The sequence below is a fragment of the Stegodyphus dumicola genome, chromosome 2, assembly GCF_044657685.1.
Source record: "Stegodyphus dumicola isolate Sdum_Otavi_A_Nest chromosome 2, ASM4465768v1".
NCBI classification, from domain to species: domain Eukaryota; kingdom Metazoa; phylum Arthropoda; class Arachnida; order Araneae; family Eresidae; genus Stegodyphus; species Stegodyphus dumicola.
Genome location: NC_140769.1, coordinates 267,089,724 through 267,161,812, shown reverse-complemented (window position 1 = coordinate 267,161,812; position 72,089 = coordinate 267,089,724). Strand labels below are relative to the sequence as shown.

Genomic DNA, 72,089 nt, shown 5'->3' with positions numbered 1-72,089 from the left:
TTAAGGCAAACTCCACATATTATTAGGAATATATTGGAAACCCAGTTTTCAAATATGAAATACCTTTTCTTTATCCAATCAGCATGAAGACAAAACAAGAAGCCACAAGTCAAAATCCACTGAAAAAAATGAAACAAGAAACGTTTATCAAGCCATATCCTTCACTCACATCCCTACTAAATCTCTTGATGTTATCATTCACGGATTTTTGAGCTTTTGGACTTTTAAAAAGCGAATTGTCAAAATGTCGACCTACAACCTTCCTTAGAATTTGGAAAGCTGTTAGAGAGAATGGGAAAAAATACCTCTTTCGATACTACCTTCAAAATTATAGTATAGTAAAGTAGCGAAGAATAAGGGTTATCAAATCGGATACTTAAGACACAAAAGTGTTAGGCAAAATATTCCTGTAAATACGATGAAAATCGTTCGAAAAATGCGTGCACAGCCTCAGCATTTAACACGGTTGGTTATTAAATCATTCAGTTTAGCGTTTACCTTTAAATAACTTGATGAATGAAACGCAGCTCGGTTTTATATCTATCCTAATTTTATATTTCGTGAAAACTACCACAGTATAAATCAGAATTTCGAAATTTATCGCGAACGCATTTGGTAACGATCAACGGGCACAATAAGCTAACATAATTTGCAAACCACCGTCCTGCCTAGCACAGGCAACACAGTTTTAGGTAAAAATTATTATAACGCATTGGAAGGAAACAGTTACGTTTCCGACCAAATTTAAAAATTTTACTCCTTAAAAGGAACAAAAAAACAGGTGGTCAGCGACTGGAAATGAGTAATATTTTCTGTTAAATTGGATTCTGTGCGATTATAAACTCCCTTGTTCCTTCGAATCAGAACTTGTATCGAAAATTTCGATTTCAGATTTACCCGGTGATGGCATAAAAACGCAACAGCAAAATCACAACGTACTTTCAGGCATCGCCGCAAAGGTTCAAATGACTGCCTCTACCTTTGCAACCATTAATCGCAGACATCTCATTCCTGCTACCAAAATGTTTTAAATATTTCTAAGTTTCATGCTTTTGCAGTTTCAAATAAAAAAAATTATTTAGCAAAAAAAAAAAAAAAAAAAAAAATACCTCTATCAACTTTTTAGACTTTGCTCTAGGCCTTCAGGTATAATTAGAAATGTTTTGCAAATTTGAAATTTAACAGTCGGACGATATGTGTCTATAAGGGGTCTGCAAGAGGAGGTCTGAGGTGAAGAGAGGGGGATAACCATACACCACAAGGTTATAGAAAACCAAACATGAGAACGAAAACCAGGAGAGGCTTGACAAGGGCGTGGGAATCTGACTGATGTTATCAAAAACGTACAAAAGATAATACATAGAAATACCAGATTTCATTTACTAAGAATAAATCAATACAATAAAATGAGAAGTAAAGAATAAATGTGAAAATACAAAAAATTACATAACTGTATATGTGAGTAGCAGGAGTGCGATAACTCAACACAACTAACGGTATCGTAGAGACATGAATGATGGGTTTGAAAGAGAGCAGTCGTGCTTCCGACTAAGACTAAATCAACAAAGATGTAACTTCTCAGTCATCATTCTTTTTTTTTTTTTTCATTTTGTAAATAGTCATTAATTTCTCTCCATAAATATCTAAATAAAATTATTTAGTCACCTAAAGATGAATGCCGTCCGCCTTGGAAATCCCCTAGATCCCGAAAGCAATTAAGTCGGGAAGTTTGGTTAACACCTCTTTTCACCTCAGACCTCCTCTTGCAGACCCCTTATAGGCACATATCGAGTCACGAGTGAGGTGGGTCACGCGTAAGTGCTGATAATTGCATCCTCCGGTACGATAATATAGTCGAATGTTTTGAAGTCGCTTAAGTGAGGGCAGAATTTGCCACTTAGTAGAGAAATTTTTGTTCATGCGATGGATGAACTCCTCTACACGTTCAACTTTTAAATCATTCTGCACAATGTCATTTTATACATAGAAATTAGCTTGAGTAACAAACCTTAAATACTTATTTTGAACGATCTGAGAATACGTATATTGTTGTGACCAATCTCACTCGTGGCATTTCGGTTTGTATGATTTTGTAGATCGGTTATAGCAAATCTTACGTATTTTTCATGATATGTTTCGATCTGGATATAATTATTATTTACAATGTATTGAACTGCCATATGCCTAATTGCTGGTTTGTACGGATACATTTGCTATCAGGTGTTAAGTAATATATTTAAGAATGATTAATTAAGGACAAATATTCTAATAATACTGCTAATAATGGGTCATAACTCCATTAACAGAGCACCCATACAAGTGATGATCTGGAATGCTAGAAGCATTCAGCACAAAGTTCAGAAACTTCGAAACTTTCTCATTACATCCTACTTGTATCCAAGACATCGTACTTGTATCCAAGACATCGTACTTGTATCCAAGACATCGTACTTGTATCCAAGACTAATGCTAATCCCGTCATTAGTATGAAAATTGCTAATTATCGCTGCTATCGATGCGATAGGAGGATAAATATCGAAGTTACGAAGGAGGGGGGACTGCAATCTTCGTGAAAAATAGGCTGCAATCCTGCTACATTAAGGAAGATAAAAGGAATGGCCATGAAATTATAACAGTTTCAGTTCTTCTACCAATGTACGGTTCTGTTTATTTGAGTTTTATGGACAATCCCCCACAGAATATTTTAGATGAGAATATACTATCAGACCTGATTCCTACGGATAAGCCAGTCATATTGGCCGGTAACTTAAATGCGAAGAACAACGAGTGGAGTTGTATAAAGACTAACAGAAAGGGCGAAATTCTTTTAAACTTCATTTAACAATCACCCAGTGTATTTCTATGCACTTACTTACCATATCACATCAGTAGAAGTGATATTCTAGACATTTTAATTTTTAAGGTGCCCATTCCAATTTACTTGGACGTTAAAATGGATCTGTAACACGTAACAGTGATCACATAACAGCGATCGCGACGCTTGGGACTCTAAGAAGTGATGATACAATATTTCAGAAGGTCACTAACTGGATTCTCTTTAGTGAATTCCTGGTAAATAATCCTCCTACATGTAATGGACTTGCAACTAATGATGACATAGATTCTGCACTTGATGCTCTCACGGATCGAATCAAAAGTGCATATGTAAATGCTACCAAGAAAATTCAAATTGAGAATAATCCTGACATTCTCCCTCGTTTTATAAGGGAACAAATAAAAGCAGAAACCGACTCAGAAAACGCTGGAATCTGACCTGGGACCAGAGGATTAAAAAAGAAGTAAATAGACTCAATAGGAGTATCAGGCAAAATATTAAACAGCATAGGTCTGAGAGGTGGAATGAAAACATTCTCAGTTTCAATGAACTAAATAATAAGTTCTGACTTTTGGTAGTAACTTAAAAAGAAAGGTGCAATATGAAAATCCGATCCGTAATGGTAGTATCATGGGACTTACGAATAAAGATAAGGTTGAGCTCCTAACCGAACATTTTGAGATGCATTTTATGCCGAATGATAACCCGTGCGACTGCATCTTTACTTATGATGACAGGTATTGTGTGTAGGACTATCTAAGTGGCCCTACTGCAAGATACAAAACAGATTTCGCAAAGAAGCTTTAGAAATAATTAAAAGGTAGAAAAACAGACAGGCCCCTGGCTACGATGACATTACGAATATGGCTATCAAAAACTTAGCCATCAATATCATTACTAAGTATACAAGTATCTTAAAAGCTTGTTTACAAAATTCGTATTTTCCTACCAAGTGGAAAACAGCAAAAATCATAGGTATCCCTAAGACAAGCAAATATATTACTAAGCTCAAAGGGTTAGTTAATTTGTTCTAAGCACTGTCCCCAGCCCACCTAGCAGGCCAAACCTGCCACATGGCTATGAGGGGACAGGTCAAGCCACAAAACATAACAAAATAAATGGTTAACATAACGGAAAATAACACACCTAATAAACATCTGTTAATAAGTTCAGATCATACAATCACACAAAACAAACATAAAAGCTTAAAAAATGTTATTAAAAAAACACGTAAAGCAGATACATACTATATTCCAAACACTATCGGTGAAATTAGTATATAGATGTATCGTTTCCGTTTCTATGTTTTTTCCCCAAGTTTTACTTTCAAATAGCTATTATTATTCAAATCGTCTTTACATTATCAAAATTCATCTTAAATTTATAAATTACCTCAATTACTTCTGTTTTCAAAATGATTTTCTTCTTTGTTATATCACGATACCAATATTTTTCTTATTCTCATTCACAGTTTGCATAATATCTCTTGCAAATTTTCTAAACAATTTATAGTTACTAAATAAATCTTCAAACTTCGCAAATTTATATTTTCCTCTCCCACTTTCAGTCAGGCAACACTCCTCGACGAAATGTTTTGAATCGCTGAATTTATTACAAACTTTAGATATATCATTTTCCTGGAGGTGGAACCTTAAGTAAGCAGGGAACCTTCCATGTGCAGTGAGAATTTGATTGACATCTACATCTCCTAAAATTCGCATATTTTTGTTTGCTAACTTTTAAATACCTTAAATAGTTTTTGTTTCTTTCAGAGAGATCCCACAGATTTTTCCAGTCTCTAATAAGTTTGTCATATATTATAGTACATATCTTCTTTTTCCAATCTTGAATAGAAACCTTTCCGGTCCCAACCCCAGGGCGGCATCTTTCGCTAGAGAATCCACTTTGTCATTGCCAGAATGACCAGCGTGAGCTTTGATCCAATGTAAATTCAAAATATGCTTCTTTCGTAGTTCTAAATATATATGCTTAATTTCATTAACAATATTATTCTTTTGAAAAGGGTGGGAGAGCTCCATAAGCGCAGATAAGGCATCTGAGAATACATTAGTGTAATACCCCACGGATAATTTCTTGATCCAGGATAAAGCCATTTTAATTGCCAACAATTCTGCTTGATAAACTCAATTTCTTGGTTTTAATGTGAACGTTTTAAAATCCATTTTAATACAGTTTAAAATACAACGAAGCCGACGCTCTCCGCAAACCCTGATCCATCTGTATAATCTATCTGTATATTCCTTATCGTAATATTCTCTATCATGTTCTAAAAACGCCTCGCTGGTAATTGCTTTATCTTCATACACTATTTTTTGTTTTATATCATATTTCAGACAAAATGTGTCATAATTAAATTTAAATTGCAGGAAGAGAGGCGGTACACCAGCCAGTAGGCATGCAACTTCTGGCGCGACGGTTCTAAATCATCTTGTAATTGCAAGTGTCCAGGCCCTCTGCATTGAGTTTAATTTCTGCCTTGGCTTGACCACCCCCTGCTCGATAACCCCATGCGCCAATACCATAAAGAATTTTCGGTATAATAACATTTTTGTAACTATCCCTCAGGGTAGAACTTTTGTCAGAAAAGCCCGAAGGATATTGGCCTATGAGTTTACTCCCTCGACAAGGGAAAATTTATGAAAGATTAATTCTGAAAAGTATGGAGCCAGATCTTGATAGGCTGCCACCTAAGCAATTTGGTTTGATGAAGGGTCTCTCGACTACTAAGCAGTTAGTTCCATTGACATAATTTATTAGATCTGCAATTCACAACAATGAGAAAGATGACTTACTCATGCTAGACGTGGCAAATGCATTCGACCACTTCTAGCATGGGGAGCTTATTTTTAAACTCATTTGCAAAACCGTCAGCGGAAAAATGACTCTACTGATTTATTCTTTTATTAAAAATAGAAAGATTAATATGAATATTCGTCAAGACACCTCACGTCAAAAAAGATTGAATGCGAGAGTAGTCCAAGGCCCAATTCTTGTGCTCTATCTTTTTTATATTGCAAATTTTCCAAAACCATTGGCAGGTATCAGTGCCTATATTGGTTGTTACCCCGACGATACGGCTGTTGCTGAGAAGTCACTGAGCCCAATAACATCTGTGGACAGACTACAGGATGTGATTTCGCACATTGTGTACGAAATGGAGGATCGCCATAAATGCTTCAACGTCGAACTTTCTTATTATCAGCAAAAGACGCCCTAGCCCGTTCTAATGAATGTCAAGCTCACTCTCTCTTCAACAAGGAAATTCCAATCGCGAAAAAAGCTAATTATCTTGGAGTTATCTTGAATCATAAATTTACCTAGACGGAGCACATTAAAAATATCAGGAGAAATTCTATTGCAGTAATGAAACATCTCATGCCTATACTAGGAAAATTCTCCAAACTTAATTTCCTGCTTAAGAATATTACTGCAAAATCATCATGCGATGCATTATTAGAAATCCTTATGAGAACGGGCATACCTCGGGTAATAGATGGGGATTAAGGTACGGAATTTTATTTCAGAATTAACGCAAGACTTTCATGCTAGATTAGCAGGAAGTCCTATATTTGTAACGCCAGGGAACGTACAAAGTTCGCGATCAGTTGAACGATACAGCTAAGTTCTGAAACGTATGCCACATCATATCATTTGAAACGGCACTAAAAATTCCGTTAAACACATTCCATACCTGTTTTTCGCTTACCGAGAAATCCCAAATTGTACTGCTGGAATATCCCCATTTAAATTCATGTATGAGAGAAAAGCTAGACATTCGTTGGTAGTATTAAAGTCGTCTTGGTCAGGAGAAATTCCACTTCCTGTAAAATTGGGTAAAAGCTCTGTTGAGTATCGACAGGAGCTGAAAATGAATTAAGAAAGAGCCGGCAGAGCAAGCAGAATAGTTCCATTGACATAGCAGCATTCAGCAGAATTCAAGCAAGTTGCTTACACAAGATATACTAGGTTAGGTTATTTAATTACGGCAAAGCCTCGAGGGCTATCTGCATAAGGGAAGGGAGGCCTTCGTGAAGACCTTTCTAAGGGAAACTGGCTCGTATACACGTTACACGTGGGGAAAACACCCATGCAGCCAGCCCGTTCGCGGGTTTCGAACCTCGGACCGAACTACCAGTGTTCAGCGACTTTACCGCTCGGCCGCTGGTGGGCCAAGATATGGTAATCGAAGAGCGATACAGAAAGAAATCAAACCGGGAGATAAAGTGTGTCCACTGATTCGAGATTCCAGTGATAAATTATATGCCAGATTGAGAGGACCCGCAGAAACAGTGACTGGTTGTAAGACAGATTCTTAAAGACTAAAATTGACAGATGGCACAATAAGAACGTGAATAAATTCAGGAAATTTATACAATAGTACAGGCGATAGATGTAATATTTGAGAATGAAGGGGAACTAGGAGAAGACCATTTGAAACCCAGTGGGAGTGAGAATCAATTTTATAATCTGAAATATATAATATAATATATTTACAATGTGAAAAACGTTAATTAAATTTAGTTCTTGTATGTACAGTATGTGTATTTCATGTTGCAGATAAATTACGCGTTTTAATAAATTAAAACATTTTTCTAGTTTGGGAACGAAGTTATCGTTACAGAAAAGAGACCGTCAAAAAGTTATCATCCCCTCATATGTCTGACCGTTTCAGGACATTTTTACTACGCTTTGTGTTACCGGCAATAAATGCTTTAAAAGATTTACAAAACTAAATTGCTCACTTTTCCAAAGGTGGAATTGATTTTAAAATGCTAAAATTTTCCTGTTGCTCAAATTTTTTGTTCCTGCTGCTTTTCCTGGTGTTGAAGGTTAGTTGAATGGCGGAAATTTGACATTTATTCTTAAAATATTCTGCTTCTCATATGTTGTTCTTCTAATTTCTCCTGCATTATATTCGAGATTAAGGCTTGCTTTTTCTAATGCGTATCTATGTATCTATCAATCTATATTATTATTATTAGTATTACTATATTTTATTTTTATATTTATTTGTATACCGCTCAGACGGTGTAGTATTTAGAGGACCCGACTGTGATACCAACATGGAACGGTTCATGGATACCAAAGGCCCCGCGTTTCTAGCCTGAGTATGAGGCCGAAGTTTGTGGACGGTTTGGGCCCACTATTGGGGAATATGTCTTTTATTTTTAGATTTGTTGGTGCTTAAAAGGGAAGAAAACTTTATGTTTGTACTCTTTCTTTATTCAAATTTTAATATTTTAAACTACTACCCCTTGACGTGCCAATTTTGAAGCATTGAAATTTTAGTAAATAATTTGCATGTTATTAAGATTGATTGCATTTTGTTAAGACTTAAATAGTATATTATAATACTTCAATTTTATTTTATTTTATTCTAAAATTTAATATTTCTTAATGTTTTATTCTTAAATGCCATTTAAAATATTTTTTAGCATACTGTATTATTTTTATTATATATTTATAATTTTAGATTTGGTAAGTGTAAAAGCGAGCAAATTTATTCTTTGAGTTTTGAATTCAAGATAATCATTTTAAGCGTGGGTAAAAAAAAATTTTATTTTTTTTTTAAACAAGCTTTGATTCGAAGTAACGGATTTTAATATCAAATATAATAGAATCTAATAATTAAATATGGTGTATTGATGTATTGTGAATACGGCAAAGCACATTAGGGCTATCTGTCTAAGGGGAGGGATGCCTTCGTGGAGGACTTTCTAAGGGAGATTGGCTCGTATACACGTTACACATGGGGAAAACCACGAAAACGCCCATGCAGCCAGCCCGTTCGCGGGATTCGAACCTCGGACCGAACTACCAATATAATAATTAAATATGAATTACTATCCAATTACTGTCCACCAGGTTTTTTCTTCGTCTTTTCTTGTATAATATTTGAAAAAATTGCTCATGCAGACGATGCATATATACTTTTAAGGAAATTATCTAAAAGAAACTGCACCGCTTCTTTGAGGCGAAGTAGTGGTTTTAAAGTATGTATTATATTTGTTTTTTAGGGTAAATTGTGATTAGAATGTTGTTCGCAGCCTATAATATGTGTACGCGATATATTTCGGAAGCTTGATTGTGAGTGATGACAAATCATTTTATTTAGAATTGACGGAAATTGTAGCGAAATTCTAAAATCCTAATCTACACATTTTTTTTTTCTCAAAATGTATGCTTAAACCAACACAGGTTTTCAGTTGACGTGCAGTTAGTAATTAGTTTGGGAAGCGTTCTAGAAAAAATAAAATTTAGGCTATATATAAGACTCAGATATATTTCATTCAGGTACTTACTTAAAGCTAAACGCTAAACGGAATGATTTATGAAACAAATCTCTTTAATAAGAGTAGAGATTATTATTTATTTTTCAGAAAAGTAAACTGAGATTTGTAATGGAAATTTCTGAATTTATTTTACTTGCAAATTTCGGCAGTTTAATTAACAACTGCCAATCGTTATTGAATGATGATTTATTATGCCAACTTCAACATGATTCATGTTCTTTAGTCTAGCCAGCAAATAAAGCTAGAAGCTTTCATAAATAATTGCATAAAATTTACCTCTCAACATCATTTTCAATATCAAGTATTCAACAAAACTTTATCGAATAGAGGTAATGTCTCATATCGCCAAAAATTATAACTTGCCTTTCGGAAAGCATTTCATTTGATGAAGAAAGATACAGTTCTATTTTTACATAAATGAAATAATACTCATAATATTTACATTAATTCGCTAACAGTGGATGTGTGTATAAATTGATCACACCAATGTAGCGTGGCGGAATCTTAAATTTAAATTAATAAACATAAGAATACATCAATGCGAGTGGACTGTAGATTAACGTTTATTCGGCAGTTTCAACTTTAGAACACAACACAGCACAAAGAAAAGCGAGAAAGTTACAATTAGCGTACAAAATGAATTACAAAATGAATTTGAAAATGAAATTAGTACAAAATGAAATTATCATAACAATATTAAACTATGCAAAACTGTGTCATTAAAACATTCACCAAAAAAAAAAAAAAACATAATATGAAACTAAATTATTCTCAAAACAGATGCACAGAAGCCTTGATACAATTCAGGAACTTAACGTAAAAAATGTTAAGTGAATAAATGAGACGAAGGCTCTGAATAACGAGCAATAGATTTCGAGGATAAAGACAATGGTCTCTTTTCTGCAGGAAAGTAATGAAGATGTGCGCCAAAGTAAGTTTTTTGATTCATTTTAAATTTTATATTAATAATGATAAAAATATCTGAAAGTCTTCATACTTTTTATTATGCACAAAGGTTCTTTTTTTGATTTACACATAGATACATGTTGCGAGAACATTTGTGCTAGTAACCCTTTTAGCTAAAATATTTAAAAACAGCAATCTTAAGAATTTTCGACAGACAGACTAGCAAGCTGGAAATAAAAATGTTTTATTCCCTACTGCGTTCCCACTGTTAGCTTTGAAATCGTTGAGGTTTTTAATACAAAATTCGTCAAATTTTAAGCAATATTAAATAGATAATAAAAAAACAAAGTGGAAATTCAAGATTCGGGGTTCCAGATACCCAGAGGTTGGTGAAGGACTAAGTTATTCAAAATTTGATAGCTTCGTCTGCTAAGTACGATTTTAAATAATTCAGCTTCTCTGCATTACTAAGATTCAAATTTTTATGGATAGCTACTTCAAACTGAGAATAAAATTCGTTAAACCCTAATATATTGCCATCGTATTGAGGGTATCTGCAAGCGAGGAAGTTTTAGTGTATTCTGCTGCTCACTTCTGGTTTCTACAACATTCGTTCTTTTAGTTTCTCGAACAACTTCGCTTTCTTTTGTATTCAGGATTCTATTCGCGCGAATTTTTCAAGTAATGGTATTATCATTATATTCTTGCTGTTTTTCGATTTCCTTTTCTATTTCTTCCGTTTTGCACAGTTTTAGAATTTCCTCATTAAGATACTTTAAATTAGCTTTTTTATCTAAACGTTTCTCTAAAGATTCTTCAATTAAATCAACTGATCTTTCCTGTTTGTTTATTTCAGTTTCTATCAATTTCATATTATCAGTTGCCGCGCGTCTGACAGGTGCTCTAATCTTTTTTAAAGCTTCAATACCCATCATAACAAATTATATTATTCAATTCGCTAAATAATTTTTTCAGTATTCGCTTCGCAATTTACTTTATCTAAAGGTCTTTTCCGGATTTATGACACCAAAAATTTTTGTAAATACGCATATACATTCTTTGTCGCATTCGCTACATAATTCTAAAACTCAATATTCAAATCAAATAATAAAGAAATTTCGCTTACCTGTCAGACCTATCAAGGATTTTCGCCCTTTGTCATTTTATCCAATTTTTATTGACTACACAATAAATACATTTACAGTAATGAAGCACATATAAACTTAGTTCGCAATTCGCACTTAATGTAATTTCTTGTTACATCACTCACAGTCATCAAAGTTCTGAACTACTCAAAGGAATTCAGGTGCACACAGCACCATCTGGTGTAAAACAGTTTCTACATATGCTCCGCCCACTACTGTTAATAATGCCAACCCACCACGTACGATACGCGTTGGCACCTCACCTGGAGTCTGCACATTACGAAGGAGCTCAATAAGTTAAATAGACACATTAAAGAGAGTATCGCAGAGCATAGAGAAGATCTGTGGAAAGAGAAATTACGCAGACTTAGTCCCAATGACGGTTCTCTTTGGTCCTTCATTGAGGAGCTCAAAAATCAGTATGGCTGTAATAGGATACCAGGGCTGCACTCAATAACAAAGACAAGACGGCAGTTCTAGCCCAAAACCGGGTAAAGATGCTACCACACAGTTTTTTTTTTATCAGGTCTGGGTAAAATCTACGAAAGAGTAATTCTTATACGATTAAAACCGTTTATGGAACTGTTACCGCCGGAGCAATTCGGTTTCAGGCAAACATTATCCGCAACTAATCAGTGCGGCTGGTAGAATTCTGCGGAGGTGCTTTCCACAATAAGCAAAGTGTTGCCATCCTCATGCTGGACGTGGCGAGAGCGTTCTACCGCGTCTGTCATGAGGGGCTTATTTACGAACTTTAGAAGTTTCAACTCGACAGGGAATTCATACAGCTTATCATGTCTTTTATCTATAACAGAAAGTTCACGGTTGCCATAGGTGAGGACTATATTTGTATAGAAGCTATGGAAGCTCTCAGAAAAATATTGCACTTATTTTTTTCCTTCATTGCGCACATAGCTTCTCGAATGTTTGGATGATTAAAAATGTAAATATTCTGATGAAAGATTTCATTTCTTCGATTCCAAAACTGGAAGAAGAAGTCATCCCTTCTCGAATGGCTTTCATCGCTTCCCAGAGTTTTGATATATTCAAGGTAACATTAATGTGATTGAAGTGACTTTACAATAAAATTTTATTATATCTTTTTAAAGAAAAAACTTTTTCATTCATTTTGTTTTCATTAAATTCATTGTATGTTTTATAAATTTCAATCTGTTATTTCGCATGAAATAGTAAATAAAGAAATTGTACCAGTTTATTTAATTTTGTAATAATAATAAAATAATGTTTTTCCTGCAAGGAATTTAAATGAAGCTTACTGGGGTTTATGTCAAAAACGATAAAACAGTGGAAATGGACAAAGTTGTGTGGCAGAGATTTGAACCTATGTGCTGCAGCGAAGTTATCCATTTATTCATTTGTGGAAAAGAAGAATGAGAAGATCCTTACGAACTGTTTTAATTTTCTTTAAACGCCTTTTTAGTTTAATGGCAGTAATAAAATGGAACTTGTTTAATATATTGCAATTAACTTGGCTACACAACTGATATTAAATTATATGCATGAACCATAGTTTTAAGGGGACTGCGTAAATTTTGAATGATTTTTCTCCTTTTATTTAACAACTTTCATCTATTTTTAAAATATTCTTAAATGGTTTTCTTAGATAAAGTGATTTTACGCTGAAAAGGGACTTGCCTGTATTTGTTTTTACTTTAAATATTTTGCAGAAATACTTCACAATTAAAATGTCTTTCTTCTCTTAGACGTTTCAGTGTTTCCCTTCCCAGAAATTTTATTGCATTTATTAGATTGTTCTTAATAAATTTAAAGACCGATTTTGGATATAATCAATTAGTGTCTGAGTAAAAAAAAATAAACGAACAATTTTATGTACAAGCTTTGAAAAAATATAATCTTAATGACATTTTTCGTATTTTTTTAAAAATCGGAAGACGCAGGAAGATTTCGGTGGCAGGGCTCCCAAATTTATCATTATGTAGGAGCTTTACGTTGTTTTTAATATAAAGTCAAAATTAATTTTTATTTCTTTTAATTACAATTAAACTTAATAGCAATTTACAATTTTGTGTTTGTGTTCGTTAGCAATACTGTAATAATGTGTAATATTTCTAGTGGTTATACAAAATGCTTTACATATAAAGGAATTCCAAAGTTTTGCAGAGTACTGGCCAATAATTCTCTTACGTATGATTAACATGTTATGTACTCCGCTTATTGGGCAGGCGAACACGTTCGTAAATTTACATCTCGGAGGTGCTCGACTGCTCAACTACCATCTGCCTAATATAGGGACTTCTCATCTGGGACCGATACGCAATGTGTGATCTTCTATATGTGGCAAATATTATTGTCATCATTATTATGTAATAACGAAACTTATACATGTGACATTTTTTTGTATAACAAAATTTGTTTTTTCTTTGCAGACCTGAATCTGAATAGTCTGAATTGTAGGAGACGTAGTGTTTTACCGATTTAATCTATTTTAATCCTGATATGATAAATGCTGTAATGAAGTGTTCAAGCATTCCCTTTAAAATATCGTTTTGAGGATAAATACAGACAGTTGAACAATTTAATTGCCACAACTTTCTGCTCAAAATGAAATATGACTTTAAATATGTTTTTATGCATAAACGGTAACATCAGATACTGCTGTACGTATGAATACGAACTGGTGGCAAGTAACTTTTAGATACTGCGTATCCGTTAGTTATCGAGCGCTTAAAGACTTTATCAATGTTGGCAATTGCATCTGATTTGGAACTCAGGCATACTTGTTGGTTTTACTTCTGTGTAACATTAATACTACCTGGATGGTTTTAGAAGCCCCTCACTTAAAGCAGAATTCCCTGTAGACTGAGAGCTCTACTGTGCTTTTCTTTGTTATATGAACCTAATTCAGCTTTGAGTAGTATGCGTAACCATGCGCTTTGAAATACCATGAAAGACGGTGCACTACATTCTGAGGACATATCATGATAATCAACGCAACCACATATTTGCGATCGCATTTCTCGTGACGTTAATAAAAAGAATAAATCCGAGCTGAGGTTTCTTTCTCCAACTTCTGCTGATCGCCGGGATTATCATGCGTTCCAAAAGGCTTGTTTCGGTTGTCGAATGTAATCGACTTTACGCAGGCTTAAAATAGTTTAAACCTAGATAGAAAATACCGCAGATAACGATTATTTTCTGGGAGACCGACAAAAAACACTTTCGCATTCTCTCCACCACTATATTAAAACAAGCCAAAAATCTGGCTTTGCAAGAAAACTTTTCTTATTTTCGGATTCTGGTTCGCATGTAAATCGAAATGGAAAATGATAAGTATACTGGTTTTATTCCAGTAGCGGTGATTGTTGATTGATGTGTTTATACGTTCATTGTTTTACGAGGTACGTACTACAATGTGTTACACTCGGAATGAAATAGTCTCGCAGTTGATAATAATAATAATAAAAAAGAAAGAGCTACTTTTAAGGGCCGTTGCCACTGTTGTTTATCTGGGATAACGAATACAACAGACGTAGCAGACCCATCTCCCAAACCTGTTTTTTTTTTCCATATGGCAGCACGTTGAAAAATCTAAACTACAGGCATAGCGGAGCTAGTCGACACAAGGAACTGACTCCATTAGCTCAGGTAAACCGCAGTGGCAGTGGGAACAGCCTTTTATTTGTTAAAGAGAGGAAGAGTCATTATGCATTATTCACTTTCAAAATAGATTTGCTTGATTTGAACTCTAAAATGGAAGTCACTCCAAACATTTGAAGCTTGCATATCACTACCATTAACAATCATTTACGTTTTTAGTTTTGGATTAACCATCAGTTACCTATCAATTAAAAATGCAGTGACTCTTATAGCGAGTAATCCTGACGGCGAAAAGCCAAAATCCAACCTTATCTATATTGAAACCTTATTGGTCCTATTGGAACCACCTTTTAATGTGGTTACATTATATTTGAAAATATTGAACTTTATTTTTTATTTCAAGCACTTTTGCTACGTTGTACTCGTCATGTACCAGACGACAAAAAAACTCTCTAATATCAGTAGCTAAAGAGAAACAAAAGGTTTCATTTCTTGAAATTTTGAGTTGAAGTTCAGAATGAGCTACGTCATCAGCGTTACGCAAGGCATATGAGATAGAATGATGTAGAAATGACGCAGTCCAGAAAATGTATGACGATTTTTAGAAGAGAGAGGAGAAATTAAGCACTATCGCTAATTTAAATTATAATTTTGATTTACAAAATTTCTGTATCATAATTTTCATTTACATTTGTTTTAATCTTAAGATTGTTTTTTAATCTTTTTTAATCTTTAAACTTCATTGCTACTGCTTTAATGTTTTTGCTAAAACGTCTTTCTTGTCACCAAGCCTTTGACTCTTTGAAGGAGGGATATGTAAGAGAGAATTTAGAGTACTGTGATATCTCCGGGTAAGTTTCGCTCTTTGCAAGCACTTTTCATTGCATTGTGTTTAACGTTCTTACTTTGAAGTGGAATTACTGATTGTACTGTATGACACTGCGAAGATTTGTATGACTATTTTTGGTAGAAAGTTCCAACAATTCTGAACTGTTTCAATTGGTAAAATGAATTTTATCAACCTATCATCCGAGCTTTGTGTATTCAATGTTTTATGAACCCAGGCAACAATATGTTATCTGAAGAAAACCAGGTGTAAAACATCGTCAAATGCTTTTGAGCAAAATTATGCTTTAAATAAATTATATTTGGATCGTCGTGTCAATATGCTCATCAGCTGTGAGTTATATGTCCATTATGTTTGAACTGTGAGATCATTATACTAATCATGTGTGTTTAACGTGTTAATTAATCTTCAAATGTGAGATTTATTAATGCTTGATTGTTCTTGCGAAATATTTTATGAAACGATTGCGACTTCGAAATAAAACATGATTTTATCATTTGCTATGTACAAAATATTTGAAAAAAAGTTATTCAACGTTACATGCGTTCATCTATATTACATCAGTGTGACGTCATCATTACTTTACTACTATGATACCTCGAAATTCCCATTCTAGACGTGCTGCGTCTCGAACATTGGATATTTGAGTACATGGTAATCATTCCCTCTGTGTCTCTTCCTCTCTCTCTCTCTCTATATATATAATGACTACATGCATATGTAATAAAAAAGGATTTTTCAATACTGATGGTATTGAAGGTATCAGTATCAGTATCAGTATCATATTGGTATTGAAGGTAGAAGGTTGAACCTTAATGGGGGAGCAAGAATTTCAATTGCCTGGAATGCTGATCAGTAATGAATAGGAGACTGGCAGCCGAGGCAGATTTAATCTCCATTCTATTTTCAGTAAATAAATTGCGGTGACAAAAACTTGTCTTATTAATTGTGCGTATTTAAAAATGTTTGCATGTTTGCTAGATTTGCAAGAAGAGAGCAACAGACAGCAAACCAGCTATGCCGAAGAGTAGAAAGCGAGCACCTCATGTTCAAGGTGCAATCTTAAAACAAGCTGAATTAGTTTTAGTAATCAATGCATTTTCATTACATAATGAATACTGCTCTAAAATTATTATTGGCGGATTGTGTTTTAATTCCGGTTTCATCATTAGAATTATGTATCGATCATATGACGTGGATTGGTCTCAAAATGACGCAGCGCAAAGAGAGATTGCCATTTTTAGAACAGAGAAGGGAAATTAATTTACTCTGCTTATTTAAATTATAATTTAATTTTTACATATTCTTTATTTTTCTTACTCGTATATGACTTTGTTTGATATAATTGTTTTCTAGAATAACATATAAGTGCGATACTGCACAAAACTGTGAATTTAACTGAACGTTTCAGAAATTCGTTTGCAATTTAATATACTAAATTCATAAACGGAAAATGAATTAAGTACATAACGTAAATATAACTAAATACATAAAGAAATTAAAATTAGGTAAAAACGTAATAAAACTATACATTTAAAAGCAAAATGAGAGCACTGAATTCATAATTGCTATTCAAGTTTCGATCCTGCTGCATTAATCTGAATTCAGTAGTGTAAATCTGCTAACATGCAGCATCACGTGGTTTGAACTGACAAAGAAATACACTTGCTTTAGAGAACTGCATTTGGTTTGGTCTTAAGAGCAAGTAGCTCAAATCTTCGGATTTTTTTCAATAGGCGGAAGAAGAATTTGGAGACAGCTAATAAAATAAATCGGAAATAAAGCTAAAATAAGAACAAATTTCACAATCATTTTTAAAAAGAATTCAGTTTATTCGCACTGGAGGAAAAAAATTTGTTATTCAGCACAACGTGCCCGGAGTAATGGACTTCGATTGTGTGATTCGAAGCATTACATCAAAAGTCGCCTGCTAGACCAGATGAGAGTTGTTTCAAAATTCAGTACATTTCAGACCTTTCCATTTTACAAGATTTTGAACGAATATGTGTCAGCACTATTTCATTGCTACATTGCGAAAGATTCTTTTCAGTTCAATCCAAAAGGAATCCCCTTGCTCTTTACACAATAAAAAACTTTAAATTATATCTAAGCATCTTCAAGGAAGTTGCAGAAATAAAATATAAAGACAATTTGCTGATAATTCGTTTAGAGAGAATTTAGGGGAAAATAAAAGGTTAGTCATGACGCAGATTTTTGGAAAATCATATAATACCACAAAAGTGACCTGCAGTTTCGAAACTAAAATCTCAGTTTACATTAAAAGAGTTATGAAATCGGTAAACATTCTGAGACGATTGTGTTTCATAGCTCATTCAACATGTGTGAGAAATATGCGTAGCAGAGCATTTCAAGAAACCTCTGTTCTCGGTGATAACCGATTTTAGTGAACGTTGTACCGTGTTACTGTAAAAAAAAAATGGTGTTTCGGATTGAATCGAAGGAACTATAACCTTGCCAGAACAAATTTAAAAAAAAAAAAAAACTGTTGCCAATATCTGCAAGATCAAATTTGAGAGAAAGATTCTATTATAAGAAAATTATTAAAGAAATTTCCTCTTAGAAAATTTACTCTTTCGCGCTACCCGTTACACTATTGTTACAATAAAATTTATTATAGGAATTGATGTATTGATTTGATTTTGTTGTAATGCAATTATAAATTAAACGCGCCTAGAAAAATCCATGCTGCAGTGATGACAGATTCTCGTCTGTCTCTTTTTAATTTGATTTTATCGTGTCGTCATGTTTCTAATAAAAAAAGGTTTCAATAAAGATGTCGATTTAGTGAAATCATGAGATTATAATAGAAGCATATCTGAAAGTGAAATGCAGTTAAGAAGAAACGAAAGTGAAAGTTTTAAACTTCGAATTTTATTGCGGAAGAATTGGTACAAACAGTGTCTACTAATTTTAAGAGAACAGGTTTTTAAAACGGCACAAAGTACTAATATAAATTAATTCTCAATCCTAGAAGACGCTGCACAAATCAAGACACTGTTTACTTGTTTTAAGCCTTTGCACGCATTTTTAAACCATAATAATGACTGCGTCTCTGTCTAGAAACCAAATTAGAGATCTCTTCAGTTTCGTATTTGAAGAAAATTTAAATTATATTTAAACTGAGTAGAAATGCTAGGTTCCCTAATCTTACTGCGCGATATGTTTTCGATAGATTTACTTAAATGTCTGTTGTTTACTGTGTTTAACATTTAACGAGTTAAAGCTCAAAACTGTATTATTAAAATTCACCAAACGATTGAAAGAATTGAACGAATGATCTAAGTTTATAATTGTAGCTGCTGAGTATCCCAAAAAAAAAAAAAAAAAAAAAAAAAAACTCTTTAACTCAAAACGTTCTTTGATAAATTCTTTGATAAACTTGATTTTTTTGGAAAATTGCATAATTGGTTATCATGATGCACACTAGAGGGAGCTACATTAGCTCGAAAAAGTTTAGGGATAGGAAAAATAAAGTTTTTATTTTTTGGGAAGTTTTATGATTTTAAACTTTTTTTCTATTTTTTAATTTTATATATTGTTTTTGGGTATTTTTTAAAAGAAAAATTTATAACACATAAATACGACACTAAAGCGGAAAGGAAAGATTTTACAGATTAATAGGCTCATTGGCATATGGCACTAATCAGAGCAAAGTAAAGATTAAATTTTCGCGACGAAATATCCACGGCAGCGGGCATGATATTAGATTGAGTTTTGTTTAACGTTAAAATAATTTACTACTACGAATCAAATTTTTCGAAAAGTTCCTTTTCAAATTTTTCATCCAAACTGAAAATGTATAGCTTGAATTAAATCTCAAGAAATAAATTTGCCTAGTTTCGAATTCACGAAACAGTGTAAGCTTGCTTCTTATGTGGTTGTACTTTAGAGCTGCAACTAAATCTTACTCAAGGCTCCAAAAGTAACATTTAGCAATTTAATTACGAAAACACCCCCAAAAAAACAGACGTATGTTACATAAATATGATACAAAAAAATAAAATGGAATAAAAAGAGCGAGTTTGCACATGGCATTGTAAAAAACGGAATATCATCATAATCATTCCAATCATAATCAAGACACTGTTTACTTGATTATGTGCTTTCAGCACGTGATCTTGAATTTTCTCGCTGGTAATCGCGTTGCCATTCTTAGAACTAAAACGAAGCATACCGCCACACGGCTAGTCTACAGGAGACGTTCGCGTCTAGTTAAAGTAGACAGCTGATATTAAAAGACATAACAAAACAAGCAGAAAAAGGGGAAAAATCAATGTCTTGGTGGTAAATGTTCAGTTTTCTGCACACCGTATCATGTTATGGTTGGACCTTTATAACATCCTAACTGTCAAACTTCTCAGATGTGATAAATATATTTCATTTATTAATATTTAGTGAAAGAGAATCAAGCTTACGCTCTCCTGTGAATACAAAACTGGGAAAATTTGTTCAGATATACATTTTAGTTTCGATGAAAAATTTCAAATCGAACTTTTCGAAATAAGCTTTGATTCGATTCAATTTAATACTTAATATAAATTGTTGACCACCAGTTATTTCGTCATCTTTTGAAGTACAGAATATTTGAAAATAAACAAGCAAAGTAATCAGATGGCTTCATTAGTACTGATCGTTTTCAAATAAAACTGCGTTGTCTCTTTCCGGCAAAGTGGTTGTTTTGGGTATTATATTACATCACTGTTCTCTTTCTTGTTAGTTTCTGTTTGGAGAGGGGTTGGCGGTATATTTTGGAGCATTGACTTGTAATGTGATTGACGACTGTTCAGTTAAATTCATTGAAGAAAATTGTAACAAAATTCAAAAATCGTAACGCAGACCTTTTTCTAAAATAATATGCTGAAACCAGTAGTGTTCTTCAATTGACATACAATTAGCAGGTTGACAGTTCTTGAAGTCTTTATAGAAAATGCAGTTAATGTAGATACAGCCGAGTTATGTTTTATTCAAGAATTTATTTAAAGCTAATCACTAAACGGAATGATTTATCAATCAAGCCTGTTTACTAACAGTAGAGATAATTATTTATTTTTCCCAGTTATTAATTGGGGTTTCTAATGGAAATTTCTATATTTACTCTTTGCAGGCAAATTGACACATTTAATTAACAAGTGCCAATCATTATTGAGATAATAAATGATAATGCCAAATGTCTTCAATATGATTAATTTCCTCTAGACTACTTTGCAAATAAAGCTACAAGCATGTATACAAATTACGCAGAATTTACCCTTATATATTAAACAATCTCCAAATTCTTATGCAATGGATGTAATGTAAGGTGGTAAAAAATAATAACTTTTGTTTCTGAAAGAATTCGATTTGGTAAAAAAGGATACAGCTCTATTTTTTAAATGAATCAAATGTTTAGTCACAATATTTAAATAACTGTGGTAAAAATGGATGTATATAAAATGAATTAAACAAATGTTGTTCAGTTTACTTAGTACTCTAAAATTTACATTCCTAATTTTACATTTTTATTAATGAGTTAAAAATAAATATAACTATAAAAAATCTGAAACACAAACTTGAATGACAATTTCTGTATTTTCCCGATTTCAATATCAATAAAAGAATATCCCAAGGAACACTTATTTATATCCTCTAAATGCTAATTTAGCTTCTTTGATTTGTAATGTTATAATATGAACAATCATTTTCTTGACGTTTGGGTGGTTTAAATGTTTTTGACCTACATCATATTATGAACAGTAATACATCAACGTTTTCTTCAAATAAGAATTTGGGAAATAAAATCTACCTTTAGACCATAACATTTGTTTTGTAAAGACACATGATATATATATACATAATTAAATTAGATAGGTCTTTCATATGGGTACCCAGGTAGGTTAAATATTTGAATTCGAAGCTGTAGCTCTTGTTCATTACAGAGAAATAACTAGTTTTATATCGCGGTGCCAATTAATTTCAAACTGCTTTAACTTTATATTATCAAATAAGTATTAATTTAGATTATAGCGTCGTGATACTGTACCTTAGATTGATCGTGGATCAAATTAGCACCTTTCCCTGTATTATTGCAAGGACAAAATGTGTATTGATGCTTCTAGGAAAAACGACTGTGGAAAATTCATTTCCTACTTTATACTCTGTGAACAATATTCGCTGTTCTCTTTCTATAACCGGATAGAATATATCATATTAAAAAAACCCTATAAAGACTATAGCTTGACATTTTTAAAAAACTAAATTTGCGCTGTTTTTATCTTGAAATAAACGTAAGATATCAAATTATTGTTGCACCCAGTTTTATATCTAAGCTCTGTTCGATCGTGCTTATTCTGTAACATGTAAGAGGGAAAAATTTTAGCATAGTTCTGTAGCTTATAAATTTAAAAATTGATGGGAAGCACTGTTTTCGTTAGAGGATTGAGATCTTATAAGTGTGTTCTTGATATAACGCTTCAGCCAGGAACCAGTGGCTCGTGGCCTACGGCCACCTAAGGAGACGTCATGACGACAGGCTTATCCATTACTGGGAATTGTTTAGCAATATTGCTATAATTGGCCTAATTAAAGCAGCCGAAGTCTTCCATTTCGACAAACATTTTGCCACTTTCTTTACTACCGTTTGCGATATTTTGCTGGACTTAAAACCACACTACAACTGTCGAATCTAGAATACTAAAATAATGACTGGGATTTTGCCACAGCAGTAGAAAACTTCTGATATATCATATTCACTTACTATCACTTTTCAATATTTCATCTTAAATTCCATTAATTGAAAATTCCCGGACTTACTTAGATTTGATTACTTAATGTTTTTTAAAAATTTCACTTCTAAGAGATGATTTATGGGTTTGGCTGCGTTATTTCAAATTTTCTCAGTGCGTAATTTATAGTGAAGGAACTGTTAGATTTGTACGCGGGTTGAGAAAATATTACTCTTGTGGAGGTTTCGTTTGGTAATTTCAATATCCCTAATTTTCAGAAAGTGAAGAAATGTAATGTCACATATTTCTATGTTGTCCCATTATCAAAATATGTATGTACTCCAGAAAGTGCATTTATCTTCAAAAAATTGTTAACCAAAGTTAAAAGTAGTGCCTGTTTGTAATTTGGTGGGACGGAATTGTTGTATTGGAAACGCCACATCTCCATTAAGTCTTAAAATGAATGAAAAATTAACGGCTGTATTTTCTGATGTGTCAAATATGAAAAATATGTTTATTAATTATAAATGTGAGTACAAGGAAGAGACTTCAAACAGGCAATTTTGGATTAAGTGGTGTAAAATCAATCAAAACTAAAATAAAGCTGTACTTTCTGTTGTGCAAATATTAAAAAGATGTTTATTAATTATAAACGGGAAAAAATGTAATACATGCAGGGAAAAGGATAATACACATTTTCAACCATTTTGATTAATAGCAATTATAGCTGATGCAAGGATTTATTAAAGCGAAGCAATGACAAAAACATAGCATTTTGTGACGTGTCAAATGTGAAAAAGTACGAAACGCCGTAACAACCTAACCGGTTGAAATTTGAATATGCCGCTTTGGCATAACGTAGTGAGATATCTAGAGACGCGAATGCAGTATCCGACATGGTTCTGCGCATGCGTAAGTACCCGGACATGTCGCCGGAGTGAAGAAGGCAGTTGTGTGTTCCGCCCATTTGATACGACAGTGCGTGTGATGACAGCTTGGCCTTCACGATGCAAAAATTCAACGATTGAGGGGTATCGAAGTATTATAAGATTTCTGACTGTGGAAGAAGTTAAACCGAATTTGGAGTCCAATTTCTCGTTGACTTGTCTAATTTAGAAAATAAAAAGATCGAGAATCTGTCTTGAATGCGAGCAAAAACTAAACAAAGACAGCAGGTCATCAAACTCTGGCTGCACCTAATTTTTACAACTAATTTCTAAACCCCACCTATTGGCTGATATGAATAGGCGGGATTTGGAGAATTATATAGAGCATTTGTAATAAACATATCTAAATGTGTGTGAAACTTCATTGTTGATATTAAGAATATTCCCTTAACCACGCTAATAGATATGCGACCAAGAGTAAAAAGTAATACCTTGTAATTCGTTTAATTTTCAGTACTAACTTCTTGTTTGTTTAAAGAAATATTATTACTCTTCTTTAGTGCATTTACCACTCCTGATTAGGGTACAGGATCTGGATATAGAGAAAAAGTATCTGGAAAAGTATTATGTAAAATCCGCATAAAAATAATTTAAAATTCTGCAATCCATCGTTCATTAAGATTTCACAATATTCCCTATTTACGGTACTTAAAAATACGGTATGTTATAAATTTTAGATTAGTGTTAAGATTTTGAAGTTTTTAACAAACAAGGTGAATTTTTTATAATTTCGCGAAACTTCGCGAGCTTCCCTGGTAGTCCAGCTTTTGCAGTATATTCCTACGTTAGGTAAGATCTGAAGCACAAGGAACACTTTTGCCAATTTAGAATTTTAAATACACACTTAAGAAAAACAGTTAGCATCTAGGAAGAGAGAGGGCACTTCTTAATTTTTTTTTAGATTTGTTTTAACATTCCAGTTTTTCGTTTATTTTCTTTATGTAATTCTTCCTTTGGTTACATATATTTTATGAAATTATTTATCGAATCATTTCTTGTTCTTCAGAATATGTTTTAGAATTTGACAGCAACTTCGAATTTTTCAGGTCGTTATATGCTTGGTATATAGTTATTGCTCTCAGGATGTCTCTAGACCGGAATTAATGCATATTCCACGCTCTGAAGTACTATATTATTAATGGCAATATGCACTTGAATTAGTCAACATGTAAAAAAGCAAAATTTTCTAAAACTTCAAAATATTTAAGAAATTCCTAATTATTACTTATTATTATTATTCCTTATTATTCCTAATTATAACTGAAAATTATAAAAAATCTATAATATATAACTATATTTAAATTAAATATCATAATTATAACAATAATAAAGTGTAAGGCCAAATAAATTATCTCTTGTGATCACAAAAAAATGGGACCCACCGGTAGCCGCGCGGTAACGTCACTGAACACTGTGTGGTTCGACGTGGGATTGAATCTCGGCGAAAGGGCGGGTTGCATGGTTACTTTTCGTGGTTTTCAACATAAGCAAAGTGAATAAGAAGCAGTTTCTTTTAAAATGGCCCTCCATGAAGGCATCCCGTCCCATACGCAGATAGCCCTCGAGTTGATTTACTAATCAATTATCTTAGCCTAAGCTGATACCAAAATTAAATCAAATATGAAATTTTTATACATTCAAGATTCAGTCTAATTTCAAATGTATCAAGTAATCATATGTAATTGATATCATTAAATGTGAATAATATATTTCATGGCAACGCACAGAAATTCCTTTTAGCATAGCATTACGCATTTTTACTCATGGAAAGATAACAGAAGCTGAATGATGATGATGTGCTTGCTCCAATTATTTGGCCAGCAGTATCAACTGTAACTTTGGTTTGATTAGTACCATTAAATAATTAAAGTAAAAGAACCGGTAAACTAAAGTATTACTATGTAATTACAACTTCAATAAAATTAAAAATATTAATATATACAGCACAGCCTATAAATACGAAACCGCAAATGCAACTGCAAGGGATAGACATGAAATGCCATTTTCGGGAAAGAAAAACGTATTGCAATATTTTTTTAACAATTTGAAAATATAAAACACCCTGTAATCGCGTTTCACGAGAACGAATATATATTCTTTATTCTTAAGCTATTACGGTAGGTTAGCTAATTAAATGGCTATCAGAATTTAATTAGTAAATAAGTCACTAATGGCAGATGGCAGCGAAGGAGAAGGCGGAAAATTTATGCGTACACTATTGTTTCACTATCAGCGGTACAGACAGACTCGCGCATGTTGTAACAACGAATTATTATTTTAAAGATTTAACGCAACCACACACGGCCATATTTAAAGTGAGAAATTACCGTTAGTCCAGCTGATGAAAGAAAATTTTGCATAAAATTTCTAATTACTATTGCCAATTCGCGCACTGCCGAATGGGGTAAAAAACTCAATCCATTAAAAAAAGGGTGATCCGTATTGCTCAGATGCGTCGGTTTATTTAATGTTTTCTTTAAGACTATATGGAACACAAGCAAACCAAAAGCACATATACGTACACATATAACAGAGATAATCACATAAAAATTAGGTACAGATTTTTCCGGAGCGGTTTCTTCACTTCTGTTATTTGCGAGAGTTTTGGAAGACCTTAGTCCCACCCTCGAAGTAAACAGATACAGAAAAACCCTAGTTACGTAAATTTAATTAGCTTTCGCAAAAATAACCTCTCTGTGGGTCAAGTAAAATATGGAATGTTCATTTTCTTCACACGCGTCCTCAGAAACAGGTTTAGTAATGCTTTGGATGAAATAATCACCAATTATCTTTTTACAATCTGAAACATGAAGTTGGTTATTCTAAAACGTTGAACAAAGTCTTCAGAATCTTTATAAGCAATTTCACGATTATTTTCTAATAAATATTTGACATCCCATTTCCACGGTACACAAGTAATGACTATTCTGATGATTGATACCGTTTTCAAAACCGTGCAATGATTTGCAAGCTAGCGAATCAGATGTTTCTGATTTAAGTTCAATCCCTGAACATTCCAGTGTACTAGAATTTTATAATGACTTCAAAAATCAAATATTTTTCACTAATTACTCTCATTGTAAGGAATTCGGAAGGCACGGTATTCCCTTTAGTCAACAAAACATCCAACTAATGTTTCAATTGCAACGAGATTCTTATTCAAATCTTTAATGTAACAAATGACCAATAGTAATGAGCCCGTACCCGAATTGCAATTTCATCATTTTAATACTTCTTGCAAGAGTCGGATAATTTCAAAACTTTCAGATTTTTAATTTTATTCGATAAATCTGCATCTGAAGACAATAGATATGCCGACGAAATATTTTCAATTTCTAGCAACTCGGCTTCTCGAAACAGATAAGGCTGATCATAATTTTCCAATTTATTTTTGACGACATTGAAAACTTTTCTTTCAGAAAATTATAACCAAACAAATATATTTTGAAAGTAGTTCTTTTCGAAGAGGTTGGAGCTTTAATTTTTCCGAAACATCTCGTCAAGTAAAAAAATCAATAAAAATGCATTATATATATATATAATGCATTTTTATTGATTTTTTTGATAAAGTTGTTCTGCAGAGTAAAATTCTGCGCAGAATTTTATGTTTTTTTGAGTTGCTTTCATGTTATTTTTTTGCTTATTTCACTATTTGTAAGATATTCAAAAGTTTTGCATGATTTTGTTTCTTCAACTGAAAGTTGGCTAATTTTTTATTAGGATAATTAATATTTGTATTAAGGGATATAGCTTATTTCATTGTAATTTTTTTCTCTTGAAAATATAAGATAAAATATCATTAATTATACTTTGCTTTTCAGAATTGTTTGTTTTTTTTGTTTATTGCTCATTTCACTGTTTTTAAGATATTGAAAAGTTTCGAGTGATTTTTTTTAGGAAACAAAGTTCTTAACCTCCTTTATACCATTTGAATTCTTAAGATTTTGCAAAGGGAAGTTGGCTAATTTTATTTATTAGGATAATTAATATTTGTATTAAGGGATATTGCTTATTTCATTGTAATTTTGTTATACATAATAAATTTTTTTTAGGAAGTTGTGCTACAGAGTAGAATTCTAAGCAGCTTTTAAATTTCACCTTTGGTGTTCCGTTGAGCCATTTCTCCTGTGTAGCAGTTAGGCACGAAAACAACGGATTCTCGGTACACAGGGAAACAGGAAATGCTTATTTACACCTATGAATTTGTCAGCCCTTTTAAATGTTTTTAAAATAAAACAGGGTGGAACTCTTCCCATAACAAACCGAACCATCTTTGGAATATATCAGTATTTATTAGTCATATTTATATCTCCATACATATAATTAAAGACTAAATATGTATGCTATGAGGGCGTGGTAATTCGTGTGTCATATCGTATGTGCATTCGAGCGATGTTTTCGGATCATTGCTACAACCATCGAACATTTCTAATGTCTTAGCTTAGGAGATATTATTTCGAAGGAAGAACTATTCGAAGGGGGTATTTGTAGCATTTAAGCAGATAGAAATTGCAATAGCAGGCTAAAAACTTCTACTGGCTGATGTGGATCTCTACAGCGTTTAGTAATCTATTATTGTTCAATTTTTAATATTTTCAGTAGTTACCAACCGATGTGTGTATCTCAAGCATTAAAACGTGAATAATTAGAATGCGTAACTAGAATGCCGTAACTCTAGGCGTTGATATCGAATTCGTTATTCGAAAAACCTTTTTTCTTTCTTAAAAGTTTTCTTACCGTTGACATTTATCATTCTGTGAATTCTATATTGCCATAACCATACGCGTTAAAGCCTTTGGGCTACATCTACGGATTTTTTATTTTAAAAAAGAAATTAAAAATTTTTTTCTAGGTAACACTAACATCAAATTGCTTAATAACTCATTTAAAATGCTTTATTAATTGCACAGAGTTCTTTTAAATTAATTTATAGTTAATTTTTTTTAGATTTATAGGATAGTACCATCTTTACATAAAGAATTTATATTTAAATAAATATATGTATATTTAAAGAAGGTGACATATGTAGGTATACAGATGCAGATGCATTTTTACAGTTTCAAAGTTTCTGAAATACAAAGCTCTGAAAATGACTAAAAACTAATTTTGCTGTAAAAATGGTTTCGAGTTTTTATTTCAGATTAGCTGTCCAACACAGACGCATTATCTCTGTACTTTCTTGAATAATCTCATTTATAAATATTTTATTTGTAAATGATTGCTTCTATCAACGTTCCTCTCTTCACCATTCCAAGCAGAGTAAAGATAGATTTTGTTATTTGTTTACCCACGATCACCATGGATATTAAATAAATTTATAGCGACAGGAGGAAACTGAAAACCCTAATAGTACTACTTTGTTCACTTTGTAAGAAAATTTTTCCTGGCATAAAATTACATGAATTTTCTACACAATTAGTGTTCGCTGTGCCACTTGAAATTTTGCATAATAAGTTCAGCTCTGTCAAATTCTGCAATGAATAACTGTGCCGGGATTCTGAATTGGGAAACAGTAAAGAAATCAAGAAATCTTCATGAAATTTAATAAAAGTTTCATCTCTAAATTCACTGCTAACGAGATGTCAAAAATACGGACATAAGCTATACAAAACACATCTCTCAAGAAAGCGTTTACAATTAATCCAGTCTCCCTCTTTTAGATACTTTTATTCAGATTTATGTTCATCCCATCACCTCATATCTATAGAGTTTAATTTTTCTGCGTCAATAAGCAAGGCTGAACAAGCACGGGGTCTAAATGGCAGAGTGTGACTTAAAAATTCAGGAGCAGTTATAACAGTTAATATATTTTTCCGCCATCGACAGAACAGCTGGTTCACTGGGTTAGGTGCTCAGCAGCCTGTTAGATCCCCGTGAATGAAATAAATAAAAATTGGAGCTTAGTGCGCTGTCTTCCTGGAACAAACTTTCCTCATTAAAATGTTCAACTGCTAAATTTGTTTTAGTTCATGAAACTGGTCTGGTTTAGCCATAGTTTTTGTAAGGATTTTCCCTAGATAAGAGTTTTGGAATTTTCTTATGAATTCGCATGCTCTACGCTAAATGAAGTATTGTTGGACTTGAGATTTCCAATCTGAGTTCCCGATTATGTTGCTGCAATATATAAAATTAATAAGTATCCAGAAAAATATCCTAGTCGTGATACCGAATATTACACAGCCACCTCTAAAAGACAGTAGAGTTTCATAAAAGAAAAAAGAAAAAAAAAATTCTTAACAAATTCAACAGTTTGAAGACAGGCCAAATTTTTATACCGTATAAGTGTAGGAAAACAACTGGTATGTAATAACCTGACAACATTTGTTTTTCATAAAGAGTACAAAATTTGTTTATTCAATGTTAAAGTCCAGTGCGCTTTCGTATAGATTCCTGGTTCCAGAAGTTCAATGTGTTGCCGTTTCCAGCTTTGCGTTGTTCGGTACCAACTTGCAGATGTTGATGAACACTTTATTTAAAGTACCGTACTGGTTTCGGGTTGAGTTCCAGTAGAATAATGAAAAAAATGTGCAATCAAGGAAATAAAAGCAGTACAACTGTAAAGATATATACTGAGGCAAGATTTTAATTATTACATGCAATAGAAAATTAAGTATTTATAATAAAATATTAAACGTAGTGGGTGTTGATGTAAATAGCGGCATAAAACTTGGTTTATTAGTATATATAATATTGATAACTTCATATACAAAAATACTACTGAAATAGTTTTGTTTAGATCACATTGATTTATTGCGTCATCATTTAGTTTTTGATAAAGTTGAAGTGAAGTAGCAATATTAAGTCACTATGAAATCAAAAGGAAAAATGACATTACCTATTTTTGGTATGAAACAATGTAAATAAATGTTAATGTTATCGGAGTAATGCTTATCATTCTCCTAAATTCCAGAAATCTTAACTCCAGATATAATCAAACGTTCTTCAAACACTTTTAATGAATAACATAATTTCCTATAGAAAAGTTTAAAAAAGAAAGTAGAAAGTAAAAAGCTTGCATTGTCGACTAGTGAATAACCTCATTCATTCATGATACTGCTTAGTATGGGAAATGAAAAAAAATTCAAACTGATATGATGAATAATATACAGTGTCTCAAAAAAGTGATGGGACACTTGTGCTTTACAAAAGGAAACTGCAATAAAATAAATTTAAAAAACATGTAAAATTTTTTGTTGGTGTGTTTCATACTTAAATTTAGTAACAATTATTACATAACATACATTTTCTCAAAATATTGAAATATTAATTTAATAAGAATACAATTGTTTAGAACGGAGCAAAAAATGGCTCACTTAAGTGATGGGACACTTACTTTTCCATCAAATATTTATCCAAAAATTTTACTTTTTAAAAGGTTTTAATATTTTGTTGGATTTCCTTTTACTTTTAAAACATGATTTAATATTCTTGGGATGGATTCGACTAATTTTTTTTTTTTTTTTTGTGATTTCTGGAGTGATTTTACCCCTTTCTTCTTGAAGCACCGATTTTAATTGTTGTTTTGTAGAAATGGTGTGTTTGCGAATTCTTGATTCCAATTTTTGCCAAATATTCTCTATGGAATTTAATTGTGGAGATTGTGGAGGTGTTTTTATTATTTCAGGACAGTTATACAGCAGCCAGAGTCTAACGTTCAAAGCATTGTGCTTGGGTTCATTGTCCTGGTAGAATTTAAAATCGTTATGAAGGTTCAATTTTCGTGCTGAAGATTTCAAATTTTGATTTAAAATGTCAATACATTTGCACTGATCCATTATACTGTCAATAAAAACAAGATTACCAACTCCAGCGGACGACATACACCCCCATACCATAACACATCCTCCACCATGTTTTACTGTTGGCTCCAAGCTCTGTTTGCGAAATTCTTCCCTGGCTTTTCTCCACACCAAGATTCTACCGTCAGAACCAAATATATTAAATTTACTCTCATCAGCAAATATAACTTCATTCCAGTAATCAGAATTCTTATTTATGTTGGATTTTGCGAAAGCCAGTCTGAGTTTTCTATTCTTTTTACTTGCGAAGAATTTTTTCCTGGCTGCTCTACCGTGATATCCAGTAGATCGAATTACTCTTCTAATAGTCTCAGAATTAAAAATTTCTCCATATAATGCTTGTAAATCAGCAGTAACTTTAGGAGCACTCATTCTTGGATTTTTTTAAATATTTCGAACGATAATTCGCTTTATTCCATTGGATAGCTTTGATGGTCGGCCAGGTCTTCTTTTATCCTGAATCATATGATTCTTTTCATATCGTTTAATGATATTGAAAACTGTTGAATGACTGAAGTTAACTGTTTCAGTAGTTTCTCTAATAGATTTTCCACGTTCAATATGCAAATTAATAACTAATTTCGAATTCCAGGCAAAGTTTCATTTCCTTTAGCATTCATGGCTGCACAGAGCTAAAAAACACAAAAATTCCAAAACAAACTGGAGAGAAATACTGCAGATGATTTTATAAATTATTGGCAATTGCTTTTGAGTAAAAATAAATACCCCAAAAGATATTTTTATTGCTTACTTCAGACGATTTTTGTTGCATAGTACGTAGTGTCCCATCACTTAAGTGAGCCATTTTCTGCTCCGTTCTAAACAATTGTATTTTTATTAAATTAATATTTTGAGAAAATGTATGTTATGTAATAATTGTTACTAAATTTAAGTATGAAACACACCCACAAAAAATTTTACATGTTTTTTAAATTTATTTTATTACAGTTTCCTTTTGTAAAGCACAAGTGTCCCATCACTTTTTTGAGACACTGTAATTATAAACGGTAAAAATTTTAATATCGACTTCATAGTCCAGACGATAAAATCATCCCTATTAATCATCCCTTGGTAGCAAACTCTCATAAAATAGCATCTCTGAAAGATGCTATTTTTTTGCAAGGCTCCTCCCTAACTGCGCCGTGACAATCAAAAATATTTATTCGAGATTACCAAACCAATATTAATTGAGATATAAGACTTACAGTTTGGGAAATATTTGTATGTGCCTGACAAATGTCCCTTCCAGAATTACTTTCATTCAAAAATGTTTTTCAAATATTTCCGAAATTAATTTTATACTTAGCTTAGTGGGAAAACGTTTACGAGTCGTTTGAAACTGTTGACAGTTTAAATGACTAATCGTATTTTTTCACTATTTACAAATCCGGCTTTTATAGATTAGATATATTACATGCAACCACTCCCTTTGTTAATAAAGGAGTTTAACCATTTCAAATATGGAAGTCAGACGATTTTCAAACACGACCATAGCCTACTCACAGGCTTTGTGTTTACACTTATTTTGGCGTCACGTCTTCCTCTTTTTATGATTAAATTCTCTACAATAGATATTTTTTTTCTTTGTGCATTTTGTTTCGCATTTAGTACTTATAAGCCCAAAAGGGACGTTTATCCCGAATGAGATATTTGTCTCTAAACGGCATTTTGCGTCGAAACACTTTCATGCTCTATTCTATTTGATGCCTCCAAATATTTTCGCCCTGTATAATATTTACAGAAGTTAAATAATGAAGAATCTTCATGAATGTACGTATGTTTCTCGCACTGTGAGAAAACAGCCGCACCTGGGACCATACAATTTTGAATAGTGTGATTTCGCCACCCGTACACGGCCACCACGAGGGCCAAATCTGGAACTTAATTTTATTGTCTATTTCTTATTTTGTAAAACTTTAAAGAATTTTTGATTAATAACCTCAATGATTTTTGATTAATAATCAATTAATCTTTTGATTAATATTCAAAGTGTGCAGAGGCAACACTGTACGGATTAAGACATTTTTATCTCCGGTGGGCGAGATTGTCTAAAGATATGCTGTTTATAAATATTTTGTGATTTTCCTATTGAACCGAGTTTTAAGCGTAAACAATGTGATATAAGTAAAGTTAACACAAAAAAAGGTTAATAATAAAATCAAAATATTTTGTAAGTGCACCATAGTAAGAAATCTGAACATTGAGGTAATGAACTGAGAAAAGACTGGGAAAAAACAGAGAAAAATGTATATCAACACTTAACGTTATAACAAGAGTTCGAAGCATATACTGCTTTTATAATTTTTGTAAGTTGATGTTGAATGATACGTGACGTAAGTGTGAAGAAATTATATGCTTAGTATTAAAGTTAAAAGAAACAAAAAATGGGTTAATAGGAATGATTTTAAGATTATAATAGTGGACTGCGAACTGCGCAGGTGCGTGAAAAAACTTAATAAACCCTTCGGGCGATCGCCTAATTCTGAAAGTTTTCAGACTTCTTACCCCTTATTAATTAATTTATTTATTTTTTTATTTTTCCATTTCTCAGTTGCAGCATGTTTGAGTTTCATCCGTACAAAAATGCATTGCCATTGAAGCACTAACAACAAGTGTGTGCTAAAGTATTTCTAAATATTTATTATGTAAATCAGCGATCAAAAGGTTTTGCTGATACAGTGAACATAAACAAACCACTTTTTTTCTTGGCTGGGCTCTATGTCGAATTACTCTTCCCATATAAGTTTTTCGGTTTTCTTTCCCTGTATTTCCAGTTGAACAAAAGTACTTAGCGTTTGAAACAGAAATAAAAAAAAAATTCTGCTAAAACGTTTTAACGCACTCATGAAAAAACTCTACAGCTGTTATATATACTTATTCTATGGATATTTTAAAATATTTAATCTTTATATATGTTTTTTCAAATATGAAATAGTGTGCTTATAAGGGCATTTTTTCATCTTTTCTTTCTAATTTTTCCGATTGAAAACTGGAAGAGCAAAATATATTCTGTTTCTCAAAAGGCGGCTTCGATGATAAATACAGCACATTAAAAAGCGCACATTATACACTAATGATTTTTATACATGTCATTTCGAAGAACCTATCAATTTCAATAATAATATTTTCACTTATACAGAGTACTTCACTCTTTGTGCACACATCCTACATGGTTAGCGTTAATCAGAAGTTTGTAACTCACTTATTGAAACTAAAAGGAACAGGTAAGAGAGGGAAATAAATACGAGAGTATATACAGTTACAAATTTTGAATAGAGGTAGATGATTTTAGAGCTAATCTATATAAAATTGTTGTCGTTTTTGTATAAATGTAACCTGAAAATCTGAGAGAAACGATACCTTGCAGAAAAAAAAAATACGGGGGCAAGTATCTTTACCATTGAGCAAATAGGTTTCTAGCTAAATTGGCGAGATATCACGAAGCTGGCGATAGTTTTGGTGACGAATTTTTGTCGCTAAATTTGGCGAGAATATCGTTTTTGTTTGGCTGGTGTAACAGCATCCATCACCTCCCAACTGACGCCTTTTTGTTATTATTTCACGAAGACTTTTTAGTATTTAAATGTAGTCGTATTGATTCACAGTCTGATCACTGAAAACCCATTCAATCATGATCTGAAATTACATTCATTCATAGGAATATTGTAGCGAAAATCGCTCTTTTCGACCGAGCTTCTCATAGCTTAGCGGAGAAGACGCAGGACTCGAAACCCGAAAGTACCGGGTTCGAAACCCATCAACGGCAAGATGCCTGATAATTGGTTTTTATGTAAATATCCTTGTTGTTAATGTTATCTTATTTATGTAAATTTCCTTCTTATTCTTCTAGAACATTCCAAGTCTGGAATGTTTCAGCATGTTCACCAGCTGTATATAAGTAGCTCTTCATTCAGTTCTAGTTAATAAAATGTCTTGAGTTTAGACTTGTACTTGCCTATTCATTTGTACGATCCCCTCATCTACGCGACAGTTTGGTGGAGGCGCCGGGTATTTCTCAGTTACTACGGCAGAGTTACGCCGAAGCCTGCGGATTCGAGGACTTCCTCCTGTGTTTGGGCTCTTACAGGCTTCGCGTAAAAGATCGAGAAAGATGGTTGATGAGAAGGAAACCGAGCAGAATTCTCCAGCAGACAGTTCCGCTTCAAGTAATGTCGCACCAATACCGATCCTGACGTACCAACTACTCAGAAGCCCGTGTATATTCAGCGGGGATAGTCAAGAAGATACTAATAGATGGCTCAAGGACTTTGATCGAATCGCCAACTATAACCACTGGGATGATCAAATGTGTCTGGCGAACGTCATTTTTTACCTTGGCGGAACCGCTCGACAGTGGTTCGATAATAATGAAGATACATTTACCAGTTGGACTGTTTTCAAGACTGCTCTTAAGAACACTTTTTTCCGAGCAGCTGATGTAAAGCGCCAAGCTGAACGAGTACTACTGACACGTGCTCAGCAAATCGATGAGACGTCTGAAGCATACATTCAAGATGTTCTCGCTCTGTGCCGGAAAGCAAACCCATCTATGGGAGAAGACGAAAAAGTGGCCCACCTCATGAAAGTATTGCTGAAGATTTGTACTAGGTCCTGTCGTCCCAGCACTAAGACAGCGTCGATGCCTTCGTGAAACGCTGCCGTCACATAGAAAGCCTTCGACGAAGACGTATCGCCCGATCACGATTCCAGAGGCTGCCTAATGTCTCCGCGGTGTCGGCCGATGCGGACGCCAGTGAACTAAGGTCTATAGTGCGCACCATCGTCACGGAAGAGCTTCAGAAGGACCTTTCGCAAGTTCAGGGCTACACGGAAATAGAACCCGTAGCACCGAATGACATAGCATCTGTGGTCCGGGAAGAGGTTATAGAGGCGCTGGCACCACTCACAGGAGCAGGGAGAAGCAAAAACACTACCCAATGTTCACTTCCAGTTAGGTCGCAACCAAGACGTGAAGCCAGCCAGAGAACTCCAGAACGTAAGATAGATCTGTGGATCTGTGGAGGACTGTCGATAATGTACCTCTCTGTTTTCATTGCGGACGCCCAGGACATGTTCTGAGGTACTGTAGGGAAAGACGCCAGATATGTGAAAAAGCAAGAGCCGTAAAAAAGACGTCCAACCCTCGACGGGACAGGGATACTGAATCTACATACAGCTTCGACGACGAATATGCACAACCTAGTTCTTCCCGAATAAGGAGCAGTTCACCTTATCCGCGACGCTCTCTCAACCGCCGACAATCGCAGTCACCAGTACGCCGTTCGAGCCGTTCCCCACTTCGAACCAATGAGGAAAACTAGCTCAAGCGACCTGTACAGGAGGTGAGGCCGCAGTTGAAGAAAATCCTCCGACGTACACCAAAGCCAATTTGGAAAAGAATAACACTTTTATCACCGTGAACGGACAGTGTGTGAAAGCCCTTGTTGACTCGGGTGCTGATTATTCTGTCATATCCGAACAGTTACGTCGACAGCTAAATGCTCCTATGTTTGCTGAGATTAGACCTGTATTGAAAACTGCCTGTGGTAAAAGTGTAGCTGCCTCGGGACGCTGTTTATTGAAAGTTGATTTGAATGGGACTAAGAAGCCGTTTGAATTCCTTGTGTTTCCTGAATGTAGTCATCAAATGATACTTGGATGGAACTTTTACGTGCCACCGATGCCGTTATCGATTGTGGAAATCAAGAACTTACACTTGCAGAAATCCTTCCAGACATTGAATATTTAAATAAGTCACAGCTCTCCTTGTTTGCCGCAACCGATTATGTAATTGAAGCAATCACCGCAAAGCGAATATGTGCCTTGAATTCAGAGCTACGGGAAGCAGATGAAGCTATGATTGTTGGAAATAGAGTTTTTAAGAACTATCGATACCAGCCTCAATTGTCACTATAGAGGATAGTTGTGGTAAATTATGGGTAACTAATTGTTCTCGACGAACTCAACTGATACCGAAAGGGATGAATGTCGGCTATTTAACGACCATAAAAAACGACGCTACTTGCTCTCTAAGTGATCAGGCTCCAGCAAGTTCCAAGAGACATAGGTATAGGAAAAGGTTATCTCAAGAAAACTTAAAAAAGATTTTTGATACTGATTTGACTAGTGCTGAGGAAGACGAGCTATTGAGTCTACTAGATGAATTTAGTGACATTTTTGACTTATATATCAAACAGTATTGCGAAAAAATCCCGATGCAATTCGGTGAAGCACAATATTGATACAAGTGACAGTGCACCAATCAAACAAAGGCCATACCGTGTGTCAGCCACTGAGAGGCGTGTGATTGCAGACGAAGTGCAACGAATGCTAAAAGAAGATGTGATACAACCATCAGATAGTCCATGATCATCTCCAGTCATGCTTGTGAAGAAGAAAATGGTGAATGGCGTTTTTGTATCGATTACAGAAAATTGAACAAGGTAACTAAAAAGGACGTCTATCCGTTACCTCGCATTGATGATGCTTTGGACTGCCTGGCTGGTGCAAAACTTTTCTCTATGATGGATCTGAAGTCAGGCGCTACTGGCAAATAGATGTTGATGATGAAGACAGAGAAAAGACAGCTTTTGTGACTCCAGATGGTCTCTATGAATTTAAAGTCATGCCGTTCGGATTATGCAATGCTCCAGCCATATTTGAACGGATGATGGACACGGTACTAAGAGATCTCAAATGGAATATTTGTCTTTGCTACTTCGACGACATAATCGTGTACGTACCTAATTTCGAAGAACATCAAAAGCGTTTGAGGGAAATACTGAAATGTATCCAAAGAGCAGGACTGACGCTAAATTCCAAGAAATGTTTGTTAGGCAAAAAGAAACTGACTATACTGGGACACTTAGTCGATCAACATGGGATATATCCCGATCCACAAAAGGTAGAGGCTGTAGCAAAGTTCCCTATTCCGAAAAATATCGCCGATGTCCGAAGTTTTCTGGGCTTGTGCTCCTACTACCGACGATTTATCCAAAATTTCGCAGATATCGCAAAGCCCCTACATGACTTGTTGAAGAAACATGCAAAATTTTCTTGGAACGCGTTACAGATTGAATCTTTCGCAACGCTCAAAAGGCTGCTGACCAGTGCCACTGTTTTGGGACATTTTATTCCAGACGCAGAAACCAGGATACATTCTGACGCTAGTGGCTATGGTATCGGTGCAGTACTGGTTCAGATCCAGGATGGCAAAGAAAGACCAATAGCCTATGCATCCAGGTCCCTTACTGTAGCTGAAAGGAACTATTCCACCACAGAAAAAGAATGCCTTGCGGTCATCTGAGCAATTAGTAAATTCAGGCCATACCTCTACGGAAAACCCTTCACGGTAGTCACAGATCACCACTCTTTATGTTGGCTGACCAATGCTAAGGATCCATCCGGAAGACTTGCACGGTGGGCTCTCAGGTTGCAGGAGTACGACATAAATATCGTCTACAAGAGCGGTCGGAAACACTCATGCAGATTCACTATCGAGGAAGCCTCTTATAGAGCCAATAATTGAGAACAATGAAGACATCCCTTTCTTTGCAGCAATCGTATATTACGAAAAAGTGCAGCAGAAAGACAAACGATTAAATCCATCATTACAACTCTCAAGAGAGGTGACGCATATCAAAATTATCAAATAAAAAATGGTATACTGTACAAAAGAAGCTATGATCCTATGGGCCAGCAGTGGCTCTTGGTGGTACCAAAGCAACTTCGTAGCGAGGTTCTATGAAGTCTTCATGATGCTCCAATAGCTGGCCATCTCGGATTTGCCAAAACGTACGACCGAATAAGGAGGAAGTTCCATTGGCCAGGGCTATATGGAAGCACACGGCGGTATGTATCACACTGCCGAGAAAGCCAAAGACGGAAATCACCGCCGCAACGTCCACCAGGACAGCTTCATCCGATAAAACCTCCTGACACACCGTTTACCAAAATTGGAATAGATCTACTTGGACGCTTTCCTGTTACTCGAAATGGGAACCGGTGGATTATAGTTTGCACAGATTACCTTACCAGATTTGCAGTCACAAAGGCAATACCGACAGCTGAGGGCACCGAAATTGCCAGGTTTATAGTTGAAGAAATTGTACTGAAGCATGGTGCCCCCAAAGAAATTATAACTGACCGAGGACGCAACTTCCTATCCAATGTTGTTAAAGAAGTAATTCATCTATGCAAGACGTCTCATCTGCTGACGACTGCTTACCACCCTCAGTCCAATGGCTTAACTGAAAGATTCAATAAAACATTGGCAGACATGTTGTCCATGTACGTAAACGTTGAACAGAAAAATTGGGATACTATTCTACCATTTGTAACCTATGCCTATAATTCAGCCAAACAAGACACAACGGGATTCAGCCCATTCTTTCTCATTTAAGGCAGAGATATCCAGACTCCTCTCGACGTAATTTTCCCATACAGTATCGAAGATCCCGAAGATGCAACATCTGATCACTAGAGCTGAAGAAGCTAGACAGCTTGCAAAACTCCATATTCTTAAAGCGCAAACCACAGACAAGCGCCGATACGACGAAAGACATCGACCTGTCAGCTACAACATCGGAGACTTTGTCTGGGTCTTCACTCCAGTACGAAAGGTTGGGTTATCTGAGAAGCTCCTAAGACGTTACTTTGGACCGTATCGAATAACACGACAGCTCTCTGACGTGACGTACGAAGTAGAAAGTATGGAACAAAATAAGAAACGACGGAATTCAAAAGACATCGTTCACGTGTTGAGGTTGAAGCCCTATCTTGATCCGAAATTACAACTAAACGATGAAACAAAGCCCAATATTTCCAGGAGACCTGTTTACAAGAAGCCAGACCAGATCGCAGCGGGACGCTGCTTCTTCCTAAGAAGGGGGAAATGTAGCGAAAATCGCTCTTTTCGACCGAGCTCCTCATAGCTTAGCGGAGAAGACGCAGGACTCGAAACCCGAAAGTAATGCGTTCGAAACCCATCAACGGCAAGATGCCTGATAATTGGTTTTTATGTAAATATCCTTGTTGTTAATGTTATCTTATTTATGTAAAGTTCCTTCTTATTCTTCTAGAACATTCCAAGTCTGGAATGTTTCAGCATGTTCACCAGCTGTATATAAGTAGCTCTTCATTCAGTTCTAGTTAATAAAAAGTCTTGAGTTTAGACTTGTACTTGCCTATTCATTTGTAGGATCCTCTCATCTACGCGACAATATTATTCCTATATTTTCCAGAGTAGTTTCTTTTCTAGGTATTTCATTTCTAAATATAACCTTCTCTTAAATATTTCCGCTTCACCAGTACATCCAGAGTGTCCATAGCTTTTCTTATTTGTTTTACTCACTCTCACGATGGATATTAACTGAATTTCACTGATAATTTTGACTGAAATGAGAAAGATTAAAAATAATGTTTTAAAAGTGTAGCATTGGATATAACGAAAGGAGGAACCTGAAAAAGTAATAGTACTACTTTGTTTAGTGTAAGCAATTTTTTCCCCGGAACAAAATTACATCAATTTTATACATAATTACCTCTCGCGTCTGTTGCTTGAAATTTTGTATAATAAATTCAGCTTTGTTAAATTCTGAAATGAGTAAATGTTTCGAGATACTGAAATTTGAAACAATAAAGCACTCTTTAAGAAATTTAATAGTAGTTCTATTTGTAAGCAAGTAGGAAGTCAAAAATACCAACATATACAACACATCTCTCAAGGAATCTTTCACGATTAATCCAGTCTCCCTCTTTTAGATATTTGTTTTCAGCTTTGTATTTATCCCATTATCTTAAACCTATACAGTGTAATTTTTTTCCATCAATAAACAAGGGATGAAAAGTTCTTAGTCGAAATGGAGAATTTAAAATTAATCAGCAGTTATAGCAATTAGCGTCTTTTATTTCGCCAGCGACAGATCCGTTGGTTCACTGGGTTAGGTGTTCATTAGCCTATCAGATCCCCGTCAATGGAATCAATAAAATTTAGATCTTAAATGTCTTCCAGACAGAAAAGACTTCGCAAAAAAATGTTGACATTGCTATTTTTTCTTAGTTGAAGAAACCGTTCCCGTTTACGCATACGTTTGAGGAATATTTCTCTAAATCAGGATTTTCGAGCATTGTTATGAATTCGCTCTGAATGGGGAATTGCCGGCAACAAATGTTCCAACGAAAGTTCGAAAGTATGTTACTGCAACTTACATAGTTAATAGAGATACGTAAAAATCTACCAGCTGTCGCATCTTTTACTATAAAACCACCGCTTTACCTCTAAGACGCAAAGCATCTTCAATAAACAAAGTAGCTAAATTTTCATAGCGTTTAAGCTGAGGAGGAAACTGGTACGAAATAATTTATTTTTCTATAAACAGTAATTTAATTGTCTCGCAGTCCGAAATTAGTAGCTACACTTCGGAAAACATTATGATGTCAGATGGTAGCAACCATAAGGTCCGTGGTAGCAACTCGTACAAAATAACCCATCTTTCTAAGGAAAAACTTCGTCGTCAAACTCTTCTTCCGCGGAACTTAGCATATAATCCCGAAACTAATCACGAGCAAGAAATTCCTTACATATCAATAAAAATAGTTTTATTTGCGATTAAAATTATCTTAACTTGGCATTTTCATTCTCAATTTTTACTTTTCACAAACCGTACCACTTATTTTAGGAGAACCGTTTCGACACGAATTTACCATAGACTTTATGAGGTCCATGGAATTTACAGCTTTCGCACGCGGTGAAGCCACTCCCATTTCGTAAGGACACTCACCCTTGGCATATTACAAAGATTAGGTTTATGTGATTAAGCCAAAGCCTGGAGGGCTGTCTCCCTAAGGGGAGGGATGCCTTCGTCGAGGATTTTCTAATGGAAACTGGTTCGTATACACAAAAAAGGTCAATTCCATGTTTCACCTTATGAAGAGGATATCGCACAAGTGGAACGAAGTTTTCGGCTGCATAAAAATTAGGTCCGAAGGCCACTTGACAGTCCCGTGTTCGTAAGCGTAGATCTCCGAAGAGCAGCAGTGAGGGTAGAAGGGGGCCGCAGATCATTACAGGCCAGGTAAGACATATCTATCAAATTAAATAACAAGTGTGTAAAAATACATAAATATTTACAGCAGTATATACAGGTAATAATGGATGCACATTTAGAGAGGGATGTCATCGCATTCGCAGGTAGAGACCGATGCATAAAACTTGAGTTAAGTACACCTCATGCACAAATGTTCAGGATATGGCAACTAACCTCTTAAAAGGTTCGTAATAGTATAGGCTATGATCAAGAAGTGCCTATCGGACATTAGGGAATGTAAAATGCAGTGAAAGCAAAAAAATTTGGGGTACACAGGAGTTAGCTTCTGAGCGCGATAAGATCATCGAAATCGCAAATTATTAGATAGTACTATTACTGTGGAAGACTCCTTACGAAATGGGGCTTGGCTTAAGGGTGTGCGAACCCTGGATTTTTTAAACTAATTTGGTACTGATTTAAGGAGGGAATGCTGCGTAAGAAAATGTTGTTGATTGATAACGTAGAATCTTGAAATTTCTTAAGAATCTCCAAACAACATCATAATCAGGATCAGTAAACAGTACAAAAATATTCAGATATAGCAACTAATTTGGGACAGAGAGAATATTATAATCCGTTTTCGAATGGATGACCTGTTTCCAGAAATCCCTTGTGTTGCCGTCTCCGGTTTGCGTTGTTCAGTATCGACATGCGGATCTTGATAAAAACTTTACTTACATTACCCTATAGGACTTGCGGTGGGCTCCAGTACATTAATTATAAAAATGTTCAATCACAAAAATAAAAGCAATACAACTGTAAAATACACATTAAGGCAAAATTGTAATTATTAATTACAAAAAAAATTAAATACTATTTATAATAAAATAACAATTCTGTGAATATTGATGCAAATAGCGGCACAAGATCTGATTTATTGTTATATTGATAATTTTATATAAAGAAACACTACTGATGTACTGTCGCTTCGATTACACTCGAGTTATTGCTTCACCGTTAGCTTCTGATAACATGGAGTGGCAACATTAAGTCCCCGTGAAATCGAAAAGAACTGGCTGATTTTCTGTTTGTGAAATTTGATATCAAAAAATTTAAATGTTAATCTTATGGGGGTCAGAGTAGTGTTTAGCATTCTCCCATTCTCCTACATTCCAGACATTTCAACAAATATTATCAAACGGCTTTTAAATATAATTAATGAATAATATAATGTCCCATAAAAAAACTTTTATAAATATGTAACCAACTCTCATAAAGTATCATGTCTGAAAGACTAGACCGTCAATCTCGGAACGCCTGCTATTGTCAGCTGGGCGAGTTCAATATACGCAGATGAGAGGAATACAAAGGAAAGGTTCCGGAATGGTTTCCAACGGAAATAATTAGATCGTGGAATGGCTTTCAGTGGATACAAGGGAAAAAATGGATATGCTCGCTGACTTATTCCCGAACCGTGGAAGGAGTTTCACTTCTTATTTTTGTGCACCATGTTTTATCGAACATTTTGTTTAAGGATAGATTAATTTTTATCAATTTATGAAACAAAAAAAATATTTCGTAGAGAAATACGTGTTTGCAATGTAAAATTGTATGCCTATTTAAAATTTGCTTAAAGGCATAACGTTTTGGCGAAATTACATAATTTTGTTTATTCCAACGAAATTTAATATTTATTAGAACTCTTATTAAGGTAAAGAGATTATTATACATGTTACAATACGTAACTGTAAAGTTTTTATTTACTTAAGGTACTGTAGAAAATTGTAACTGTAATAAAAAGGCAGACAATAAAAATAATAAATAATACACTTACTAACGAAACGCTAGCTACCCTCACAAAGCAGGAGCTCGTTCATAGCAAGAGCTTAATCCCGGAATGACTGAAATTCCCTATACTCAAAATCCCTTTTCCTTTTAGCTCATCCCTACTTTCACGTACCATACCTACAAATCTTGGACTTTTCCAGCAAACAATAGAATTCGTTCCGGGATTGAGCGCCTACTTCCTAATACGAAGAAGAGTAAAAACAAGAAAGCTAAAAAATCTGATCATTAATCCCGGAATGACTGAAATTCCCTATACTCAAAATCCCTTTTCCTTTTAGCTCATCCCTACTTTCACGTACCATACCTACAAATCTTGGACTCTTCCAGCAAACAACAGAATTCGTTCCGGGATTGAGCGCCTACTTCTGAAAGTAAGTAATTTCTCCAAAAGCGTTCGTTACGTGAAGTTCTAATATTCAGCTTTGCAAGGCCCCTCCTTAACTGCGCTGTGACTGCATTTATTCGCGATTACGAAAACGATAATAGTTCGGGTATCAGACTTAGAACTAAAAAAATACTCTAATAAATTAAAAAATGCCACTGCACCAGAAACGTTTTCATGCAAATGTGATTATCATACGTTTCCGAAATTAATTTTATACTTAGTGAGAAAAAGTTTACGAATCGTTTGAAACTAGAAACAGTTTAAATGATTAATCGTATTCTTGCAGTGTTCACAAATCATGCTTTTAATGATTACATATATATTATATATAACGATTCTCTTTGTTAATAAAGAAACTTAACCGTTTCGAAAAAGGAGGTTAGAATACATGGAGATGGCGTCTCTGCTATTGCAGTAGGAAGATAGTGAAGCCTGGGGGAAGGAAATAAGCCACGCCACGTGAGGGCATAGAAACGATTACCTCACTAAGCGCAGTGAGGTAAAACGCCAATTGGTTTAGAGTTCTCAGTGTGTTTTCTGATTTTGTACGCGTAGATGTGAAAGGCCTAAAAGGTACTGAATTGTTACAGCGAAATAATGGCTACGTTTCCGACTTTTTGTCTATGTAAAAGAATGTTTTAGAAAGTTTATAAAAAAAGTAGAATAATCGAAATGTGTGTTTGAATGACCTTTAAGAAAGAGTTTGAGTATTTTCTTTGTGTAATGTACACGAAGAAACATATATAGTTCTCAGATTTACCTTTTCATAATAATAATAAAAGTGATATTCGTAATTAACATTTATGTGATGGCAAAACGATAAGTAAACAAGGGGAGAGGGCGTGGCTAGCTCTCCATGGAAAAGAAAACAGTTTACTTTGTAATGTCTGTTCATAATTACATTACAGGTCTTACCTTTTATGAGTTTAACTACATTTTATTTTTGTGCTCAAGTAAATATATAATAACTGGATTTGATCTTTAGTCACATTTGTTGTGTGAGGTTTAGAATAACAATGCAAAATTTACATATTTCTATCATAGTTTATTCAAATTAATTTTTTTCGAAACATAAGTAATATTCATAACATGAAAAATTTGAGAATTATATATACTTATTAAAGTATAATCAAATAAGTATAAGTATAATCATCGAGAAAAGTAAAGAGGGCGTGAAGAATCTGTGATCCTCTACGACTACCGGGAACAAAATTGGGTGTGGTTAGAGTACGTCAATCTTTCTAAGCCACGACTACTAAGGGCATGCTTCCCCCTTTTTTGGCTTCACTTGGCTTCACATATCGCTATTTTTAATAGATATTTTATTAGCGATTTAATAGATATTATAACATCGCCATGTTGAGCCATGGCGAAATATAGATCCCATCTTTTACTTCGAGATATTGCTCCGTTTCAAAGACGTTTTTGTTCATCACTTTTCTGAGTCTAAGGAATACGAGTGCAATATAGTGGTAAAGGTCGTAACCGGAACCGGTTTTAGAGGTCTTACGAGGCGACGATGCAAGATCAAAGATAACGGAATGACGACATCGATAAAGAAGGTTCTGAAACAAAAAAAAGTTTTGCTTCATTATGGCAAAGCTGTGGTTTAGAATATATTGTGCTATGGTTTGGAATATATTGTGCTATGGTTTGGAATATATTGTGCTATGGTTTGGAATATATATAATTGGTTTCGTTTCGTTTGAACTGATTTATGTCGTAATTAGAAATGGGAGAGGGATATATGCTAAGGCTGTCATGCCTTTGAGGAGAACCTTCTAAGATAAGCTGTCTCATATCCGGATTACACAGAAAACTTCCATTAAACACGAAACTAGGGCAAATTTATAGCGTTCAGCGACTTTAGATTTTCGACATTGATGGACGGAGTTTGGTGCTGTAGTTCAGTTTTTCATTCAGCGTACGAACTTTATCCCAGTAGGTTTCAGCAACATACATCGGATATTTGATGTACAGAGCGTGACGACAATTCATCAAATGATAAAAAATTCGAGGAATTTGCAAAGAAATTTTAAATGCTAACTGATGGATTTACACAAGAATATGAGTATGCCAACAGTTCTACTTGCAAAGATAGGTCGTATGATAGAATTATATATATGTCTTTTCCTCTTTAAATCTAATCTGGAAGTCGCAGACAGAAGCGGCGTGAGACTTCGTATGACTCCAAAAGTTTTGCCTCTAATACAGTTAATATGTTCTTTCCAGAGGAAATTTGAACAATATTTTAGTCCGAGGTAGGTAGCGCTTTTGACAACAGGCACTACAGTGTCAAAGAGCAACAGCTGTGTTGTCAAGGGATGATTCATTTTGTTTTTCTTAAAGATCAGTAGTTTGGACTTGTCTGCATTGATTGCTATTTTCCATTTGGCGCACCATTGTTCCAGCTTGGGCATAAATCTCTGAAGTTTCTTTACGGCAAAATTCGGTGACCCAGACTTGACAGCGAAAGCTGTGTTGTCTTAGAGGGGCGCCGGTATAAAATATATACCGGCTCTCAAAATTCAGAATTTCGCTCTAGATTTTTTTTTAAGTCTCAATTTTGTGTCCTTAGGGTCCATAAGTTATAGTTCGTGCAAAATTTTACCACAGTTTAAATTATTTTATATACCGCCTCTCAAAGGATTAATGCAGAGAAAGGGGCGAAAAGCTATTTCTGGGAGTATGATTCATCATCTAACGTTTCATATAAGGAAGAAAAGTTGTTCATTTAGTTTCGGCTTTGGTACGAAGTAAAAATGTGCGTTCATTAAAAAAAAGCACTTAAACAAAAGTGCTTTAGATAAAAAGTAAGCACCTATAAGGGCTTTTATATTTTATTTTCAAATATAAGGACCTATAAGTACTTGTAAGGACCGATACGAACCCTGTTACATTTACTGTAAAGAGTTAGTTATAAATTATTAAATTAGGCATAAGTTACAATAATACTTACATATTCAGCGAATTATTTAGTTTTTGGTAAGTTTTTCTATATAATTTACGAAGGAAGTCGTCCTTTTCTTCTACTATTCTTTGTTCATAATGTCCTATTTGTTCAACTAGGTTAGCTTCTTGCTGTAGTAGATCCGATTTCGCAGATTCGATCTAGAATGCGAAATAAATGTATTATATTAAATTACAAGTGCTAAGAGTTTGGAAATCAAATAAATGGATGGACAAAAATATGGAAACACCTTGTGAAATGCATGTTTGAAAAGAAAGATTGATTTTAATGAAATATGTAGGTGGCGCTGGCGTTTTTGACTACTGACGCTACCTATACAACTTCGTAAACGTGCTAAACAGTTCAGTTGTTGTCGGAGTACTGTTATGTGAGGTTGTCATTGCATTATGTCAGAGTTAACAGACTTCGAACGTGGGCAAATTGTTGGAGCACGTATGGTAGGTGCTTCCGTAAGCAAGGTAGCCGAGGTGTTCAGATTTTCAAGAGGTACTGTATCGAAGATTTATTCCGCATATTTGAAAAGCGGAAAAACATTATCTGCTAAATCACAGCGCGGACGAAAGTGTGTCCTGAGTGATCGTGACAGATGATCATTAAGGGCAATTGTGACGAAAAATAAGAAGACCACAGCTGCAAAAGTTACTGCTGAAATGAATGTTGTGTTACCGAACCCTGTGAGTACCAAAACAATTAGAAGGGAGCTTCATAAACAGGGAATTGCTGGCCGTGCTGCAATTGAGAAGCCACTCATCAGTGATGCTAATGCCCGTAACAGGAAAAGGTGGTGTTTATGTCATAAAGCCTGGACTATAGAGCAGTGGAAGCGAGTAATATGGTCTGACGAGTCTTCTTTCACATTGTTTCCCACTTCTGGCCGAGTTTACATCTGGAGAACGCCATCTCAAGCCTATAATACAGACTGCTTGTTGCCAAGAGTGAAACATGGCGGGGGTTCTGTTATGGTTTGGGCAGCCATATCGTGGGTCTCTGCTAGCCCCATGATAACTCTGTCAGGGCACATGACTGCCAAGACACATGTGAACATTTTGGCCGATCAAGTTCATCCCACGGTACAAACTTTGTTCCCCGATGATGATGGTGTCTTCCAAGACGACAAAGCCCCTGTTCACACAGCTCACATTGTCCAGGACTGGTTTTCTAAGCACGAGGATGAGTTGTCCCATCTCCCCTGGCCACCACAGTCACCAAACCTGAATATTATCGAACCTTTGTGGTCTACATTGGAACGGAAAGTGCGTTCTCGTTATCCACCGCCAACATCGTTATCTGAACTTGCCACCGTTTTGCAGGAAGAATGGTATAATATTCCCTTGGCAAACATACAGGAACTGTATTTATCCATTCCGAGAAGACTGCAAGCTGTTTTGGATGCCAACGGGTTTCCTACACCATATTAAGCAAAGAAACATGTTTTTCTAAAGGTGTTTCCATATTTTTGTCCAACCCCTGTATATCTCCTCATACAAAACGTTCTTTCTGACCACTTTATTTCTGAGATTTATATATATATATTTCCGATTTATTTCTGATTTACATATATATTTAATCAAATGCACGTATATTTCCCGCTTTTTATTTTATAACGATAACAAGACTTTGTCCGGAAACTCTCAAACATATCCATTTTCCCAAAACCGATTCAATAGTCTGGAAATGATATTTTGGGAAACTCCTAACGCGTTCGCTACAGTGGATTGCGTTTCCTTGTCTTGTAAACAACTGATGGCCTTCCTGGCTACCGATTCAACTAAGTCATCTTGCAGAGACATCGTATACTCACTGCCACAAAGCAGTAAACGCGTGTTTAAATCTCCTAACTACAAAAAGAATGCTGCACGTTGCTCCTTACTCCTTTTAACTACAAAGCATCGTTTTCGACGTCACAGACTAAATTTGCATATTCTCAACTTTGTAAACGTTGTAATTTTCCTTTATAATCTTTCTATTCCCTTTAGCTGAAAATGTTGTTGGTTATATGGTTATTTCATACCGAAGTCACAATATCCCCTAATTGTTTTGAGCAGTGAATGTGACTGCAAATGTTACTCCGTAGTAGAAAAGAATCTGAATCTCCGACACAGATGCATTTCCCGAATTCAATGCTAGTGTAGTTAGGTAGCGACTATTCTTAATATATTTTAGAGTATTTTATGGCAGATTCAGCATTTTATTATTATTTGCATTATTTACTTGTTGCTAATATATTCTATACGTAAGTGTTTTTAGGGGGTGGCACCAAAAAGGTATTTTGCCCCGGGCGCCAGTTATGCTCGCTACTTCACTGCATGGGATTATAATGTGTTTCTGAAATGACCTGCAAACTCATTTGCATTGGCCAGCCCTGATTTCGAATATTAATAATCTTTCGACTTCTGGATGCCGAGAACCATCCATAGGGCAAAAGCTTAGTCTAACATTTAATATAAAAATTTCTCATATTACAAAATATGTTACGTTTTTCTCTTCTTTCTGACACCAGTTACGACGTTTTCTTCCTACACGTTCGTACGGGGTACGTAGATTTTGAGTGGATAACGAAGACACTTGATGAAGTATCGAAACACACTTTATTTACCATTATTATCAGGACAGATCCAAAACACGTTTTACAGCCGTCGAAGATCTACTATAAACACGCTGACAGGATCAGCGCCACAGTCTTTAGGTTATCAGGCTATCACGGTGGAGATAGCTTCATGGGAAAGCACTACAGTACAGATCTCGACTCTGCTTGGTCGTTCTCGGAACTACACGTACTCTCGAGACTCTCCACGCTACAACTCGCAATGCACTCGACGATACGTAAGAGTGTAGCTCTCGACTCAGCACAGTCTAAGACAAAACTCGGCGATGCACTCGGCGCTAGACTTGGAGACATTCGCTCAATGACTGATTATCAGCTCCCTAGACGAGGCACACACACACTGACTGCGGACCAGCAGGGTTTATATAGCTTTCGGCTTGTGTTCGAGAACATTCTGGGCTAAACCGGTAAAAATTGGTTCTAGAAGGTTCTCCATCCGTCCATGGCCTATCGTCGATTTTGTTGCAAAATGGGCGATTTCTCGCCAGATGTGGCAACCCTGCTTTCCCTTGCCATTTTATGGCAACCCTAAAACTGCTTTGCGGGGAAGCTGTCTTACCGCGCCTGTACATTTCGTAACAATATTAATTATTTTTACTGATACCTTATTATAAACTAGTTAATTATAACTGGCTTTCTATTACATTTATGAAAATGTATGTATACATATGTGTATGTACACTGCGCAAAAAAAAAGGGAGAACATTTCTATATCTCCCGTTCTACTAGGACGATTGAAAAAATTCAAACTCCGTTTTTCACCGAACTCAACTTTTAGGAGCTAAAATTTTGAGAGTTAATTTTTTAAAAACTACTCATGCAGTTTTTACAAAACTTGATAGTTTGGCGGAATTTGAGTCGTAGACTCGAAATATGGAAAACAATTGGTATGTTATTTCAGAAAAGTCCTATTTTGTGTCAAAACACCTATATTAAAACTATTCTGTATATAAATCTAAGCTCGGCAAATTCTGTTTCGCCCATCTCTTTCAAAGTTTGGGACATTGGGGAAAAAAACCTTTTCTTAATTTACATAATGAAAGTTGCTGTACGAATAAAATCTGACTTTGGCTTCAATGCTAAATCTGACTTTGGCTAATGCTATACTAAAAATATACTAAAACTATAATAAAAGACCATATAGTAAAAATCTAATATTCACCTGAGTTTGTGTCATCTTCGCACACATGCGATATGCGTTGGCACACACTTTTCTGCTGTACAAGACGTCAAGATTCACCATGGTATCTTGAGCACTATTAAGAGTTTAAAACACAGTGAATGGAAAATCATTATATTTTAGATTATATTCACTATTATTAAACATAATTATACAACATTCCTTTAACACAACTAACATACTTTGCATTTTCTTTATCAATAATACATTTGGAGATGATGAAGAGAAATTATCAGTTTGTGGTTTCCAAATAATTTGAATGAATTGGTAATAATCTGCCATTTCGCATGCATGGAAGATCAGACTAATCAGGTTGAGGGTAAGAAGTAATAAAACGGGGCTGAAGATGGTGTTTCAGTGGCTTAATATCTGCTTCCCATAAACCACCAAAATTTAATGCGTCTTTTCAGTTCTGATTTTGCACCAACCATATTAGTACCGTTATCTAACATTATATTATATTTTCGACGTCTAGCAGCACATCTTTTCACAGGAACAAGTAATGAATCTATAGTTAAATCAGAGTCCACAAGTATTAAATATAAAACCTGGATAATCTCTTCCACCAGGTCAATTTCATATAAGTTGTTTACATACAAATGGTTTAACTAGAAACATATTAGACATTCCTGTACAATAGGGATGCACAACCTTTTTAGCAGAAGAGCCACTAACAGAAGCGACTTGGTTGCTGAGGACCAATAGCGCATGGAAAAATATTTTCGGGGGGGGGGAGGTGAATGCAATAATTCGCTTAATTTGCAATTCAGACATATAACATATCGAATTTAAACTGATTTGGAGGCCGTTACATATGTACGTGAGCTAAGATGGATGGTGTTTCCCTTTTCCCTTACATGTGTTATTCGAGCCAAAACACACAGTTCAGCTTGGAAAAAAGATACAGTTTAGGCTTGTGCATGATAATTTAATAATAGTATAATAATAGTATACTAATGTTTTAATAAACATGTGTACAAGTTAGCTGTAGTTAAATACATTAGTGTGATAGTTGAGACTTAATTCTATCAACAATTTTTGATATATTTAGTTGAAAGTTAGTTGCTGATATTCTTAACACAGATTGCAAGTGCTGAACTGTCAGTTTATTTCTTAATTTTGACTTATTTGTGTTCATAAGAGAAAATGCTTGTTTACATATATAAGTACCACCAAACATGGTAGCAAATCTGCTTGCATTATCTTTTAAGCGCAAAAATTCGGCAGGTACAGTTCTATAGTCCAGAATATCTAAATCACGGAATCTGGATTTGCATAAGTTTGTAAATCGATAAGTTTCTATTTCAACATCTTCTGGAGCTTCTTCGACTACAACAGAAAATGGATCCCAGAACAGTTTAATTTAAACTTATGCAACTCAAAATCTGAAAATCGCTTTTCAAAAGAAATTAACAGCCTCTTTATTTGATCTGAATAATCCAATTGTTTATCAGAAAAAAGTTTCTTTGAGTTTCTTCAAGTAAAGAAAATTGGCAAAATTTTGACAGCCAAGCTGCTTTGAGAACAGCTTGAGTTTCAGTTTGAAAGCAGATACTGCATTGGCCAGGTGATTGATGATTTGCTTTTTTTCTCCATCAATTTTTTTTGTTTAAGTCATTCAGATGCACTGTCACATCAACTAGAAATGATAAGTCACACTTGAAAGATGGTTCCTTTAACATCCTAGTTTGCTTGCCATTTTCTTCAAGGAATGGTATTATTTTATCAGTTAAATCAGCAAACTTTTTCAAAGCCTCTCCATGGGTCAACCATCGTACTTCAGAGTAATATATGAAATCACTATGTTGTTCATCTGTGTTCTATTATTTCCATAAATTGCCTGTAGTTTAAACCGCGTGAGCAAATAAAATTGATTGTATCGCTCACTACTTTCATTAGGCGGTCAAATCCTAGTTCTTTCGCACATAGCTTTTCTTGGTGTATGATACAATGATACTCAAGCAACTCTTTTCTTCTATCATCCAAATGGTTTCTCAGTAGAGTCACCATGCCATTCTGAATTCCAATGATATCTGGTGCTCCATCAATAGTGATACTAACAAGTTGGTTAAGATCAAAATTATGTGCGGAACACAAATTTAAAACTGACGATAAAATTCCAGTTCAAGTTGTTCGCCCCTTCATTGAACTCATTCCATCAAGTTCTTCAGTTACTTCAAAATTTTGAAAAATTCCTCTGACAAACAAAAGAAGCTGAGCTGTTGAAGTAACATCTGTTGACTCATCAGCTGCTAGAGAAAAGTACTTAAAATTAGCATTCTGTAACATCATCAGATAAACTTTGAATTCTTTGAATTGCATTCTGCCGAGACTCACATTTTAAAATTTCTGCCGTAGCATCAGAGCATACTTTCTCGGAAGCCAACAATATACATTCTTTTGCAAAATCGCCATCAGTAGATGGGCGGCCACATTTAGCAATTAAGGCTACAATTCAAAAACTAACTTCAAAACACTTATCTAACTGCGAAGATGCCTTTGTAAGTACATTCTTTCGAGCAACGAGAGAACGGCGAAGGGATTCTATTTTACAATTTCGATTCTCTCCCTTAAGCTTTGAAAATGCCGAGTGTTTCGTGTCGTAGTGTCTCTTAATGTTGTACTCCGTGCAGACACTAATCGTAAAATTACATATCAAGCGTTTAATTCTATTATTTGCTATACAAAAAAGTATTTCGAAGTCCAGGCTTCCGAAAATTTGCTGTTATCGTCCGCTAAGTTTCTTTTCGTTTTGGCATCATGACAACTATTAAAACAGCATGGAACAAAAATTGCAAAACTCTATGTTGGTTATATTTTCAAAGAGTAACAAGAAACAAAAGTAAAACAACAAACAAAGAGTAACATTTAAACAAAAGAGTGGAATATTCAAAACATGAAACTTCTTAATGCTCTCGAAAGGAAAAATAAACACACACGTGATAAAACAATGTATAGTGAGGAAGCCAAAAGGTTCAAGTTCAGTGGCGTAGCTAGGATTCCAGCGCCCGGGGGCAACTGAAGAATTTGCGCCCCTTTATGTGTGTCATAAATGGAAAACATTTCATTAAAAAATTTCGTAGCATTAATTTGGCGCCGCCTGGATGCTGCGCCCGGGGACAGATGTCCCCCCTTGCCCCACCCTAGTTACGCCACTGTTCAAGTTGTTCATCCCTTCATGGAACTCATTCCATCAAGTTCTTCAGTTATGAAAATCATCCGAGTCCTGACTGAAGAACATAAAGTTGCTTAGTGAGAGATTCGAAAGAATAATATCAAATTCTTGAGAATTCAGGGTATTATGAGTATCACGTGACCGGTACCAGCCAATACGGTTGGTTCCGCATTGGTTGTCCTGGTGAGTTAAATTATTTACACTTTGCACAAATAACATTAAAAGTCTTTGCCTTTCCAGACACTAAGTCCACATTCTTAGTAGTAAACACAGACACAAATTCACACACACGAAATAAATCTTGGTTAAATGCTTGGATAAATACTGGGATTAAATGCTTGATTAAATACTTGAAGAAAATGAGCTAAATTGGATAAAACTATATACATATTTACAGTTACCACTTTACATTGTGGTGAATTGACCTAGGTCTTTTCACCACACTTTCCACGGTGGGATCCTAGTTCGTAAGTTCTCTCAAAGTATTGACTGACGAATTCTCAATTTTCTCAAAACACTTGTGAGCATCCATTAGGATCTACTCCGGTATTGGTTTAATTCTTAAATTTTCATAAATGATCGTACTTCTAACATACCAAAGCGCATTAACCATCGATCTTAGTATTTTATTTTGCAGGAGGTTAATTATCCTTCGTTCAGTCTTTAACGTCGTGGCCCAGGCCGAGGCTGCATAAAGCAAAATTGATCTAATAAGTGCTGAATACAGAGTACATTTAATTTTAAAGGTTAAGTTTAGATTTCCGTCCTATGAGATTATAGAGGGACATGTAAGCTCTATTTGCTTTGTTAACTTGGTTAATTACACGGTCTTTAAAGCTAAGTCTTTCATCAAGAATTACTCCGAGATCTTTAGTAGACGAAGACACTGGGATGATATCATTTTTATGTCAATTTTTATGTCACTATTTGTTCTCTCATTTTTCCTGTAACGAAGATTCCGAATCGCAGCAAATATATTTCTCTTCCACTTTACTAGCGCATGCGTACAAAAACATTCGTGCTACGTCATACGATAGTCTCCTCTTTCTTAATATTTTACAGGTGTTGGTCCTATGTCGGGAACTTGGCTTAGTCCAAATCTGATTTAGAAAGATAGAGTAGAATGAGTAATGAAGGGGGAAGTGATGAATTATTTTTAGCTCGCAACCCCTTCCAGAGACAATCGATATGTAGAATCGCAACAGAAATTTGAAAAGGTCTCGGTGGGCCGCTCGCACATATCGCTTGAGGGCCACAGGTTATCCATCCGTAATGTACAACCTTTCAAGTTATATTTCGACCATTCGTAACCCAAAATTTAATGGAACCTGATGTAATGAGACGTGTGCACCGAGATGGGTAATATTGCAAATTTAAACTATTAAATACATGTTATTTTGGCATTAAATAAGGAAATGTTTTATCGAATTTAAGATTACTATTTGTAGGTTTGCCTCCTACTCTCAGAACAGAATACTTGTCTAGAACTGGATAAAATTTTAACTTTTGTTAAAGGAAGACAATTCTTATTTTTAGAGGAGAATATACTAATGTTGTTTCCTACACAATATTTAACTGAGACAGTGATGTATATCAGGACTGCAGATGTCAGCATTTACATGGCGTGTTTAATTACTCATTGATAAGTAGTGTACAGTGTGTGACAGAATTTTTTCCCTGGTTACAGATATTTAAAGGCACAAAATATGACACATAGAACAATTCTTTTTATCTTGAATTGAATGTAACATATTCACGTTTTGATGTATATACTTACTGTTACTTTATTTGTTAGATTACAGTGTTCGTTATGACTTTGCTGTTGCCAAGGAGTCAGAATGAGAAATATGTGGCCTTCTCACAGATGAGGCCGCATGTCATTTGAAGGGTGGCGCCAACTGACGCAATAATAGAATCCGCACGCTGTGTTTGAGGGCGTCAGAGAAAACCCTGAGCAGAATATGTGGTGCGGTCTTCCGCAGAATAAAATCATAGTACCTTTTTTCTTCAGTGGAAAGACGATCATAGGCAATACCTAGCTTGATATGTTGCGTTTAATTGTTGCGACACAGAGTAACAACAATCCTGACTTAATTTTCCAACAAGATGGTGATCCACTTCATTGGAGTTAAATGTTCTTTCCTATTTAAATAAACATTTCCGAGAAGATGGATCGGGCGTGATGGTTCCATAAACTGGCCTCCATGATCACCTGAACTTACACCACTATAGTTTTTCCTTTGGGTTTTTCTCAAGGACCAAGTTTACCAAACCCCAGTGAATGGTTTCGCAGCTTTATAGCTCAGATTAACTGAAGTCACAACATCCATACCTCACGTAATGTTTCCTTTACATGAATGCAACTGGAATATCGCCTGGAAAACCTGCTTGCAATGTAAGAATCAGAGAAGAAATTTTTTAATTGTGCACACATAAACTTAAATATGTTACATGCAATTTAAGATAACATGTATTTACTTATGTGTACATATTATGCCTTAAGAATATTTAGAATAAGAGAAAGAATTCTGGAACACCTTCTATATTAAAACCAAACAATACATATTTTAAGTTCTTGTCAAGTAATGCTCATAAGAATTATGTTTTCACACACATGTGTAACTTTTATTTAGCCTTAAAATTTTACCTTTTCAGCAACTTAAATCCTATTTTTCCCCACATTCAAATTTTTAATGATTTATGTTGCTATAATTTTTAATTTTTTTAACCATTTCTTTCACGACGTATTTTTTAAAGAACTCAGATAATTTCAATAAGATATACAGCAAAATAAATAAACATTAAAAAGAAATGTAACAGTAAGTAAAGTTTACATTTACTGCAAAGAGTCAGATATAAATTAATAAATTAGGCATAAGTTACAATAACACTTATGCCTAATTACAATAATACTTACAGATGCAGCGAATTCTTTTTTCTTAGGCAAGTTCTTTTATATAATTTACGAAGGAACTTGTCCTTTGCCTCTTTTATTCTTTGTTCATAACATCTTATTTCTTCAACTAGGCAAGCTTCTTCTTGTAACAGATCAGATTTCGAAGATTTGATCTAGAATATGAGATAAACATATTACATTAAATTACAAGTGCTAAGAGTTTGGAAATGGTTGGCGAAGAAACAAAAATTGGCAGTTGTGTGTACCGAATTCCATGCACTATATACAGCGTTCGTACACAATTCTGCTTATCGAAATTAAGTACTTTTAAGGAAAACTAATGAACAAAATTAAGAACTTATCAGCAAAAGGAATTGAATAAACCAAAGCAATTACCCAAACCGCAAATTTCGCTTTTGAAATGCCTTTTAAGAATAAAATAAATCTTGGATAGATCTTTATTTTAAGAATAAAATAAAGTAGGATATATTATTATTAAAAATGCTTTAATACTTAACTATAAAACAAACTTTATACGAGAATAAAATCAACTTTGTAAAATTTAGCAAGTTATTAGCATTATATTATAAAATTCCTTCAAAATGTATACTTATATAATTTATATTTCATGCTTATAGTAGCCCCACATACTTTAAAGAAGATAACATGACGTTTAAGTTTTACTAACAATTTTATAGCGATTCTCTTCCTATCCCTCATTTCGTCACGTAATCACTCAGCCCAAAGGTTTATGCAAATCTTACGTTACGCGGCGTACATGAAAATGAGAAATAAAATTTTAATCCGCATGATTTGTAACAGATGCTTGTCTGTTGCCACTGCTGCTGTTTCCTAAGGGAGAGCGAGAGAGAGAGAGAAACGCACACTTATTTAGAATAGATATGAAACCCTAAGATTGTCAGGAATGGTAGCGTTGAAAGTTAAATGCGCTTTGTCTGTCGAACCGAGTCAGTATCGTAGCTTTGTGTAGAGCTGCTGGTATACAGTATTTCATATAAAGTTCCAATAAGCAGCTGAAGCACCAGAGGTGATGAGTTGTTTTACACCAAAAATATCTTCTGTACGCACAGCAAAATTGAATGGAATCATTAAGCAACGTACGAGAAATTAGCAAAAGCTAAAGAAATTTCATCTGCATCAGTGTGGCATATTTTCACAGAAGTTTTGTAGAAAAGATATATTTGTATCCAGTTGATCATTCGTTGCTTGAGGATGATGAAGTTGAAAGATTTGTATCTCGAAAGACAGCAATTAATAAAACATAAATTAAAATTTTTGAGCAGAATTAAAACCGTTGTCTAACAAGTGGTTCTCCTCGAGATCTAAAACACTTAAGTATGCTCAGACATTGATGAAATAAACTATGATTTCCCCAACAATTACCAAGGAATTATTACGGAAGCTCGCCTTATCAGAAACATGTGTTAACTGCAGCATAGTACTATGAGATGTTGCAAAATATGTGAAGAAACTGCATAAAAATGATTTGATTTGCTTAGGGATGCGGAATGTATATTGAAGGACACCCGCATATCAGAAAATTGGGTAAATCTCCTATCCAAATAAGAATAGGAAAGTTTACTTTAACCAGTCCATAACTCCGCAGATTTTGAATTTCTTCTCCAATTGCCGTACGTGGACAGCGATTTTCCCTCTTGAAAGATGTTTCTTTAGTTACGCAAGTCATTCAATGACTGAATAAATGTAGTATTCCACAAAGAATAGCAAATCTTCTAACACATTGGGTAACAAATGTTGTAAACCAAGGGAATCACACAGAAGGAATGCAAGCATTATTTGCAAGAAGTCATATTTCATAGAGCAAAGGGCAGCAAGTAGCTCGCGAGGCACAGTTAGAGTGTCGGAGAGCCGCACCAGCCATGCCTGATATATACGTTCAACTGCAATCTTGCTCTAGGCGGCCAGCTATGCTCGCGTTAGGTTCCCCCCCCAGCAATTCCGACGAGAGTGATTGTACTAACAGGCACCCTGCTGGGTTTCGTTTTTTCAAATTTCACTTCTGCTGCACATAACAGCTGTGTCGCCAAAAATGTATGTTTTGTTCGCATTTTTAATACTAATACTGAATTAGCCAAAAGAGCAGAAATACTTTCAATATATATTGAAAATAAAAATTCAATTTATTTTTTCATCCAATATCGGACAAGGAGAATAAAAATAATTGAATAATAAGTCTTTAGACGCTCTTCAATTAAAATCTGGTTTGACAGTTTCAAGCCAATATATAAAGCCACAGTGATTATCCAAACTTCCTTTTCTGTTTTAGAGTCCAATATCGGCAATAAAATTTTAATTATATTATGCCTCTTAAGATTTAATGAAGATTTAATCAAATGCAGTAAAAACTCGTGCTCAACAGAGACGTCTAAAAGAAAGGGGAAATCTAGTATCTACCAGTTGTGTTAAATTCTGAAACTGGACTTGCCAACAAAGAGACACTGAATGAAAATGAAAGTTTGCCTCCTGCGAAATATGTTCTTAGTTAGAAGAGTTAGAGTTATTGAAGCCACTTTGTGAAGAAGCTAAAATAAAATCCTGTAAAGGTACGAGGTACATGTTGAAAGGCCAAATGCTCTTTTTCGAAAAACAAGATCGTGATGGAACAGGAAGTTCCAGCACGATTGATTATTGTTCCTGAGAAATAACGGAAATAGTTGTTGATGACTATTTGTCATGAAGAATGAAGAAATAGCAGTTCATCTAGCTGCAACAAAGACCAAAGATGCATTATTCAAAACTTTTTCAAATGGTCAAAATGTTACAAAGATATCGCGAATTTTGTTAAAACGTGTGACAAATGTCAACGAATTGGAAATCCAAAAGATGAAAAGAAAGAGCCATTGAAAATTGTCCATGTTAACCACAGAAATATTTTCAAAAATAAATGTTGATGCTTGCGAGCCTTTGCTCGTGACACCTTTAGGAAAATTCTTCCGAGCCCTTATGTCTAGAGCAACACAGACTATCTCCTGTTACCAAGAGTGTAAGAACATATGCGTTCAACAAACTCAGGAAGTCATAAAAGAACTTTTCCACAAGATATCTTTTTAATGGGTACCTTGACACTGCGGTATTTATGGGAATGAGATGGCTGATATCCTTGCGATAAAGGGGGCTACGGTTCTCCAAAAGCCAAAAACGAGTGCAAGCCTCCATTCTATTAAGCTTCTGACATCGCTAACATGTCAAGACTTTTATATAGATTTTGCCCCTCGGGCTTGTGAGGGGAAGCCTTGGAGTGTTCTCTCAATAAACTCAGCTTTTGTTTCCGACCACCCGCGAACAGTTGCGATTTCATCTTTTAGACTATTGACGGGACATGACTGTCTACAGAATCATTTGTTTCGCACTGGACTGGGTGATTTTCAGTTATGTGTTTTATGTACCAGTGGATGGTCAATGACGACGGAGCATTTGGACGACTGTGAAGGCAAAAAATATGTATTGTTAAGAAGGAAAGCTTCGCCGCAGCAGGAGTGGCTCCCTCTGAACGAAAAGGGACACAACTGCGCATGCGTGAAATATCTGTCGCCCAAAAGCGAGCAGCTGATGTCGAAGTTCGAACAGGTTCGACGGTCACGTTTATCAAGAGTTTAAAGTTGTGTGACTCCATTTTTTTCCCGTACATATTGACAGATATAAAATTAGACATCAAACTGCGATATGGATAATACAAGTTCAACTAGTAAAACAAAAAAGCACGAAAATTCGAGTTTAAATTACCGCGAAAAGTCAAAGAACGATTAATCTTAACCCGTGTTCCTCAGTTTCCTGTACACGTGGCGGAGATGGAAAAATCTCGACCAGGTATATCACAAAGGGAGGGAAATTCTCGCCAACGCGTTCCGTCGCCAAATCCCTTGGCGAACTGTCCCTCTTCTTTCTAGCGGCGTAGAAGACAAACTGGTTTACATTACGTCTATGGAGCCTTTCCTTCTTTACATAGACTTTCTTTGGTGAAGCACTGACAAATTTTTCTTGTAGATTTCAGTGCTATTGGTAAGCAAGGAGTTTAATGGCCTAACGGCCAATATAACTGGCATTTGAAAAATAAAATAAAAAATGTTTAGAATTTGATCCGGACTGGGATAAAAATCTTATCTCAGGCTTTATTTGCTCTTTTAATCGCTATTCACATTCACGACAGTACAGGTTTCTCGTCAGCAGAATTAATTCACGGCAGAAACACTTAAGGACTTTAATTATGCTATTGTATGAACATTTACCTGGTAAAAGAAGAAGAAAATAGTGTAGTGGACTATGTTTTCTTGAACTAATGAATCGAATGATGAGATGTCAAGGACTCGCTGTCCAGCATATGGAAGAAGCCAAAGAAAGGCTAAAACTTTGGTCGCAAAACGCTAGAACATTAATTTCAAGAAAGTGGCATAGTTATATGGCATGTATGAATTTGTCTGTAATATAAGCACACAACTTCTATGCTAAACAAAACTAAAGGGCTTGCAGCAAGAAGGGGCCCAGCTCCGCTTTGGTAAATTTTGTGTCCATTTTTTTTTTTTTTTGGTTAAAAAACAGTCGTTCTTTGCATTGGAGTAGCCGTAAGAAATTATTTTTATACCACTTGTGATGAGGATAAATGTTTAGAATATAAGTTACAAAGTGAGTTTTTGAATTTTTTTTTTTTTTGCAATTTTCCGTAAATTTAAAAATATGGAGATGCGCCCTTCCTGCTGCAAGCCCTTCAATTCTGCTAAGCCTAGATTACAATATATGTTATCGTCCAAACGCGGCCGACCGGTAACGTCGCTGAACACTGGTGGTTCGGTCCGAGGTTCGAATTCCGCGAACAGGCTGGCTGCTTGGGTATTTTCGTGGTTTTACCCATGTGTAACGTGTATACGAGCCAGTTTCCCTTAAAAAGTCCTCCAGGAAGGCATCCCTCCCTTAAGGCAGATAGCCCTCGAGTGCTTTGCCGTAATCTAATAAACCAACCAACAATATATGTTACAATTATTACAATTTATCAATATCTACTTCGCATTTTTTCTGATTACATACTTTGTTGTTTTGTGCTTGTGGAAATCAACTATGTATTAGTTTTAAAGCTGCCTTGAATTACATACTAGTTCATGTTAGCAGCAAAATTTGTCTCCGACAACTACGTTAATTACACGAACTACTTCCATCTATTCATTGTTAAAAAATCTGATGTGAACACCAGATTACTTCCTTGTACAGCCTACTAAATTAAATACATTTTTGCTGCACTTCTTTCAAACTTCTTTCCTCCAATTTTTCGAACTAAATTAACCGATTCCTGAAAGCAAGTTGAAAGTTACATCAAAAACTGCAAATTTTGGAATTAATTATCCCGGTCAGTTTTTGGTGTGTGGGAGTCAAACTTCTTATTTTATTTTTCGCAATTAGTATAAATCTTTCCCAAATATAATTGTATGAACCGGGAAATGGCATTAAATTTCATTATTTGTCGAAAATTAACTTTCGTTTTAAACTTTGCCAAAACATGAATATTTTCGTTATTTAAAACACTTCTGTAATTGAAAGTAAAAGACTACGATTAACGATTGCGAAAATATAAGGTCGGGTATATATCTGAATTCCTTTTTTAATCCGTTTTCGAGAAAAAAACTCCTTTACTTTTTCCGTACAGAATTTGTAGGTACAGAAGTACAGGAAAAAAAAATCCAAATGGAATCGGAAACGTTCAAAATGAATATTTCCGTTAACATATGATACCCGCAATTAATCAAACAGCAAAGCAAGAAGTTATTACAATGTATAAGTACTTTGGAAATACTTTTTTATTTCTTGTAAATTTTTATGAAAATTGCTACTCTTATTTCAGGAATGGGCAAAACGTTTTCGGTCGCGGGCCAAAAATCGAAAAAAAAAAAGTTCGGTGGGCCAAGAAAAATTTTTCTAAAATTTTAAATACAATATGCAAGTATTACAATTTAAATATGTTAACGAGATGAATGAAACTGTGATTTCATTTTTAAAAGTTCTTTATATTGATGTTCAAAGCGAGATGTACTGATTAAAGGCACGAGGCTAAATGCTCATCTGTCTATCTACTTCTGCAATATTCTTTCTAAGGTTCATAATTGAAAACACTTGTTCACATATATAAGATGAAGCAAACATAGCACTGATTTTCTGGGCGTGAACGTTAAATTTGGGAAACTTACCTTTTGATAATGATTTGTAAAAGTCTAACTTTGGCATATTTTGAAACACCTGCTTGAGATGATTGCAACACACTCGTTCGAACTCAAAATGCAGTTTTTTCAAGCCACCTTCATAATTCTTAAGCTTCTCTTCATTTACTGAGGGTATTGAATTTAACCTCGGGAAGAGAGACAAGTCGTTCTTAGCTAGCTGCCCAGCAAACAGATTAAATTTTCTTAAGTTTTGAGATAAATAAGTTAAGATTAAGTTTTTTTTTTTTTTTTTTTTTTTTTTTTTTTCTCTAAGAGGTCTAATTCACCTATATTGAATATCCCTATGTTTGCTCGCAGCCAAAGAGACAATGCTTGTTGGCGCCAACGTACAGCTATAAGTAACAAAGAATTTCCGTTTTTAACACTTTACCGATTGAAAGCTGTCTGTGCTTGCTATTTCCGTCAAAATTAGAGAAAGTACAAAGATCATCAGTCCTTTGAAGAAAAAATTATATTTAAACGTAGAAAAGGAGATGGATATAATATATAAATATACATTTCTTTTAATTTGTCTCGGACCGGCAAATTAAAATTCTATCCGCGGGCCGTAGTTTGACCATCCCTGTCTTATTTGAATTATTAAACGCATAAGAATGAACTAAAATTCAGTTTTTTTCTATTTGCTGGGAATCTTCCATTAACGCACCCACCGACATTTTGCTTATTTTTAAAGTTTCAGCTGCACTTCCTGGACAGTATCAAAATAAAATTAAGCAAGGATTAAAACCTGGTTTTGAGTCCTCGAATCTGCTTCTCTTCTAAGAGATATAAAAGTACGAAACACGTGATAAACATTATTTCTTAAAATAAGATTGAATATAAAATATAAATTCAGTCCTTCAAAACTGTAAACTCGTGGATCTCTTGTGCAACAAATCCAGGGCCCACCAGCGGCCGAGCGGTAAAGTCGCTGAACACTGGTAGTTCGGTCCGAGGTTGGAATCCCGCGAACGGGCTGGCTGCATGGGCGTTTTCGTGGTTTTCCCCGTGTGTAACGTGTATACGAGCCAGTTTCCCTTAGAAAGTCCTCCACGAAGGCATCCCTCCTTTTAGGCAGATAGCCCTCGAGGCTTTGCCATAATCACACACACACACACACACACGCAACAAATCCAGGAATCCGTATTATTCGCGCACATAGTATGCACGAGCAATTAATTGAAGACGAGGACGCACAGTATTTTGGACCGTCACGCAAACTGGAATAAGGGGAACGGCAACTCAAATTTCAATTATCATGTTTGCCAGAGATACTGATTTCTGAAGGTGTGCAGTATTTTAAGAACGCGACTGAATAAAATACAGGTTTAGGTTAGGTTATTTAATTACGGCAAAGCCTCCAGGGCTATTTGCCTAAGAGAAGGAATGCTTTTATGGAGGACTTTCTAAGGGAACCTGGCTTGTATACACGTCATACATAGGGGGAAACGACAAAAACACCCATGCAGCCAGCCCGTTCGCGGGATTCGAACCTCGGACCGAACTACCAGTGTTCAGCGACTTTACCGCTCGGCCGCTGGGGGGCTCGAATAAAACACAGAGACTGGATTCACATCACAGAAGTGTTGCCTCGTCTGAGTAGCTATGTTAAAATTAACGGGTGCTTAATGTTTCTTAGTATTTGGCCTTAGTAAAAAAAAAAATCTGTTTTTATTCCAAAGTATTAGTTTTTAGAACTGAAAATGTTTTTTAAATAAATGCTGTAATATTTTTTCCCTTTTTTAACACCTCGATGAATGATGCTGTTTTCTGTTAGTAATAAAATTCCTGTCCCTTAAAAATAAAAAACAGAAGCACGAAAGCACTTTATTGCCAACTGGTAATACATAAAATCTTTAATTTCTTTCCGATGTTACAAACACGCGTCGCTCATCAAGGTAAGAAAAAGACTAATTTCAAATGTTATTTTACCTATGCTTCTTATTAGCTTTTGCAACAAGCTTTGTTTTAAATTGTGAGTGGGTTTGTAAAGTTTCTTATTAAATACCTTCTTAAGTTTGTGATACCTATAACCCTTAAAACCACGACCCCTATAACCCTTAACCCTTACATTGACGACAGATTTTTAACTTTACTACTTCTGTACACCATCCTGTATATCCAAAATAAAAGCGAATAGAAACATGCAACTCTATAGAAACGAGTAGATTACAAACTTATACATTTCTAATTATATATATCTATATTCAAATATTTGGATTTTTTGCTGTTTATGTTATTTTACGGTCAAAAATGAAGTGCATTAATAAAAATTTGACTTTTATAATTGAATAGTTTTTTCAGACAATTTTACCTAGCAGTAAAGATTTAGTTGTATTAACGCGACAGTAATAAGATTACTTTTAATTAAGAAGAAAATTAAACATTTATGGTAACAGTTAACATTTTATTTATTAGCTCAAAGGGCGTTAGCCCAGATGGGCTATTAATTTCATTTGAGCTTTCTCAAATGAAAAATTTAAATGTCTGTTCACTTTTCAAACTGATGCAACCAAATATTACAGCCCTGTATTATATTTAAAGGAATTAAAATAATGAAGAATCTGCATAAATGTGCGCATGTTTATTGCACTGTGATAAAACGACGGTCCCCAGAGCCATCAAATTTTGAATAACGTATGTTTCCACCCGAATATGGGCATCTGGAAGCCCAAATTCGGAATTGATTTATTATCTATTTCATATTTTGTAAAACTTTAATATTAACTTTTCTTTTTCAAACACAAAGATTTCAAAGCGAGCAATGGCAACACTGTACCCCCCCCCAAAAAAAATGTACAGCTCGCGGGATTGTGCATCGGAAATTCTAATGATATGTTTATTTTAAAATTATTTTGCGATATTGCTGTTGAACTAAATTTTATGGTATAAGTGCGAACAACTTGTTATTTAATAAATAAGGTAACCCACAATACGTTAAAAAATGCCCCTGTGGGCATAATATAAAATCTGAAATCTTTCAGATTTCTTTTCATACATTTTCGCTCGATATTGAACAGTTTCGAATAATACAATGGTTTTGCCAAAAACCGTATAATCTCAAATAATGCATTTATTCAACAGAAAAATAAATAATTATCAACGAAGTGTTCTTTAAAAATCGAGAACAAGCAGAAAGGAAAATAACAAAAAGGACAATTTTCAGTTCAATAAGGATAAACTTTGTTACAATTAGATCTTAAACACTAAATGAATTTTACTAAATCATGTTATGTTTGTTTTTTAATAATTCAATAAAACATGTATACTTGATGTCCTTTTTATTTACAACGAATTTTAGTTTGTATTCTGAAACGAATTATTCTTTTTGATTATATTAATGGCTTACTGAAATACATGAAAATGATTTACCATATCAACTCGGTAAAATTCACTTCCAAGGCAAAGAGTAAATTTTAAAAGTAAGATTTAGTAATATATTTAAAAAAATCCCATGACTTCCTTGTACGGAATATTAAATTATGCACATTTTTGCTGCATTTCATTTAAACCGTTTTGTTCGAATTTCATAAGAGATAAGTTTGTCATTCAATTAATTCAGATCTCACTTCGGGGAAAGGCAAAAAATACATAAAAACTCAAAATATGTTCATTAAAAATTGAAAAATACAGAAAAGCATCAAATAGAGTTAAAAAAATAAAAAAAAACAATTTTTACAATTAAAATTAGAGTTTCTACGCAAAAACAAGCCAGCAGGCCAAAAGCAAATTTTCCGTGCACAAAACTGAAAGTTTACTTTGGTCCCACTCGGCAAAAAGACACTGAAGATGCAGAAACAGATTTATTTTTTCCATTCTCTTAATCTTGAGTTTCAAATGTAAACAAATATGGCTGCTATGGGGAAAAAAAGAGTTTAGCCACACTTAAACAACTTTTGAAATGTTGATAATTCTACAACTCTTGCATGCAGATTAACTAAAGGCATAAAAACCTTATCCGGAAGATAAGAACATGATTCAATCATTTTTAAAGCAAAAAATTCACAGTTTACCAACATATAACATGCGACATAGGACGTGGGCACCACCCATCTACCAATACGGTTAATTGGTATAGCGCCACGTCCACCTTTATCTAGATAACCATACGTGGTCATTATGTTAATACACTAATACATAAACATACATACAAATTTGGTACTCGATACAGTGGCGTTAAAGCTAATTAATATTAGACACTGGATAATAAATTGCCATGTTACAAGGTGTATGCAAAAGCATGGATACGGTAGCATATATGCACAACGTGTGTACTCATATGTTGAATACACTATTATCCTTTGAAGCATTATCATTAGATACACAAGACATGCACATACTGAAATATTAGGTGCGCAATGTTATGCTGGGAAAAGTAACTAGTACAGTGAATTAAAAGTTAGACCCTAGATTAGTACTGTGTGGTACAGTGTCTTGCTACTAGATTATTTGTACTGTTCCCTAAGTACATTAACCAATGTACAAAGATATTAAAACACCTGTATTAGGTACACAGTGGGTACCCAAGCGTTAGGTAAGTGCTACTTTAACATACATTAACAATAGGTACTTAATACAATGCTGAACAGATAATTGGCGCAATTAATTTTAGAGTGGGACCCTAGTTTGATTTTTGTGATACGGTGCCGTGTTACAGGATAAAATGTGCAGATGCACAGTTACATTATCATATATACAGAACATAAATTCATATACATATATACAGACATTTTGAATACAGACACATTAGGTACATGACTATTCAGTGCGTAATAGATGTATATTAACTATACAGTGCCAAGATATGTGATAATACTAGTAGATACATGGGTACAATTACATATAAACAAGGACATACAGACACAATTACATATAGACAAAAGCGTATATACGCTTATATTTGGTACATAATATTCATTGGTGATATAAACATTTAGTACTTACTTCATATATTTACATAATCCATAAAATAATGTTATAACTGGTAATAGGTGGTTATTAAGGTGATCTTTACATTATGGTAACTTGGCGATTTTTTGGCGACCAACCCTGCTATAGTTTAACCTACTAGTTTTTGTTTGAACGGCATTTTGTTTTCACGAAGTAAAAGCATTTTTTTTTTTTTTTTTTTTTTTTTGGTACTTTTCCGTTTCGCCGGCACAAATCTCGCCAAGCAGACTTTACTGGTGACAACACATAGCATGAACATAAAAAATTTTAACAAATGTTAGTTCTAAGAAATTTTTATTTTGAAGGCATAAACATTTTAATATCGTTTAAAATTTTGTAAAAGAACAATAAATAAAGACAATAAATTTGCAAAAAGACAATTTAAGAATTGGCTATGATTTCATAGTACAACATCCTGATTCGCCGTTTCATATCCCGTGACCCCAAGTGATATCTCACGTAAGCTACGCTACAAAAATTTCATTCTCTCAGTAATTACCTACGTTAATTTCAAGTTAAATCTTACTTTGGAATACAAGTTTAAATGCAAGAATTATTTCAATTCGTACGAATAGCTTACTCAGAAATTATGTAAGGCCCCAGTGCTTTACTTCGCTAGTGCATTCACATTAGAATAGATGAATTAAACATTTGACTTTGCCTTTTCTATATTTTCACCTTCGGGTAAGCAGTGTGATTGCATCCTAATTGACTTAATTACCGCGAATGGCCTTAGGGCATAAAATTAAACTATCTGGTAAAAATTCTATGTAATTGTATGCCAGTATTAAGCTGATAAGAAATGGCGGCGACTTGTCTTGGAAATGAAGCGTAACAGGTTACCAGCGAGGATATTCTGTTTGGCATCGGTTGTACCATTTTTGGCGACTTTATCGCTTGCGCCGGCAAAATGGAAAAGTACCTTTTTTTTTTTAACTCAACATTTTTTCCAACAATCTGCTGGCCGAATTACGCTTATACTAGAACTTTTATGGAACAAAAATGCTTAATCATGACGAAGATTAGGTGCGAAATTGCAGAATCGCAAACTGCTTGCCGCGTTTTTAAGAATTGCACATACACGGTATCCATGTACACGTCGACCTATTTTCACTTAGAAAAACGTCTACCAAAGTAGCACCAGAATTGGGTGCTACTTTGGTAGACCGTTGCACGGATTTTGGCGACTCTTTGGCGATTTGCCTTTTGGCGAGTAATACAACTTATGGTAAACCCATTGCTGGATAAGTTATTTATGGTAACCGATACTTTGTTGTCATTTTATTAAAAAAATAATGCGTTTTATTATGCATAACTTCCGTGTTTTAAATATTATTTATGGCTTCTAAATATTAAAAATCAATTTAATTTTACATTTTTATTTGAAATAAAAATTTTGTTGTTTATAATATTTTATGTTGTGGATGATGTAATCAATGACGTCACCTTACTTAAAAAGTAATTGGTTTTATTAATATCTATAAATTTAATCTAATGTTTTAAACATTATTTATGGCTGTTAAATATTAAAATAAAATTTAATTTTGCATTTGTTTTAAAGATGATTTTATTATGAATGATTATTTAAATAATTTCAATTCTATGCGTGATGTAATCAGCTCCCTGATTGGTTACTGAATATTTGTGCATTTTAAAATTTTATTTTTCATCTCTTCGAATTCCTCGGATTTCAAATGGAATGGATATCTCAGTTTCGAAGACGAATGTTGTTATTGGTAATTACCAAGAATTATTGGTATTGGAATAAAAAAATTGCCCTTTGAGACTTTATTTTGGCCAACCTGTCTTTCCTAATCAAAGATTTATTTATAAATTGTTAATAGCGTTCAGAGGAAATTTTGGAGGAAACCTCGCTAATTGCTTCTTCAATGAAGTGCGAGATATTTGGATAACAGATGAAGATGGTTAAAAGATCCGATTCAATTATGATTTCGATTTCTTTTGTGGTACTTATCAATAAACAAGAGGTTAAATTACTCAAAAAAATGTAAGTACATATTTTTCTTTTATTTTATAATTGTATACTTCAATTTTTGTTAAAAATATTAATACACTATTTTCAAAAATTGCTGAGATAATTATTGTCACATATATTTTAATGTTAATTATATTTTATATAACGTATACTTTAAAGTATTTGAATTTAATAATATTCTAATTCTTTTAAATGCTGGTAGGATGATTTTTAATTCGATATTCAATTTCAGTAATATTTTAATCTAATTAAACGTTGGCACAATGTTGGTAGGATGGTTTTTAATTCGATATTCAATTTCAGTAATATTTTAATCTAATTAAACGTTGGCACAATGTTTTTATAGCGGTGTTTTTATTCTCTTTTTTGCTATATGAAAGTAATAATAGCCTTACGTACGTGGTACTTCGCACGTAGATGATATTTAGTACTTTATACTCATAGTAAATGTATTTATTTACACTTGCCTGCCATCTTAAAAAAACGACATTTACAACAAAAAATTAATCCATTACTTTTAACGATATATATATATATTTTTTTTAAGTTTCGAATACTTTACTATGCGTAAAAACAGCGTTTTTCAAAATGGCTGACGATTGTAAAAATCGCGCCAACAATTGCGCCAACGTAAATCGCCAAAAACTTTAACTAGAAGATAACATAATTCAATCATTTTTAAAGCAAAAAATGCGCAATTTACCAACATATAAGAATAAAAAAACTGAGCTCACCGAGCAGATGGCAACCAAAACGCGAGGTGCACAATTACATGTTATAGCAGTCCTATATACAAAATTTAAACGCTCTGACGCTACTTGTTTTTGAGTTACGCAAGATACATACATACGTACAAACATCACGAAAAAATCTTTTCTGAATACATTTTAAATCAAAATTATGATCCGCTTGGAGCAAAAACGTCCTTTATTCTGCTCTAACGTACAGATGTCACGTAAAAACATCGTTAATTTTCATTCGATAGCGGTCAAAATAAATATTTTCGTTTAAATATGATACCCGGAATTTTTCGTGATAACAATAGTTTCTTTACTTCGTTTAAGGAAGTAAAAATTCATAAAAAATGCAAAAGTTTGAATAACACGATAAAGCGAATGTATTATAAAAATGTGCAATTTTATACAAGATCTACTTACCTGATCCAAATTCGTTTCACTATCTTCAGTCATTTCTACACAGTACTTCGCCTCCGAGTACAGTCGAATAATGCAACAGACAAATTGCACTGGATGCACTAACGTAGACTATTACAATACCGTGCCCACACTTGAGAAGAAACAGCTAACTGCTCCTTGAACTTGAAATAAAAAGGAATAACGTAGCTACCAACAGGTTGAACGGGATACACCGACGTGGTTGACCACAAACTGCACGTATAGAACTTGCGCTTTTAAGCGACCGCAGCGCTCGTAGCGGTTGCGCTGTGGAAACACAATCAGTAAAATTGCGCATGCTCCTTTTCTTTTCAGTCATTGGATATTCAATCCAAGGAGGTTAGAATAGAAGGAGGGAAGGTTCAACTCAAACGGTGAAGCTTGGCGGCCATGTTCCTGTTATCGCTGTGACTTGTGCCAGGAAGTCTGTAATTGCAATATTTTTTTCTTTTCTTTTTGAAGCATGTCAGCTTGTGTTGTATATGGATGCACAAACAGATTTTTGAGAAAGATTCCTGGGATTACTTTTCACGCGTAAGTATTGACTTTCTTTCTTTCTTTT

General features: G+C 34.5%; 1 protein-coding gene across 1 annotated transcript; it reads right to left on the bottom strand.

Moving 5' to 3' along the window:
* Positions 1 to 29,580: 29,580 nt before the first annotated feature.
* LOC146998968 (uncharacterized) lies at positions 29,581 to 71,778 on the bottom strand. The gene is made up of 5 exons (XM_085810363.1): positions 71,510 to 71,778; positions 57,204 to 57,355; positions 51,094 to 51,187; positions 47,315 to 47,466; positions 29,581 to 29,850 (listed from the first exon to the last, which is right to left on the bottom strand). The coding sequence occupies exons 1-5, from the start codon at positions 71,540 to 71,542 to the stop codon at positions 29,769 to 29,771; spliced, it is 513 nt and encodes a 170-aa protein (XP_085666489.1). The 5' UTR covers positions 71,543 to 71,778; the 3' UTR covers positions 29,581 to 29,768.
* Positions 71,779 to 72,089: the final 311 nt, after the last annotated feature.

Excerpts from the sequence above, each read along its gene's own strand:
- LOC146998968 (XM_085810363.1), bottom strand. The coding sequence starts at position 71,542 with ATGACTGAAGATAGTGAAACGAATTTGGATCAG. Across the intron at positions 47,467-51,093 it reads CGAAGATGACACAAACTCAG|ATCGAATCTGCGAAATCGGA; the intron begins GTGAATATTAGA and ends TTCGCATTCTAG. Across the intron at positions 29,851-47,314 it reads CTAAATAATTCGCTGAATAT|TTGTACTGCTTTTATTTCCT; the intron begins GTAAGTATTATT and ends ATATCTTTACAG.